Consider the following 65,551-nt stretch of genomic DNA (forward strand, 5'->3'; position numbering starts at 1 on the left):
TCCTAATAACTGAAAAAGCTGCGCATCCACAAGCTGTCAGGAGAATTATTCATTTTTTTTCATCTCCCCCAATGTGATTTGCCTAGAAAATATAACAAAATTTTTCCACATATTACGCCCAGTCTTTGATGGCAGGATTGAATGAGTCAAGCTTCTCAAATAATGGCATGATGTCAGAAATGTTTACCCTACTCAAAGATAACTGTTGTGAGTGCTTTTCTTCAGGAGCGTGCTTTTCTCTCATCGCTCGTGAAATGACACCACAGTGGCTGGTATCCCATCACCAAGTCACCCTTTATTTACATGTGGTAAGTCCTTGAACTGATCTAGCTCCCTCAAAGCCAGGTTTCAGAATGAACAGGCTGTTTTTATCTGTCAGCCAGGGCTCCCTGACGGGACCAGATTAACAGCCCCAATCAGGGAATTCATATTCTATGAAGTCCACCTGGCTGATCTTGTTACAATCACTACATTTTAAAAGCAACAACATTTTTCATTTATATAGTGCCTTTGTAACATGTGCTGACACTCTGCGCCGGACCACAAATAAACAGAACTTGACAACAGGCTCCTGCTAGCAGATAGCCGGACAGGTAACCAAAGATGAAGAAGTAGGTTTTAATGAGGCGCTCCTTTGAGTTGCAAGAGATAGAAAAGTTCAGGAAGGGAATTTCAGAGCTTAGCATTTGAAAGCACAGCTACCAATGGTGGAACGATTGGAAGTGGCAAAGGCAGAGACATTAGAAATGGAGGAGCGCAAAGATTTCAGAGGGTTGCAGGATTGGTGGAGTAGCATGACTTGAAACAAAACCCACCAGTTAGTTTAACATGAAACCGATTTATTGGGAGACCAATTTGGGACCATATTGTAATTAAGAAAAAATAATGAGTAGAAAGGATGATCCCACCAATTTATTATCTGACATGATATCCCTCCATACCCAATGAGGTGTGAAATGCTGACAATTTGCTACTATTATACTGTAATATGTATGGTAACCCCCTCAACATTAGGATGTGACGTGATTCACATATTGTCAAAGAATGCAGCGAATGGTTTTTACAGTATCTGGTATCAGCATATGCACATTACAATAACAAGTGTTGCAAGTCTGGGCTTGAGCTAAGTTAGAGACAGAAAAAAACTACTGGAACCCAAAACAGACATGCAGGAGGCTGGAAGAACACAGCAAGCCAGACAGCATCAGGAGGTGGAGAAGTCGATGTTTCGGGTGGAGCCCTTCTTCAGGGCTGGGGGTGGGTGTAGGGGGAGCTGCAGATAAAGGGGGTGGTGGGGGCAGGGTGGTAAAGTGGGTGCATACGTGTCCGTGTGTATGAGTGTGTGTGTGAAAGAGTATATTCACAGGTAGAGGGTACCACCTGGTTGGTCAATGGGCCTGACTCCCTTCGCAGCCCCTCCCTCTCCCTGCCACCAACCAGATTCATTCCTCCTCTTAACCAACCAGGTCGTACCCTCTCCCTGTCTTCACCTATCCCCATTTCACTACCCTGCCCCCACCACCTCCTTTATCTGTAGCTCCCCCCACACCCAACCCCAGTCCTGAAAAAGGGTTACACCCGAAACATTGACTTCTCCACTTGCTGATGCTGCCTGGCTTGCTGTATGTTTCCAGACTCCTGCCTGTCAACTTGGGCTCGAGCTAAGGTATTTGGATGTACTACAGCTGAGTGTACCTCAATGTGTCTTGCTACAAGAGGACAGAGCTCGTAAGATGGGTTTTACATCATTAGATCTCATGCCTTAATACGGCGTTGACATAATGAGCATGTTCTTTATATTGTACATCTGTTGTGATAAATAACATAATATTATCAGCATATGTATATGTGGCATGTCCTGAAATCTGCTTCGAGGATGTTTACCAGAAGATCAGGTCCTTGACTGCTGAAGTGTTCCCCTACTGGAAGGGAACTTCCAGACAGGGAGAGAGGCTGATAGCCATGTTTGGTACTCATGAGGGCGACCTCAACTGGGATCTTGGGTTCACGTCACACTACAGATGACTCCACCACAAAAAACGCTTTCACACACACACTCATACACACGGACACATATGCACCCACTTTCACACACAAGTACATTCACACAAACTCTCTTTCATACATACATACTTGCACTCACACTCTCTCACAGGCATATACTGTACTCCCTCACACTCACTCTCTCAAGCACACTCTCGCACACACTTACACACATGCTCTCACATACACATACCCCCTCAGATTGACAAACACTCCCTCTCAAGCTCATGCATATGCGTGCGCACACACACACACACACACAAATATATATATATGGGGTGAATTTGTATTTGCAGATACATTTTATTTTGTTCAAAAAGCACATAAACTATAGACAGTTAGTCAATGTGGTATTTTATAAATTCCTACCTTGGAAATAAAACCAGTCTGGCTTCAGGCTGAGATACAGACTGAAACATGGCCTCACACTTAAAATGCATTGTCTGACTGAGGTGGCACTTTATTCTGGTAAAACCAGAAGTTATCTTGGGGCAGTGACTTGAAAGGAATTCTGGGATTTCCATATTAATCAATTGAAACCTGCACCTCCATTAAAACTGATTAAAGACTTTATAGCCATCTAGGATTGTTCAATGCATTTGCATAAGTTGCATGAGCCTTTGATCTTTTACTATAAATTCTGTGTCCGATGTATTCTCTCTCGCTCACTGCCTGAGGAATGAGTGGGGGCTCTGAAAGCTTGTGGTTTCAGATAAACCTGTTGGACTATTAGTAAGTTTTGAGAAGATTTGTAGCTCAGGTTGAGGTTCTGGATCTAAGTTTGCTCACTGAGTTGCACCAGCTCAGCGAGCAAACCTACATCCTATTGGACTATAACCTGGTTGTGATTTTTGACATTAACTTTATAAACACTTTATACACCATCTAACATTCTTGGTCACCTGCAGAAACATTCCACTCACACCAGTTATATGATCTTTTGATCTCTCTGCTCTTGATCCCTCTGCCTATAAACTCTGTTTGTGTGCCCCACTCTCTCGCTGCACCTGACGAAGGGGTTGCGCTCCGAAAACTTGTGTGATTTCAAATAAACCTGTTAAGACAATAACCTGGTGTTGTGTGACTTCTGACTTTGCCCTATGGTTTGGTAGTGACCCTGTCTTTTACAGATTGTTTCACGAAACAAAAAAACAGAAAGTACTTGGGAAACTCAGTAGGTCTGGCAGCATCTATAGAGGCAAAGACAGTGTTAACATTTTGAGTCCAGTCACCCTGTGTCAGAGCTGGGAAAGGGTGATATTTATGTTGATGATGCGGGGATGGGGAATGAATACTGGAGATGGAGCCTAGAGAGAGAGAGAAGAAAAAGGATAAGCAACAAAGACATTTCTGATGATAAGCCAAGATGGAGAGAAGTGCTGGGTAGGGTGTTCATGAGAAGTGTAAACAGTAGAAAGTGGGTTGGCTGTGCTAGCAGCAACACATACAGAGCAGGACCTTGTGGTGTGGGGAGAGGGTAACAAACATAGAAAAGAATGTTCACATTCTGAGTCCTAAGGCTATATAGGTATTCGAATTGAATTGAATTGAATGTCATGTATACCGAGGCACAGTGAAAAGCTTTGCCTTGCGAGCAATGCCAGCAGATCACAGAGTTAAAGAGCATAGATAAGTAAATAATAGGTAAACAGTGGCAAAAAACAAAACACAGATATGCGAATTCAGTATTCTAATAACAGTAGGGTAGAAACTGTTTTGAAACCGGCTGGTGGGTGTGTTCAGGCTTCTGTACATTCTCCCCGATGGTAGAGGTTGTAGAAAATCATTGCCAGGGTGGGATGGATCTTTGAGAATGCTGGCAGCCTTTCCTTGACAGTGGGCCTGGTAGATGGATTCTATAAATGGGAGGTTGGTCTTTGTGATTGTCTGGGCCGAGTTCACCACTCTCTGTAACTGTGTCCAATCTTGAATGGTACAGTTGCCATACCAGGTAGTGAGATGGAAATGTGTTGCTGGAGAAGCGCAGCAGGTCAGGCAGCATCTAGGGAACAGGAGAATCGACGTTTCGGGCATTAGCCCTTCTTCAGGACCAGGTAGTGATACAGGAGATACCATGTTGAGTTTCCATACAAGGTAGTGATTTAGGCGGGAGATAAGGTGTTGCTTTTCCAGCTTGTGTTGAGCCTTGCTGGAGGAGTGCAGTAGACCTGAGACTGAAATGATAGTATGTTTCCCATGCTTATGTTTACCTTCACATAAGCGTATTGAGGTGTTAGAGACAGAGAGTACAATGGTGCTTTTGAGGACTGTGTGAGGTATCTTTTTGGATACTGTGCACAAATTGTTTATCTTTTCAATTTATACAGGATTGTTTTAGGATTAATCAGATTATACTTTTATTATGTGTAAAAGTTTTTGAGTTGGTGTCATAGCAAGATAGTTTGGTTTATTCCATTTTATCTTCATTTTGTTTGTTAATGAACTTTTGTTTTATTGTTGAAGTAAAGCCTACAGCATTGTACATTTATGTTCCAGTGTGAGACCATTTTGTTAAATTCAAAACAAACCAAAATATGGTCTATTAAACCAGGTTTTGGCCTGCCTTGTCCAGGAATATGGAGAAAAGGTAGGAGAATCGGTGCAACCATGATGGGCTGAATGGCCTCCATCTGCATCGTAATAATTCTGTGATTTTGTGAAACACCCTCCTTATACTTTCATAGAGTCATAAACTCATAGAGATGTACAGCACAGAAACAGACCCTTCGGTCCAACCCGTCCATGCCGACCAGATATCCCAACCCAATCTAGTCCCACCTGCTAGCACCCGGCCCATATCCCTCCAAACCCTTCCTATTCATATACCCATCCAGATGCCTTTTAAATGTTGCAATTGTACCAGCCTCCACCACTTCCTCTGGCAACTCATTCCATACATGTACCACCCTCTGCGTGTAAAAGTTGCCCCTTAGGTCTCTTTTATATCTTTCCCCTCTCACCCTATGCCGTCTAGTTCTGGACTCCCCCACCCCAGGAAAAAGACTTTGTCTATTTATCCTATCCATGCCCCTCATGATTTTATGAACCTCCAGAAAGTCACCCCTCAGCCTTCGATGCTCCAGGGAAAATAGCCCCACCCTATTCAACCTCTCCCTATAACTCAAAACCTCCAACCCTGGCAACATCCTTGTAAATCTTTTCTGAACCCTTTCAAGTTTCACAACATCTATCCGATAGGAAGGAGACCAGAATTGCACGTAATATTCCAACAGTAGCCTAACCAATGTCCTGTACAGCCGCAACATGACCTCCCAACTCCTGTACTCAATACTCTGACCAATAAAGGAAAGCATACCAAACACCTTCTTCACTATTCTATCTACCTGTGACTCCACTTTCAAGGAGCTATGAACCTGCACTCCAAGGTCTCTCTGTTCAGCAACACTCCCTAGGACCTTACCATTACGTATATAAGTGCTACTAAGATTTGCTTTCCCTTGTCTTTAGCTCACAGAAACCTCTGACTTTCCTATAGTTTCCTTCCTGAATCTCTCTCAATTATAAAGTACCCTTGTGATGTTATACAAGTGCAATATGCTCTTAGGCTGCTGTTTACTTCTTTGCATATTTTAAGTGGCACGTCACTTTGCATATTTTAAGTGGCACACAAGTCACCTTTAATGCATTGGATTTATTAGATTAGATTACATTACAGCGTGGAAACAGGCCCTACGGCCCAACAAATCCACACCGACCTGCCGCAGCGCAACCCACCCATACCCCTACATTTACCCCTGCACCTAACACTACGGGCAATTTAACATGGCCAATTCACCTGACCTGCACATCTTTGGACTGTGGGAGGAAACCGGAGCACCCGAAGGAAACCCACGCAGACACGGGGAGAACGTGCAAACTCCACACAGTCAGTTGCCTGAGGCGGGAATTGAACCCGGGTCTCAGACACTGTGAGGCAGCAGTGCTAACCACTGTGCCACCGTGCCGCCCACCTTCAGTATCAGATACTTGCTGCAGCTTGCAAATAACAAGTATCTCTCGTTTCATATCTGAATAAAGTCAACACAGCTGTCATGACATTCACCAATGCATGAATAATTAAACACTCATATTTTGTGTGATTAGTGGCTCCAACTGCGAGGCTGTACTAAACTGACCTCATTTACACTAACCTGTTCTTAGACCTATTTGCCAGAAAAACCATTCCACGTTTTCTGTCCACAAATCTCCAGTCTATTTACCAACTCAGAGTTCTCCTTCCATGATAGACTGGATTTACATTCAATCCTATAACTTGCTGTGAGGTTCACGACTGCCAATTGATCACAGAATCTAGGCTGAATCACCAGTGCAGTGCATAGACACTACTGTATATGGAATTGACAGCACACAAACAAGCTGTTCAGCCAAACCAGTCTCTGCTGGTGTTTATGCTCCAGCTGAATGTCTATTTTTGTTAAAGAGACAAGAAGTTTATGCTTTCAGTATTGCACTTGTCAGAATTACAATGCAAGTAACAGACTTTGACAAAGGACATAATTTTAGACAGCATGAATAGAGGGTGCTGATTGGTTGCCTGCTTAACTACCAGCCTGGTCTGAGAATTACAACTGACAAGTAACTGTTCCAGCTACATCTCTGTACCAATGATGGCGCAAACAATCAGCAACCTTATCTCGTGAACAAAACATAATCCCTTTGTTCAAGTCTGCATCTCGCATCATAGTTCGGACGACTGCAAGTTTAAAACCTTTCACATCTTGTCTTTTTAAAAGCAGTCTCCGCACATCCAGCTGTCTTACATCAGCACATCTTTCTATCCCATTGTCTGTCATAAAGTCATCCACCTTCCTGTGAAAATCTCAGTCTTAAACAAGATCTAATGAAGTGCATCCCAGGACTTTATGGGAGGCTAGGGAGGAAATTGCAGGGTCCTGAGCAAAGATACATTCCTGATGAAGGGCTTATGCCCAAAATGTTGATTCTTCTGCTCCTCAGATGCTGCCTGACCTGTTGTGCTTTTCCAGCAACACACTCTCGATTCTGTATCATCAACAGCCAAGGCGAAGTGCCCCATGATTGGAAAATGGCTAATGTAGTGCCATTATTTTTCAAAGGCTGCAGGGAAATGCCTGGGAGCTACAGACCAGTGAGCCTTATGTCCATGGTGAATAAGTTGTCAGAGGGGATTCTGAGACAGGATCTACAGGCATATGGAGAGGCAAGGACTCATTTGGGGATAGTCAGCATGGCTTTGTGTGTGGGAAATCATGTCTCACGAATTTGAGAGTTTCTTGAAGGGGTGACAAAGAACGTAGACAAGATCAGTATGGTAGATGTTGTCTACATGGACTTTAGCAAGACCTTCGATAAGGTACTATGTAGTAAAGTTAGATTACATGGGATGCAGGGAAAGCTTGCCATTTGGATACAAAATTGGCTTGTCGATAGGAGACAGAGGTTGGTGATGGAGGGTCGCTTATCAGACTGAAAGCCTGTTTGACCAGTGGGTGTTCCGCAGGGATTAGTGCTGGATCCACTAATTTTTGTCATTTTCAGAAACGATTTGGTTGAGAATTTAGGAGGCATGGTTAGTAAGCTTGCGGATGTCAACATAATTGGTGATATAGTCAACAAGATTACAAAGGGATCTTGATCAATTGGGCTAACGGGCTGAAGAGTGCTGATAGAATTTAATTTGGATAAATGCAAGGCATTACATTTTGGTAAAACAAACAGCAGGATTTATACAATTAATGGTTGGACATTGGGTTGTGTTGTCAAATGTAGACCTAGGGGTTCAGGTACATAGTTCTATGAAAGTCGCGTTGCAGATAAACATGGTGGTTGAGAAGGCGTTAGCATGTTTGCCTTCATTGCTCAGACCATTCAGTATAGGAGTTGGGATGTCATGTAGAGGTTTTACAGGATGTCGGAGTATTGTGTACTGTTCTGATCACACTGCTATCTCTCCAGCACTGGCAAAATTGGAGAGGGCTCAGAAAAGAGTTACCAGGATGTTGCCAGGACTGGAGGAACTTTGAGTTACAAGAAAGGGCTGGATAGGCTGGGACTTACTTCAGTGGAGCGTAGGAGGTTGTGGGGTGACCTTACAGAGAGTTTATGAAATCATGAGGAGCAAAAATAAGGTGAATAGAAATGGTCTTGTAAAAACTTTTCTCTGTACTCATGTATTTCTGTACTGGACTACAAGTGACAATAAAAGACATTCATTCTTTTCCCTAGGGTGGGGGAGTTCACGATTAAAGGGCATATTTTTAAGGTGAGAGCAGAAAAATTTAAAAGCGACCTGAGGGGCAATTTTTTCACACAGAGAGTGGTTCATATGTGGAATGGAATGCCAGAGGAAGTGACAGATGCAGGTGCACTTACAACATTTAAAAGACATTTGGATAGGCACACGAATAAGAAAGGTTTGGTGGAATATGGGCCAAATGCAGGCATGTGTGGGGCTAGTTTAGTTTGGGAAACCTGGTCGGCGTGGATGAGTTGGACCAAAGAGCCTGTTTCTGCACTGGTTTCTCTCCAGATGCTGCCAGACCTGTTGAGTTTCTTCAGTAATTTCTGTTTCTCTGCTGAAGAAACATTTGACAGCAGTTGTCCCACTCAGACAGAAATTCCCAGTATCCAATCAGTTGAGGATTGGCAGAACGCCTGGGGATAAAACGGGAGCAGAAGAGGTCAAGAACAGTGCTAAATCTAAGAAGACGCAGTTTTCGAATAAAGGAGTGACTAGACCTTTGCTCCCAATATCCTAAAAATGGAGAATGACACATCATTTCCACTGTTTTTCTCTCTCTCTTGCACATATTTCAGCTGGAGATTTAGCATCTCTCCAGCACTGGCACATTCCTGGTTCACCTCTCTTCTTGTTTCCTGGAATCTGTAATAATGAAGCGTTTTGGTCACACGCTATAATACAAAAGTAAATGCTTACAATCAGTGAAAGCAGTCTGGATGGACTATATGAAGAGCTTTCAACAGAGCACTCCAACAAAAGCTTCCTGACAGAAAACTATTGAGTGAGAGATCAGGTCCACCAGATAAACTCTAAATCAAAATATATCAGTATTACAGATCGAAGTTTAATAAACAACTTTATTCAAAAAGATAGAAAATATCACATTGATGCAGAAGGCCATTCAGCCAGTTGTATTCTATCCATCCAGAGAAAATGTACCTCCATTTATGAGGCACTTAATTGTTCCTTAAAATATCCAAGGTCTTTGCATCCACTATCCGGTTTGGAAATTCACTTTAGATGTTCATCACTTTTTGTCTGAAACCTTTTCATATTAGTCTAATTTTTTGTCCGTACTTGTTTAGATCAGTCTGTATTGTATCCTGAAGCATTGCCCTGCATTTGGCTTTTTCTGTGTTGACTGCTGTTCTACGTGCCTGTCATAAGACTCCTATATCAGGGCTGAAATGTCGCATTTTCTCCAGTTTTGTTGTTCAAAGTTCCAACAGCCTCCTAATGCTAGGGACCAACACTTACCCCTCAGGTGAAACCACCACAACAGATTAACACTTATGCCGCGGCTGTTTCAGGAACCTTCAGGGAATGTTGCATTGCCAGAGAGCCAACTTCTAGATGAATTGAGTTCCCACTTGCCATTTCAGGGGAAGAAGAGCAAAGGAGGTCTCTTGGTTAATATTCATCCCTCAATCAATGCAACTGAAACAGATTAACATCACTGATTTTGGAATCTTGCTATGTCCAAATTGGCAGCTACATTGCATTAGCGCCTTTAAAAGAATGCCATACAAATCAAGCTCCATCTTTTCTTCTTGTGGCTCCAGACAACGGCACCCAGAGCAAGCGCACAGTGGGGCCTCTTACTTATGAGCATGGGCTGCACACTTGCCATTTGTGCCTATGTTCAGTTCAAACGTGGGGGGCACCCTGCTAACGCTTTTAAGGCACTGCTCCCTATATCACAACATCAGATCAAAATCCATGTCTTCAGTGTCGATCATTTCAGGATCCTGGAACTCATCTCCAAGCTTCTTCCACCAGGGTCCCCGTGTGTACTGCAGCATGGTATTGTGGGACTGCCTTGCCCTGGCTGCAACAGGTACAGACCTGCTGCTAAACACCTCCACGTCCTTCTCTGTGGCCTCCTTCAAACCTGGAGCGTCTGAATCGAAGATGACAGAAAAAAAAAAGCCACTTTAGAAAACGAAATAAGAAACAAGAATAGCGGGCGACTCCATAAGTTAATGATTTGAATTGGTAAGATATGGGAATATTAGGAGAACATTGAACAGAGGATGCAGTTCATACACTGCAGACATATCAGTGCCAAACCGAAAAAAGGTCTCGAATTTTGGTTGAACCTTGTCTCGGTTGAATACAGGAAATCCTTTAAATACTATCTATGATATTAATGTAATATGATGGTTAGCTTATGCACTCTAAATAAAATTCTTCAATTACTGGTAGCTCCAGATGGTAGGATATTTGAGCCCCAGTCACAGGGCCAGAGGCTCAAAATTTTTGACTTCACTGTCACTCTAGCTTACTCACTTGGATGTGTGCCTTTTGATAGGTCTCCTCCAGCTGGATAAAGATGTACTGATTGAATCATACAGCTTTTGTCTGTCAAGCTCAGCGAGCCATTCAAGCATCTCGCACTGCAAATATAATTTCCTCCTCTAAATGTTGTTTGGTACTCTGATTCAAGAGGACACTCAAGGGAACTGACCTGGAACCTCTTGAGAATCCATTTATTGATCAGATAGCAGCGGCATGGAGGCACTGGCATTGTGGATCTGTCACTGGACTACTAATCCAGAATATCAGGCCAATGTTCTATGGACATGGGTTCTAATCCCACAATCGCAGACAGTGAAATTTGATTTCAATTAAAATTATTAATAAAAAAACTGGCCTTATCAATCGCCATTGATTGTTGTAAAAACCATTCTGCTTCACTATGCCCATTTTTTCCATTCATTAGGCCAACAATTTCTTTACCATTCCTCATTACCCAGACGGCAGTCAAGAGTCAATCACACTGCTATGGGCCTGGAGTCACCTGTAGACTATATCAGGTAAGGCTGACAGATTTCCTTACGTCAAGGACATTAATAATCCAGATACGTTTCTCCGGCAATTGGTAACAGTTTCATGGTCATCATTAGATCCCAATTCCAGATTTTTCTTTTAATTTGATTCATTTTTCAAAATCGGCTTCACCAAAACATTACTTCAGTCTCTGGATTAATAGTCTAACAATTATACCACTGGGCCACTACAACTATAATACCATGATCACTTCCCCCTTTAGGGAAGGAAATCTGCTGTCCTTACTTTGTCTGTCCTACGTGTGACTCCATTCCACAGCAGTGTGGTGATGCTTAACTGCCATCAGGGAAATTAGAGATGGGCAATCATTGCTAGCCTGGCACTGTTGTCTACATCTCATGAAACACTTTGAAAAAACTTTATTCATGTCTCACTGGCGTAAAGTGCTGGAAGTCAAGCTCCATTATTCCCAGAGTGTTCACAAAAGTTAAGCTTTGAAATGAAATATGCAAGATTCCAAAGCGCCTAATTTTCAGGTCCAGGTTGATGGACCAGGGTTTTGTAGAAGCGTAGAATATCGGAGATCTTTTGAGCCTGCTCCACTATTCAATATGATCATAGTTGATTATCCAACTCAATACCCTGTTCCCCTTTTCTCCCCAATCCCTTTGATCCCTTTAGTTCTAAGAACTATATCTACACCCTTCTTGAAAGTCTTCAGTGAGAATTCCACAGGCTCACCACTCTTGGTGAAGAAAGTTTTCATCGCTGTCCTAAAAGGCCTACCCTTTAACCTCAGTCTGTGGCCCCCTGATTCTGGGCTCCTCAGCCATTGGGAACACCCTTCCTGCATCTACTCTGTTTAGTCCTGTTAGAATGTATTTCTAATAAATTTATTGCAGGTCATCAGAATCTGGCTACAGGTAAACTATTAAATAAAATAAAACGTACAAATTAAAACTCTAAACACTTTGTAAATTCTCCCTACACACAGACTTAGGAGACTCATGGGCATTGGGAAATCTGAGACAACAGTTTTGTAGATTTTTTTCCATTAGATCTGTTGGAATGGTTCACGTAAAGGTATCTCCTCTGCACTATTATTTTTGAATGCAAAGGCACAGGGTGGCTGTTTCACTTATGAAAGATATCTGATTTAACCAATTCAGCGTTGTAACATGCAACATCGGTTCAAATAAAGGTAAACTGGTTTTCTTCAGGTTTAAAGGGCTTACAGCAGAGAACTGAAAGGGAGGGAGGGAGGTGGAGGGGGGGGGAAGCGAGAGCGAGCACGTAAGAGACAGACAGAGAGAGAGAGAGAGAGAGAGAGAGAGAGAGAGAGAGAAAAAAAGAGAGAAAAAAGAGAGAGAGAGAAAAGAGAGAGACAGAGACAGAGAGAGAGAGAGACACACAGAGTATTTCAGCTCCTGCAGAACTGCCAGTTTCTCTTCTGATCTGACTAGTTTCCCGTGCCTTGCTCACAACCCAGCCTGTTCAGCTAACTCTCAGCCAATTGCTTTGTAGAGGGATTGTCATTGATAACTGGTTCCTCGGCCACAATCCAATCAACTTCACTTGTAGACAAACCTAATGCAAGTTACAACAACTCAGGGATACCTACAGCCTTCTGGCACCTTCATCCCTCCACTTGTCCCTCTGACTCCATCCCTAATTTACCACAAATTCTGACCTTCTGGTCTCTGATGCTAAGTAATCTGTAGTCAGCAAATGACTAGTTATTCTTTTCACTTCCAACTCAGTAAATTTCTAGCATGACAGAACTTTGAATTGTTCCTCTCTCTCTGTCACCTCTGAGTCCATTTCTTTTAACAGAAGTCCTCTCCCCACCCTACAGATCCCTTCACCTGCCCCCAACACTCTCCCTCCAGCCTAGACCTCTTCCTCTAGTCTCTCACCTGCACTCGACCTAATCACTGCAAACTCACATGACATAATTTATTTTCTCCCTTCACCCATTCTAATCTATTACCCTTTAAAATGACTGCATTCCATGCTCTCAGATCAAACCTGCCAACAAAGGTGGTGCTGTTGTTGCCTTGTATACTGACCTCTACCTTGCAGAGGCTGAGTTCCAGCTCTCAGATATTGCCTCCTTTCTCCCATTGGACACTGAACACCAGGCTATGTGTTTCCATGACTGTCACCAACCCCATGTCACCTGGCTATCTCTCCCAAAAACATCTCACCTACCGTCCCAAACCCAGTATATCCCGCTTCTACCATCTTCCCAAGATCCACAAACAGGACTGCTAGGCAAATCCACTGTTTCAGTCTTTTCCTCTCTTATGAATCTTATTTTGTCCTACCATGGCTCAATTTGTTTTCTTTCCTTGTCCAGTCTGTTCCACTAACATCTGCAATTCTTTGACAATTTACATTACCTTCACATTTTCTGGACTGCAGGCACCAACCACCATGAACATTCAATCCCTCTAGGTGTCCATTCCCCATCAGGATGGTCTGAGGGCTCTCCACTTCTTCCTATATAAGGCTTCCAGCAACACCCTCCTCCACCTGGTTGAGCTCTGCCTCACTTTGAACAACTTCTCCTTTAATTTCTCTTGCCTCCTTCAAGTCAAAAGTGTGGCTATGGGTACCCACAGAGGCCCCAGTTATGCCTGTATCTTTGTGGAAGATGTGGAACATTCCTTGTTTATAGCCCTACACTGGTCCCTCCCCACAACTCTTTCTCACGTATATTGTTGCAATCGTTGGTGCTGTTCCCTCTTTTACTTGGAATAAGATTTTTCACTCATCTTCACTAGTCCACCTCTGACTCCTCTTTTCAATTCCTTGACATCGCTGTTTCCATTTTTGGGGATAAGTGGACCAGTGATTTCCCCTAAAAACCCACCGACTCCCACAGTTACCTTTACTATACATCCTTACACCCTGATTCCTGTAAAGGCTCTATTCCATTTTCCCAATTTCTCAGTCTCCGTCATATCTGTTCACGGGGGGGGGCCTCAGACATATTCGCCTTTTTCCTCAACCCTGCTACTCTGGTTGACAGGGCTTTCAGCGATGTCCTATCCATTCCCCATACTTCTGCCCTCAACCCCTTCCCTCCAACAAAAAGAAACGATAGAGTTCTCCTTGTCCTCACTTTCTATCCCATCAGCCTCCACATTCAAAGGATCGTAAGCTGCCATTTCCACCACCTTAAATGTGACAGCACTACCAGCCACAAATGCCCCTCCCTTGTCAGCATTTCATAGGAATTGTTTCCTCTGGGACATCCTGGGTCATTTCTCTCCCACTCCTGACACCTCCTCACACTCCCGACACCTCCTCACACTCCCATGACACTTTCCCATGAAAAATCGCTGAAGATGTAACAATTGCCCATTTACGTCCTGCCTCCTCATTACCCAAGGCCTTCCAGGTGGAGCTATGATTTACTTATGCTTTATTCAGTCTACTTTACTTTATTTCCTATTCCTAATGTGGTCACCTGCACACTGAGAAGGGAAGCAGACTGGGCGACTGCTTTGCTCATTCATGAAAATGACTCGGTTACCTGCTACTTCAACACACCATCATGTTACCTGGCAGGGGAGATACCAGGGTCAAGAGTCTGTTCTTATCAGAACGGTGTCGAGTTGCGAGTCATCAGAGCTAGTGGGGATCATCGCTGGATAGTGATTGGATGTTGGAGGATCGTTTGGTTGTGCTGACCTGTTCTTGGTGGATCTTCATGCTGGCTTTGGCCTAACGCCTATTCAGGGACCAGCCAACCTCGGAGCTTTGACCTCAGGAGCCGCCCACAACTCAGGCCAGGGGATTCACAACACTGAGTGAGTGAAAAAGGTGGAGGATCGTACACCTGTCGATCGGATGGCGTACATCAACAAGGTTCTGCTGGAGTGCTGCGGGTTCGACAGGGGGCCCACTCAGTTAAATATATTGATGGTAAACATATGTCCTGTATGTATGAATGATTAATTCCGATCTCTATGTAAAGAAATGGAATGTATAAATATATATGGCACCACCAATTGTACAGATCAAAATACTTTATGAATAAAGTATACTTTTGAAATAATAAAAAAAGTGTACTGCCTGCAGGATTTCCCTGGGGCAGGCTATTTCGATGTGAGCTTCAGGAGTGGGAAGCTGTGTGAACAGCTCCTGAAGGTCTTCAAGGAGAAGGAAGGGGAACTTCTGTACTCCATCTTGTCGGCGGTCCGTTGTGTGTGCTTCCTGCGCAAAGGAGTTGGGTTGTTACGATTCATATGTACAACCCCCCACATCCCAGCAGCTGACGTCCTGACCTTCCTGAGAAGATACGTCCAGGTCGAGGGAAAAAGCACTGATGTGGTCGACCCTTTCGGGATCTGGACCAGCAAGCGGCAGGTCAGGATAACTCTCAGGGTCGATGCCAGTAGGAACATCCTCCACCCCATCCTCCAGCTTTGCTATTGGAGGGAGCAGAGGATACCCGACGTATGCAGGGCAGCCGAAGGTGCACCGAACCTGCAGGAGGTCAGGCCACATGGCGGTGGACTGTAAGGTGACTAGCTGTCGGAACTGCAAGAAGGAATGCAAAGAGGCCAAGAGCTGTAATCTGTGTGGAGAAGTGGGCCACATGTACAAGGCCTGCCCAAGACGGGGGGGCCACCACCTACGCACAGATGGCCGGAGATGGACCACAAAAGGCCAGCATGGTACCACAAACCAGCAAAGGAACGGTGTCTAGTGGCACCCAGAAGGAAGGACAGGCTGGAGTGGAGCAGGCGGCAGCCAGTGGGGAGGAGCAGCAGCCAATCCAAGCTCCTACAGGACAGACGGAGGCAATGGAAGAGGAGGGAACCAAGGAGGCAGACGATTGGATTCTTGTAAAAAAAAGCAGGAGGAGGAAAACCTGCGGGGTCCCCAAAGCCACCCAGCAAAGGGAGAAACGGCAGCTGCATGAGGAGGATATGGGGCAGCTCTGCAGACGGTGAAGACGGGCACAAGGAGGGTAGTCACCAGAAGACGAGACAGAGCGCCACGGGGCGAAAAGAGGGCAGCACCCCCCAAACAGCAAACGACGAACCCTCTGAGGGGACTGGTAAAGATCACCCCTCATCCAGTGAGAACCTCAAGGTACACACTGCCCCACTGCTCCAAGTAACTGGGAGCAGCGATCATCTGACAGCCTCGCTGTCAGACACACAACTGGACTCTGCGATCCCTCGCCCTGGCCTGATGACACCAGAATGGGGAAATGGCCCCAGAGTGGAGCCGGTCAGCTAGCTCAGCCCTGAGAGTGTCCGGCAGTTTGATTACACCACAGGAATGCAGATAGCGACCCCAGAGAGACAGGACCAGCAGCAAATGGACACTGGTAACCTCATAAACTGTTAAAATGGAGATAAAAATTGCCAGTATTAATGTGCGTAGCATTAAATCTGCTATGCGATGTGTTAGTAATTTTAATTACTGGCCAACTTTAAAGCCGATGTCCTGTTTCTGTGGGAGTGTGGGATACCGAACCTCAGCAGCTACAGGAGATGGTCGAGCTCGTGGGCCCATGGGCCGTCAGTTTGGTCGGGGGGCAACGATAGCCGCGCCTCCAGCCTGGGGATATTGTTGCGAGCAGGCAACTTCATCTCCGAGGTTAAGGAGGTGGTGGGCAGGCACCTCCTCGTCATTGATGTCATGTACAGAAACGCTCCCCTGAGACTAACTAATGTGTACGCCCCAGCAGGCAAGAGTGAACGGTTGGCCGTCCTGCAGCAGCTACCACTGTTGCTGGCTACGACCATGCCAGTCATTCTGGCCGGAGACTTCAACTGGATCATTGATGCAGATGGACGTTCTGGTGGGGGGTGGAGATAGTAAACTGGACGCCATGTCCAGAGCCCTGATGGAAACGGTCAAAGATGCCAAGCTGCACAGCGTCTTCAGCATCCCTGCAGACGGAGCGCAGCGTAGATACACCTGGTCACGGGCAGACGGGTCTATCAGCTCAAGGATAGATTACCTATTTGTGTCCCGAACGTTCTCAGTCAGATCCACCGATGTCAAGCCAGTGTTCTTCTCTGACGACTGCCTCCTGCTGGCCGACTATCACCTACAGGACGAGCAGTGGGCTGGTAAGGGAACGTGGAAATTGAACACAAAGCTGTTGACCCCAGGAAATATTGAGGAGCTCAAGAGGGACTACGCAGGTTGGAGAACCGTGAATCCCCTCTGAGTCTCCAGCAGACTGGTGGGAAACAGTAAATGAAAACATCAAGAGGTGTTCAGGAGGCGAGAGAGAGCTGGGGAAAACTGTCCCAATTCCAGGAAAGTATGCAGAGCCTGCTCCTGCTGCAGATGATGGGGGTTGATGTCACGGAGGACCTCCAGGAGGTATAGGGCCAGCAAGCCTCGCTCTTTGCCTCGGAGGCCTCCAAGATAATCTTCCGGTCCAGGGTCCGCTCCGTGGAGCAGGACGAGACGTGCTCACGTTTCTTCTTCCAGAAGGTGTACAAAGAGAGAGCTCCGTGCTCAACAGCCTGAAGGGAGAAAATGGCTTGATAACGTCATCTCAGGCTGATGTCATGAGGATCAGCAAATCCTTCTATGCCAGTCTGTATGACTCGAAGCCAACAGACAGCGCAGCCTCCCAGGGTCGTTCTGTCCTCTATCACGGAGGTCTTAGACGACAGAACACGGGAGAGGCTGGACCAGCTGCTATCTCTGGACGAGCTGACCAAGGCCCACAAATCCTTCGAAAAGAATAAAACTCCCGGAAGTGACGACTTACCGGTTGAGCTCTATTCTGCTCTGTGGGACTTGATTGGTCACGACCTGCTAGAGGTGTATTATCAGTATGCTTCTGGCAGGTACCATGAGTAAATCCATGAGGAAAGGCATCATCACCCTCATCTACAAGCGGGAGGGGGAGAGGGAGGAAATCAGAAATTGGAGACCAATCTCACTGTTGAATGCGGATTACAAAATCTTGCGAAAGATCATCGCCAATCGGGTCAGGTCTGCTCTGGGATCGGTGATTCATCCTGACCAAACCTGTGCTGTACCGGGCAAGAAGATCGCTGAGAGTCTCACACTCCTCAGGGATACGCTCGCCTATGTGCAGGACAGGGGGTTGGACACCTGCCTCATCAGCCTGGACCAGGAGAAAGCCTTTGACGGGATATCGCATATGTATATGAGAGATGTTCTCTCCAAAATGGGCTTTGGGGAGGGAATCTGCAATTGGATCAGACTGCTCTACACCAACATTGTCAGTGCAGTCTCAATCAATGGGTGGGAATTAGATAGCTTCCCAGTCAGATCTGGAGTCATGCAGGGATGCCCTCTCTCTCCTGCCCTGTTTGTGTGCTGCATAGAGTCATTTGCCGAGTCCGAGTCCATCAAGAAGGATGCGAGCCTGAGAGGGGTGACTATTCCTGGCAGCGGGGGCCTACAGGTTAAGGCCTCCCTGTACGTGGAGATCTGCCTGTGAGATCCTTTATGCAGGCCTGGACTCTCTGCCGCACTGCATGCTGCCCCCAAAGCAGTTGTGGAGAGGATGATACTGTCACACACCTCCTTCTGGAATGTGTCTATGCAAAGGAAGTCTGGAGAGGAATGCAGTGGTGTTTGTCGAGGTTCGTCCCGAGCAGCTCCATGATGCGGGACTCCGTGCTCTACGGCCTGTTCCCCAGGATACACACCGAGACGAACATCAACTGTGCCTGGAGGATCATTAACTCGGTCAAAGACACTCTTTGGTCTGTCCGAAACCTGTTGATCTTCCAGCTGAAGGAGTTGACCTCGACTGAGTGTTGCAGACTGGCACATTCAACGGTCCAGGACTACGTGCTGAGGGATGCGCTGAAGCTTGGGGCAGCTGCCACCAAGGCGCGGTGGAGAAAGACCACCATGTAACATCTGCCTGCCTGAAGAAGAACAGGGGGCCCACTCAGTAATTGGGCCCCGCTGATGCCTCAGCAAAATATCTGAATGGTCAATGTACAGACTTGTAGATATGAATGATTAATTTCCGATCTCTGTATGTAAAGAAGTGGAATGTATACATATGTATGGCATGACCAATTATATAGACATCAAAATAATTTTATGAATAAAGTATATTTTTGAAATGTAAAAAAAAAATCATGTTCCCTGGCCAACATTTCTGTCTCAGGCTTGTTCCAGTGAAGCTCAACACAAGCCGGAGGAACAACAGCTCCCATCCTGCTGAGGTATTTTACAGTCCTCAGGATTCAACGTTGAGTTTAACAATTTCAGCATATGAACACCACCCTTCATATTTGTTACCCACCCCCACACTGACAGGTCCTGTTGTGTATGGGTTTTCAACTTTCAATTAGTCACATTCCCCAGTAGCACCTGTTCAGCATTTGCCTCTCCCCTGGCTTATCATCAATGGTCCTTTTGTTTGCTTCTCCTTTTCTCTCTCTCTCTCTCTCCATCTATTCGACTCAGTCCTTTCCGCTACTGCCCCTGTTACTGGTATAAATACCACCATTACCTAACTGCTTTCAGTTCTGGCAAAAGGCCACTGGATTTAAAATGTTAACTCCGTTTTTCTCTCTCCACAGATGCTGCCAGACCTGCAGAGTTTCTCCAGCACTTTGTTTTTTTTTGTTTCAAAACCCCATCTCTAGTTTGTCTACACACTGCTGAAACAAACAGGGTTCACACTAGGTATCAAATTCCTTGCTTTCAAAACTTTTAACATCTTTATAAATGCCTGGATTTCAAAATTGTTCTTTCTTGCTTGAGTACACTGTTATAAAATGCATAAAAATAAAGAGATACAGCCTTTATAGTGTCCAATGAAAGTACAGCATGAAAGGACAGCAACGACATCCTTAGCTTCAATGACTTTCTGCTTTGAGGTTTAATAAGCAGTTAACAGGATGACTTACTCATCAGTAGCTCAACATCAGTGTTGATTTGGGCAAGCAGAGCCTCCTGCCGCTGCTCGGACTTCCGTTCCAAGTTTCTCCTCATCAGGTACTGACCCAACATCTCCTGAGCCTGGGAATGTCGCTCTTTTGTTCTCTCCTCAGACGCTTGAGGAACCTAAGGGGAATCATGGGTTAAAATGCTGCATCCACTTCTGGCTGCCATACGTTAGAATCCTGAGCGTCCTTTTGTTATGATCTTTGGATCGCATTAGCCTGGGGATGGGGACCCCAGATCTGGGATGCAATGCCAGGTGCGATCAATGATACTGAATCCCAGAGAATACATGTGAATGGTTTCATTGAAGATAGGTTGGAAGTGTAATTATTACATATTACAATAAAATTGCACAAGAAAATGAATGGATCTTTTACAAATAAATGCCTGGTACTGTAATATAATCTACACTGAACAGCATGAAACTTCCAGATCTCTCCGAACTTGAACTCTGCATTTCCAATTCACACATAAGATCTCAGTCACCAAAATTACGCTGGCTTTGAAATCATCTAATCCCATTTGGGATTCACTAATTTCTAACCGAGTCCCTGCACCTTCAGTAAGTTTCCAAGGCTTTTGCATACCACTTTTTTTTCCAAACACATCACAAAGCTTGATATATTGAGTTTTACAAAGGCACTGGCAGTCTGCATTGTGTGTTAGTTATTCAATTACCCCAACCTCTTACAAGGCTATCTCCACTGTAGAGTGTTTGTGCTCCATGAAGAGTGCTGATGGCGTTGCCAGTCTATTTACATGCACTGGATTTTGGACACGTGAAGTAAAGCAAATAATTACAGAGAGCAGGAAGCAGTCATCAGACAAGTAATGGAAAAGGTTGGAAATCTGTCTAAAGTCAGAAAAGCCTTGTCTCTGTCTAAATAAATTTATGACTTTTCAATGACTTTGGGATTGATTTAGATGTTACATGATCTTTAAAGGAATATAAAATTAATTTACAAATTCCATAACTTTTCCAGGTTTTCCATGATCCATGGAAGGATTGAGGTATGAATATCCACTGTTTATTTATTCAGCATATCATGTTTGCACCGGCTCTCCAAATGAGCACCATGACTTACTGCCTTTCTCTAAATCCCTGAATGTTATTCCTGTTTAAATAAGCATCTCGTACCCTCTTGAATGCCTGAATTGAATATCCCTCCACAATCCAGGCATTTCATTCCAGACCCAAACCACTCATTGTATGATAAAGCACTTTTTCACATCACATTTGTTTCTCTTGCAAATCACTTTAAATCATTGCCCTGTCACTCTTGAACCTTTTAGGAGAGGCAACAGCTCCCTTAAGCATTTTGAAAACTTCTATTAAATCTCTTTTCAGCTTTCTGCTCTCTGAGGAGGGCAGTCCTAACTGATGCAATCTATCCTCATAACTGAAGTTCATCATCCCTGGAACAATTCTTGTAAATCTCTCCTGCACTCTCTTCAATGGTTCACTTCTTTCTGATTGAATGGCACCCTGAACTGTACACAATGCTTCAACGGAAGAATATCAAGTATCTTATGGAAATTCAGCAACACTTCCTTGCAGCTTCTTTGGCAATTCCTCAGGAACAAGGATAACTAGCTTTGCCAAGTTGGTGGGGTTGGTTTAGTTCTGTGGTGGATGAGTAGTCCAATCTGACCCATAAATGATGCAGGGTGTAGGACCTGGGGGGAGGGGGGGGGGGGGGGGGGGAGTTGGGATTTCCTGGCGGTTGTGGTGCCTTCCCAGGTGTTCTTTCTCTAGTTTGCGCTATCTAGGTCAAGTGACTTTCAGGTATCAGTGGGAATGTTGCATTTGTTTAGGGAGGCTTTCAGGGTTACCCTCGTCGCAGTCTCTCTGCCCTTGTGATTCACCTGTAATTGTGGACCTCAGAACACAGTACTTGTTCAGAGACACTTGTGTTGGCGTGCAGACAATGGGGCCTGCCCTCACAGTTGGTCGTGTGCGACCAGTGCCTTGATGTGAGGGCTACTGGCCTGGGAGAGGATGAATGCCGATCCTGTCAGTGGAGTGTCAAGATTTTGCAAAGATTCCGGTTAATAAAGCCCATGACACTTAGTGTAGTCTTAGCCATGTTCTCTAACTGGCTTACCTGGCCTGGGCCTACATATGTATCCAGATCCTTAGACATGTTGTTGACTCTTAACTGCCTTCTGAAATGGTCAAGCAAGTCATTCAGTTCAGCAAGCAATTAAAGATAGGTGATAATTCTTAAAATTCATTTTGTGGAACATGGGTGTCCCTGGCTGGGCCAATATTTCTTGCCCATACTTGGTAATGACAAGGTGGTGATGGGCTGCCTTCTTGAATCACTGCAGCCCACGTACTGTAGTTAGGCCCACAATGCCGTTAGAGAAAGAATTCCAGGATTTGGACCCAGTGACAATGAAGGAACAGTGATATATTTCCAAGTCAGGATGAGGAGTGGTTTACAGGAGAACTTGCAGGTGGTAGTGTTCCCATGTATCTGCTGCCCTTATCCTTCTAGATGGACATGGTCTTGGGTTTGGAAGGTGCTGTCAGAGGGTGTTGGGTGAATTTCAGCTGTGGATCCTGCAGATAGTACATGCTGCTGCTGCTGAGAGTCTCTGATGGACAGACAGGATGTTTGTGGATGTGGTACCAATCAAGTGACTTCTTTTTCCCGGATGGTGTCAAGCTTCTTGAGTGTTGTTGGAGCTGCACCCATCCAGGAAAGTGGGGAGTATTCCAACACACTACTGAGTTGTGCCTTATAGATGATGGACAGGCTATGGGGATTCAGTGAGTCACCCACTGCAGGATTCCTAGCCTCTGATCTGCTCTTATAGCCAGAGTGTTTATATGGTGAGTCTAGTTTCTGGGCATTGCTAAAGATGAAGTCAAATATGTTTTTCCATCTTGTTGGTTCCCTCACCACCTGTTGCAGACCCAGCCTAGCAGCTATGTCCTTTAAGAGCCGCCAAGCTTGATCAGTAGTTCTGCTTCTGAGCCACTCTTGGTGGTGGACATTGAAACATCATATCCAGAGTACATTTTGCGTCTTTGCTATCCTCCAAGTGTTGTTCAACATGGAGGAGTACTGATTCATCAGCCAACGGATGACAATACATGGTAATCAATAGGTTTCTTTGCCCATACTTAACCTGAAGCCATGAGATTTCATGGATCCGGAGTCAATGTTTAGGACTCCAAGGTCAACTCCCTCCCAACTGTATACCTTGTGCCACCACGTCTACTGGGTCTGTGTTGATTAGTCTGTGAGATGGCTCTTCGAATTTTGGCACGAGCCACGAGATGTTAGGAAGTTTGCAGTGTTGACAGGGCTGTTTCTGCCATTTTCTTTTCTGGTGCTGAGGTCAACGCCAGGTGATCCATCCCGTTTCATTTCTTTGTGACATTATAGCAAATGATAGATGAATGCCTCTCAAATAACCTCACAAGCCAATCACATTGTTGTGATCTGGAGTCACATATAGACCAGACAGGTGAGCATGGCAGATTTCCTTCCCTGAAGGATGTTAATGAATCCGACGGTTTTTTCCAACAATTGACAAGGGTTTCTTGGTCATCAGTAGATTCTTAATTCCTTTTTCTTCAATTACTGAATACAAATTCAACCATCTGCTTTGATGGGATTTGAACCCCGGGGGCCGCAGAACATTTGCTGAGTTTCTGGATTAATAGTCTAGCAATAATTCCACTAGGTCATTGTGTCCCCTTCTGATTTTGCTCATGACTCCCACATCCCATGAAAGAACAATTTTTTGTTTAAAAGCTCTGAATCAGTATACTCACTGGATGAAGTTTGACATAAGCATCAACTTTAGCACGCAGTTTAAGCCTCCGTGTGTCGGTGAGACCTGATGGTCCCTGCCAGGGCATGATGCACGGACTCCGGTTTCCACGCTTTTTTAAGAACTTCAAGACCTGCAGAAAAAAACCTGTCATGAAGCTCTTCTGAAATTCTACTACACACTAATAAAACTAATGCCCCTTTCTCTCACAATGAAAGTTCAAGATAATCCTTAAATTCCCAGACAAGGAAATTTGATATTTCAATTAGGAATTCTGTACAATTCAAGCATGGAATTTCTTCAATCATAAACTAGGCTTCTCCAAATATGTATCACTTATGGATGACACCTCCCCAGTTGTTAGTAAAATGACAAATATATAATAAATGGTAGATTTTTTTCAACACATGCACACAAATCCACTAGACTAAATAGTCATTTTGGGTACAATCTTATAAAGCCCTGAATCATGTAGACTAAGGCAAGAAATCTGGGAGAACTAAAGTGAGAAGTCCAGCAAGGCCTTGCTTAATTTCAGGAATAACAAATCTAATTTTCCAACAGAGTCCTGGGTGCCAAGATGAGATTCACACTAGGAAATGTGAGAAATACTAACAATGGGGATTATTGCTTATTCACAGAGAATCTCACCTCATTAATATGCAGTTTCCATTTCTACCATGTGCCAGATGAGAACACCTAACATGAAAGTCAGAGTGGGTATCTGGGAATGCCAGCTCGCTGCTTGGTCTACTGGACTCTACATGAGATACCAGGCACCAACATCTCAGGGCATGTTCCATGAGCATTGGTCACATGCACTCTTCATCCTAGACATTGTAATTTGAATTTTCAGGCTCTCTGCTCTACCATGGCACCTTTCAGATCCACCTACAGCCTTTCTCCTGCATTGTAATGCTATATCTTGGAGGACACCAGCACCTCTTGCTGCAGGACACTGAGTGTAGGCGCAGGTTCCCAGGCTGCAGACTGGACCAGGCTGTAACTCAGGATGGCTTGTTCACTCACCTTACGCCTACTTGGATGCTCACAGCATCTCTGCCTCAGCCTGCCTTGCCCTGCCCTGCCTTTTAGCAGACATAAAGCCAGATAGCTTGTCATGGTCATGGTCATGGCCAGTCAGCGGTCAAGGAGGTGGATATGTAGCTGCATGTCATCATGCTGCAGAAGCTGATGCAGAGACACACTGTATGCATTTCTATGAAATGGCGGTGTCTTGAATTCGGAGAAGATTAGTGCTCAGTCACGTCAAGAGAGACGGTCTTCAGCCCCGAGGTGCCAGCACAGTAAGTAAGGGCATTGTCTCAGGCACAGTTTAGTTACTCCCTGTTTTTCTGGGGTTAGGTGGGGAGGAGGATTCAAACTTTGGGCTCACTCCATACATCTTTCTGCCCAGCAATTGTTGTTTTCTCCTGCATTGACAGAAAGAAAGGGAGATTGGGTGGAATGAAGTGGGTGGCACAGTTGTGTCATGTGGATGTGGAGGAGATTAAATTCCACCAGCTCACTAATACTGAGTGATAATTATGAAATATCAGTCATTCTCTTTAGGAAATGAATTTGCCAATTCCAGACTGACAGCAATGCTACTGACTCTTCACTGCCTTCTGAAATGGCCTGGGAGAAAAAGTGAGGACTGCAGATGCTGGAGAGTCAGAGTTGAAAAGTGTGATGCAGGAAAAGCACAGTGGGTCAGTCAGCAACAGAGGAGCAGGAGAGGTGACATTTCAGGCATAAGCCCTTCATCAGGAATGTGGAGGGGGAAGGTGGCTGAAAGAGAAAATAGGGTGTGGCTTGGGAGAAGGTAGGTGGGATGGCGATAGGTGGATGCAGGTGGGAGGTGGTTGTGATAGTTTGGTTGGGAGTTTGGAATAGATAGGTGGGAAGAAAGATGTACAGGTGTGTCAGGTCAGGAGGGTAGTGCGAGTTGGAGGTTTGGTCCTGGAATGAAGTGAGGGTTGGAGAAATATTTAAACTGGTGAAGTCAATGTTGATGCTGTGTGGTGTAGGATCCAGAGGCAAAAGATGAGGCGTTCCTCCTCCAGTTGGCAAATGGCTTGGATTTGGTAGTGCAGGGGGTCCAGGATTTGCATGTCCTTGGGGAAGTGGGAGGGGGAGTTGAAGTGGTTGGCCACAGGGTGGTTGGGTTGTTTGGCGTGTGTGGACCAGAGGTGTTCTCTGAAATGCTCCCATTGTAGAAGAGACCACATGGAGAGCAAGGTATGCAGTATTTGATGTGGGTGGATGTGCGGGAAAATCTCTGCTGGATCTGAAATGATCCTATCGGGCCTTGGATGGAGGTGAAGGGGGAAGTGTGTGCCCAGGTTTTGCACTTTGTGCGGAAGCAAAGGTGCCAGGTATAGAAGGTGGGTTGGTGGGGAGTGTGGACCTAACAAAGAAGTCACAGAGGGAATGGTCTCTGCAGAACACAGATAGCAGTGGGGGCCTGCCCACTTATTTATTTCTGAAATGGCCTGGGCAAACCACCTCGTTCAAGAGCAGAAAAATGTTGCGTGCCAGTGCCACCCACATCTCATTAAAAAATTTAGAAAATTTTCTTTAAAATGGCACCGTCTCCCTCAATTACGCAACATTTTAAACTTTGCAGATTAAGGTTACTCTGATTTCATGGTACCTCCAGTGCACATACAGGAGACAAAATAGTGCACAGCCACTCACTCTAAAAAGTGTTACTACAAAATGAATCTCAACGTTTTCCTGGCTTCAGGTTTGCCATTTCAACATAATCACAAAAGCACTCACAGCTCTCTGGATCACAACAGCTGCTCTGAATTCCTTAAGGGCCTGCTTCTGTTTGTTGAAGTCCCTTCTGTGCCTGTATCCATGCCAAACCTTTTGAATCAGCAGTGCTGACCGTTCTCGCTCTTCCTGTAGGTACTTGTCCATCTCGCCTGCACAGGATGCCAAATATTACACTGGGCATCGGGGATTAAGCAGAATTGGGGCAAAAGAAAAGACAATGGTGCAAGGCATCCTGAATAGTTTTATTATGGATGTCCAAAATGTACATTAAAAAATCAAATCACTGGTCAGGATGAGATGTTACGGGACAATAAATTATAGGAACACATAACATATATTGCCCTAAAATATGACCGGGAATAAATCTGATGCCATGACAGCTTTGCATAAAACCATACATTAATTCAAACACACTAAATACGTTAAACAAATAGTGTACAGTGCCACACACCGCACTGTGGTGGGGAGTGCAGTTTACTCAGAATCCAGGTTCATGAATAATCCTGAAGGCAAAGCTCATCTCAACTGCCTGCCTGTCTAACCTGTCCCATTAATATAGCACTCTCTGACCAAAACTTTACTTGTAGAAGTATCTGTCAGGCTTGTTCTCCCAGCTAAAGAGAGTTCTAAAGAGTCATTCACTCAAGTGAACCTCCTGAAAGATAACAATAATGCCTTTACATAATGCTGCACATAAGTTCATAAGACAAGTTCATAAGATATAGGAGCAGAATTAGGCCATTCGGCCCATCGAATCTGCTCCATCATTCGATCATGGCTGATATGCTCCTCACCCCCATTTTCCTGCCTTCTCCCCATATCCTTTCAACCCATCACCAATTAAAAATTTGTCAGAAACCTCCTTAAACTTACTCACTGTCTCAGCATCCACCGCACTTTGGGATAGTGAATTCACAAATTCACAACCCTTTGGGAGAAGTAGTTTCTCCTCAACTCTGTTTTAAATTTGTTATCCCTTATCCTTAGGGTATGGCCTCTCATCCTAGAATGCCCCACAAGAGGAAGCATCCGCTCTACGTCTACTTTATCCACATCTTTTATCATCTGGAATACCTCAATTTGATCTCCCCTCGTTCTTCCAAATTCCAGAGAGTGTAGGCCTAAATTGTTCAATCTCTCTTCACATGACAAACCCCTCATCTCTGAGATCAATCTAGCAAACCTCTTCTGTACTGCCTCCAATGCCACTACTTCTTTCCTCAAATAAAGGGATCAAAACTGTGCACAATACTCTGGGTGCGGTCTCACCAATACCGTCTATAGTTGCAACAATACTTCCTTACTTTCATATTCTATTCCATTAACTATGAAAGCCAATATTCCCATTCACTTTCTTTATTATCTGTTGTAACTACATGCCAGTTTTCTGTGATTCATGAAAGAGGACACTCAGATCCCTCTGCACTATAGTCTCTCCCCCATGCAGAGCAATAAACATAGAAAACTTTACAACAACAGTAACTTGCAGTTATTTATATAGAGTCTTTTATACAGTAAAATATCTCAAATAACTTCACACAAGATTTATCAAAGTCTGACAGCAAGCCCCAAAGGGAGACACAAGGATGTGTGACCAAAAGTTTGATCAAAGAAGTAAGATTTTCAAAACACCTTTAAGCAGCAGTGAGAGATAGAGAAACAAAGAGGTTCATGGAAGGTTGTACAGCTTGGGGCATAGGTAGCTGAAGACACAGCTACTGATGGTAGAGTGCTAGAAATTGGTAATGTACAAGAGATGGGGGTTGCAGGCATTCAGAAATGCGAGAATATGGTGAGGTACAGGAGGTTCCAGAGATAGGGTGGGGTAAGGCCATGGAGGGATTTGAAAATGAGGATGAAAATTTTAATATTAAGACATGGCTAGAGCAAGGGAAGATATAAGTCTGTGAATGCAACAAAAGGAAGGTAGTGAGCACGTGACTACTTTCAAGGAAAAAATAATTTACAAACCTCAGTGGGTTTGGCCTTTGTGCAGGTTTCACAAGATGTCTAGAAAGTTGTCAATCATTGAAAAGGAGTGGCACGGTGGCTCAGTGGTTAGCCACAGCACCAGGATCCCAGGTTCGATTCCAGCCTCAGGCGACTGTCTGTGTGGAGTTTGCACATTCTCCCAGTGTCTTTGTGGGTTTCCTCCAGGTGCTCCAGTTTCCTCCCACAGTCCAAAGACATGCAGGTCAGGTGAATTGGCCAAGCTAAGTTGCCCATAGTGTTAGGTGCATTAATCAGAGGGGAATGAGTCTGGGCGGGTTACTCTTCGGAGGGTCAGTGTGGACTTGTTGGGCCGAAGGGGCTGTTTCCACACTGTAGGGAATCTAATCTGAAAATGTAAAGATAGGGATGTTTGGCTACATTCATATACAGTGTTGATGAGGCCACATCTGGAGTATTGTGACCAGTTTTGATCATCTTCTGGACAAAAGGATATAAATGCATTTGAAGCAATTCAGAGAAGGCTCACTTTACTGATATTTGGGATTGGAGATGGGGGATGTGACCTTAGGAGGAAAGGCTGGGCCTATATTCATCGGAGTTTAGAAAAACAGTAGGATTTCTTACTGAATCATTTAAGATTCTGAGGGGACTTGATGCAGTGGTTGCTGAAAGGATGTTTCCCCTTCAGGGAGAGACTAAATGAGGGGCAGTTTAAAAATAAGGGTCTCCCATTTAAGACAGAGACGAGAAGTTTTTTATTTCTCTCAGAGGCTCTTCAGTCTTTGAAAATCTCCTTCCGAGAGAGCAATGGAGGCACGGTCATTGAACACTGTTAAAGCAGATGCTCTTGACTGATAGTCAAATGTTATTGGGGTGGGGTGAAAATGTGAAGTTGAGGCCACAGTCAGGTCAACCACGATCTTTTAAAAGAGCAGGCTAGAGGGATTGAATGGTCATCTCCAGCTCCCAATTCTCAAGTTCATATTGTTATTTATAAGGTTCACAGTAGAATGTGGAAACAGATACCATGTTGGAGCAGTCACTTACTTGCAGGAACTAATTCCAGTAAGCTCAGTTGCCGCTGTCGAAACTCTCGGAGAGCTCGATGTCGTCTTAGCTGAAGCTGACGTTTAAGCTCCTCCTCCTCTCTCTTCTTCTCCAGCTGTTGCATTTCCTGCTCACGTTTGGCCCTTAGTACCATTACATGTAATTAAATCAATTCTCATCAAACACAGCCAGAGCTCTACAGTCACTAATTATGCCACAAAATACAGCAGCAAGAGGCAGAGGTACAGGAATGGGTTGATCAGTTCCTGAAGCTGTTCCATTACCTCAGTTTGATTTGCCCACCATTCTTCCATTTTCCATGATACCCTTACTTAGCAAAGAAAAAACTAATCTCAGGATCTCCACTGTGCAAAATCTGGAACAAAATGCTGGCTTTGCCAGCAAAACCCACAAACCATGAAAACATAAAGAAAATATAAACTTAACATCCCGAGGAACAGCCACAAGAGGATTATAAGATAAAACCTTGCACAAAAGAACGTTTTTGATTAGATTAGATTACTTAGTGTGGAAACAGGCCCTTTGGCCCAACAAGTCCACACCGACCCTCCGAACAGCAATCCACCCAGACCCATTCCCCTACATTTACCCCTTCACCTGACACTACGGGCAATTTAGCATGGCCAATTCACCTAACATGCACATCTTTGGACTGTGGGAGGAAACCGGAGCACCCGGAGGAAACCCACGCAGACATGGGGAGAATGTGCAAACTCCACACAAAGTTGCCCGAGGCAGGGATTGAAATCATGTCTCTGGTGCTGTGAGGCTGGTGCTGCTAACCACTGTGCCACCGTGCCACCCATTTTGGTCGTAGAAGTTGGGTTTAAAGCATCATAAAGGAGGAGCGAGGGGCAGAGAGATTGAGGGAGGAAATGCCAAGACTAGGGAATGAACAGCTTGAAGGAATAACTGTCAAAGATGGGACAAAGTAATTCTCTTCCAAGCCATGCATTCAAGTGATTGATTTGACTTAAATGTAGAATATCAATTTATAAATAAGGCACAGAAGGATACCTGAAACTCCTTTGTAAAGTTGTCACCGCTTTCGGAAGACACTTCAACCGCTTTCTTGTCTGATATGCTCTCCATGCTGCTTGGATCAGGCATGCACATCTGTGGAACTTCTAAAAAAAAGGTCAATGTTTGGTTTTCAAGTTGAAGTGCTTAAACTTAAAATATCTAGACTCCAAGCACATCAGTTCAGATAAATTCTTGTTTTTGTTACTTTGCTCAGTAAATTGTTTCATAATGTTACTACCCTTTCTCCTTAGAATAATGAGTGTGTGGAATCCCACATTAAGCTAATATAGCTCTTTGAAAGAGCGATCCAATGAGTCCCACCTTTCAGCTCTTTCTCATACAGCCTTGCAAATAGTTAAATTTTAAAGACATTAAAACATATGGAATAGGATGAGTATACTATGGCTTGTTTTGCCTCCTCTATCATGGCCCATTTCTACATCAACTCCATCTTCCTCTTACATCTTATCCTTGATTTCTTATTAATCCAAAATTATCTGTGACCTCTTCTTGAACATCAATGACTAAGCATCTAAAAGTCTCGAAACACATTTCTCAGTGATGAAATTCTCTCTCATCTTGGCCATAACTCATGACTCTGGGACTATGCTCTCTGTTCCAAAAACACCAGGAGGGGAAAACATCCTTTCAGCATTTACCTTGTCAACATCTTTACAATTTTCTCTGTTTCAGTTAGCACTGTCATGTAAATGACCAAGAATGTACAAGTTATAACATGCTTTTCATCAACACAAATTCACTGTAGTGTGATTGACAAATTGGGGACGCTGTTTCTGCAGTGCGGACATTTAAAACATGTATTGGCTGCAACGTGATTACATTGCCAATACTTTAAGTGCTGCTTCTAAGGCGCAATTTTTCTATACTGCAGGGTTGTACGAGAATGCAACCGCCACAGTGTAGAAGAATTGACTGAATGCTAAGTCTACTTAATCTCTTCTTGTCGGTCAATCCATTCAACCTAAGAATCAATTGAGTAAATATATGTTGCATTCTCTCTGGTTCAAGTACCTTCTTTCTTGAGTGAGGGGACCAAAACTAAACACAATACTCTGGGTTTGGAGGAATATGAGCCGGGTGCTGGCAAGTGGGACTAGACTGGGTTGGGATATCTGGTCGGCATGGACGGGTTGGACCGAAGGATCTGTTTCCATGCTGTATATCTCTATGACTCGAGAAGGAAACTGGTAAAGTCGATGTTGATGCCGTGTGGTTGGATGGTCCCAAGGCAGAAGAGGCAGCGTTCTTCCTCCAGTCTTCGAGTGGCTTGGATTTGGCAGTGGATGCGGCTCAGGACTTGCATGTTCTTGGTGCAGTGGGAAGGGGAGTTGAAGTGGTCTGCCACAGGGCGGTGGAGTTGTTTCGTGTGTGTCCCCCAGAGATGTTCCCTGAGACATTCTGCGAGTTGGCATCCTGTCTCCCCAGTGTAATGGGCCCAAGAGCTGATGTTATGACACAGCTAATTTAAACCAGCAACACAGAAAAGATTCACCACATGCTGTAATCTGTTAAAATTTGAGAGGCAAAGAACTATCCCAGAAGCAAATGTCTAAAGTAAAAAAATTAACAACTTTATTCTTTAAGCCTAACGGAGAATATTAAAACTAACAACTATTTATAACTCCTTTCTCTTAAATCTATCTTTTACCTCCCATTCTACAATACTAATCCGATAAAAAATCCGATTAAGATTTTAAAAAGTCACATTTCAAAACCAGTCTGCTTTGCCGAGTTTCCTCTGTAGATTCTATCTAGATTCAATGTTTTGCTGTACAAACACCTTTCCCAGACAGGTACCTCTCAGAGAGCTCTTAAATTCGTAGCCTCCACCTGTTGGCCTTTTGACAGTTCTCTCTCAACTGTTCAAAAATGTCCAGTTTTATACTCCAAAACATCAGACTGTTTCATTGGTTTTAGTATTTAATAATATTAAATTCAAACCTGATTGAGTTTGGTAACTTGGGGCATAATTTATACGGATGGTCGAATTTGAATTTGTTTTTGTCTCATGGCAGCCCAGCTTCTGCTAGCTGTTTCAACTTAGCATTATATTGTTACCTTGTTCCGGACTCTCTGTGCTTCTCTAAGTCCTTGCTCGCTTTTCAACTCTCTTAAAGGTACAATACCTCTACACTTTCATAACACTGAACTGCCCACTCCTGCTCCTAATTCCTATACTCCTCAAGCCAATCTATTTTTAACCATTGACATCTATCATTAACACCTATTTTGCATCTAGATCGTTCCTTTATTACCATGTCAGCACTCTCTTTGTCCTGGCCATCCTTGCCATCTATTTCACTTGCTCCCCCTCTCCCCTTGTCAAGAGTATGAAAATCATTATTTTCTAGCCCCTGTCAGTTCAAAGATGTTACTGGACAAGAACATTAATTTTGCTCCAATGTATAACTATTGTAAGTAATAATACTTGCCTGTTGACTTACTCCTTGTGTGGACCCAGCATAAAGGAGTTCCAAAAGCTGATTTAACTCCTTGTCAAAACCTCTTCCTGTCCACTGTTTTCTCAAGAGAGGACGTAAGCCTGGGAAAGATACCACTGAAAGATTATTTTTCTGACTTTGCTAGACAGCTACTTCCATAAGAATTATTGATAGATGCACAAAATATGTTCTGAGTTACAAATTATTTTTTGTATTAACTATATTCATTCAAGTTCTTTCCAATCTTTGGATGCATTGAAGTCGTAATTGTTCCAAAGGAGTCAAAGGGTTTCAGCATTCGACAAGAAAGTACAATTGAGGCTAAAATCAGATCAACAACAATCTGACTGAATAGCAAGGAAAGCTCAGGCATGGCCTATTCCTGCTCCTAATTTGTATATTTGCATGATCTGGCAGCAAGACAGTCAGATAGAAGGTCGGAACAACATCAAGGGCCACAGGGCCTGTACTGTTCTATATTCTAAAACCAACTCCTCCTGCCCTTATCGAGATCAATGCTCTCAAATTGACTCAAATTCTTCCTTTATTCACCCTGGACTTCTGCTGGTGTGTTGTCATCAATTGCCACAGTTCCTATTACTGAGGGAAACTGCAGGAAAGGCTCAACAGGTAACCTTATATGCTCGAGGAACACTTGATTCTGTCATGTCTCTCTGAAGGAACTGGCCAAGAGTTACTCACCAGCTCTTCCACTGATGGCAAGATGGCCAACAGATCAGCGTTCCAACACACAGTTCCATTCAACAGGAAACTAGTTTACAATGTTAAATGGACAGAATTGTCAGTCTACCAATTTCAACTTCAACTCCTGGGTCTCTGCCAGCAGAAATCAAGAATCAATCTTGCAGGAAGGAAAATCTGGAAATAACTATTGCCTTACGCAACTAAGCAAGACATCATGGAGCATAGAGCACATAAGGGATCCATTCTGTCCATGAATGAATTAAGCTCAAAGCCATATTAATGTTATACTGTACAGATATGCTCCTTCCTTATCCATTTCTCAACATGCGAGCCAAAACATTCGGATGTGAATCATGGCGAACTGAGTCATTTTGCAGAGTGACTGCCACTTTCTCTGTCAATATAAAGAATGGATTGTGTCCTTGACCCAGCCACTTGGCTATTCGTTGACGATAGGTGGGTAGTCTTGACATTACCACTCTGGGAAAGTGGCCCTGGGCCAGGATGAAAGCCATGAAGCTAACAGAACAGACAGTGACACAAAGTTCAGTGCTCAGATGCTACCGTATTGAAGCAGTCCATCGGGGAAATTAGAAATCCCAAATTAAAGGGAGAGGTAAGAGTACAGAACTCAGGAGAGGTTATTAAAATCTCCAGCACAGACACAAATAGGACAGAGTAGATGGAAAAGGGTTATAGCATTCAAACTTCAAGCACACTGGACAAACAAATGACAATGAGGAGAGGGATGGTTAATACAGGACTGATGGTGTAATATCTGAATGCATGCAATATAAGGAATAATGTAAATGAACTTGTGGCGCAGATCGAAATAGGCAGGTATGACATGGTGGGCATCACAGAGATGTGGCTATAAGGGGATCAGGACTGGGAGTTGAATATTCAAGGATACACATCCTCTCGAAAAGAGGGTTTCCTTATTAGTAAGAAATGAAATGAAATCAATAGAAAGAAACAAAGTAGGGTTAGATGGTGTAAAATCTGTGTGGGTAGAATTGAGGAGTTATGTAAAGGCCTCCAAACAGTAGTCAGGAGCTGGGGTGCAAGATACACCAGGAGATAGGAAAGATGTGAAGGAAAGACAAAGTTACAGTGACCATGGGGGATTTCAATATGGGAAAATCTGGTTCGCAGTGGATTGCATGAAAAGGAATTTGTGGAAAGACTACAAGATGGTGTTTTGGAACAGCTGGTGGTGGAGCCAAGTAGGGAACAGGATATTTAGTGTTGTGCAATGAGTCAGATTTGGTAAGGGAGCTTAACGTGAAGGAACCCATTGGAGGCAGTAATCATAACATGATTGAATTTACTCTGCAATTTGAGAGAGAGTAGATAGAATTAGAGGTAACGGTATTACAGCTGAATAAAGGCACCTAAAAAGGCAAGAGGGAGCAGCTGGGTAGAATTGACTGGAAAAATTGAACCTAGCAGGAAAGACAATGGAACAGCAATTCCATTGCTGTTTCTGGGAGTAATTCAGGAGACATAGCAAAGATACATCCCAAGGAAAAAGAAACATGGTACAAGGAGGATGAGGCAACCGTAGTTGACGAGGGAAGTCAGGGATAGCATAAAAGCAAAACAGAAAACATATAGTGTGGCAAATGGCAGTGGTAACCCAGACAATTGGGAAGCTTACAAAGACCAACAGAGGGCAACAAAAAAAGAAATAAGGAGGGAGAAGATTAAAAATGACGGTAAGCTAGCTAGTAATATCAAGGAATACTGTAAGGGTTTCTTTGGATATATAGAGGGCAAAAGAGAGGTAAAGATGGACATTGGGCTGCTGGAAAATGACACTGGAGTGATAGTAGTGGGGAACAAGGAAATGGCTGAGGAACTGAATAATTACTTTGTGTCAGTCTTCATGGTGGAAGACATGAGTAATATCCCAAAAATTTAAGAGACTGAGGGGCAGAGCTGAGTATGGTGGCCATCACCCAGGAGAAGATGCAAGAAAAACTAGATGGCCTGAAGATGGATAAATCACGTGGACCAGATGGGCAACACCTTAGAGTTCATAAGGAGATAGCTGAAGAGATAATAGAGGCGTTAGTGGTGATCTTTCAGGAATCGCTAGAATCAGGGAGGGTTCCAGAGGACTGGAATATCACTAACGTGACACCCCTGTTTAAAAAGGGAAGAAGGTAAAAGATGGAACATTACAGACAAACTAATCTAACTTTGGATGTGGGTAAGACCCTGGAATCCATTGTAAAGGACGAGATTTCTGAATACTTGGAAGTGAATGGTAAAATAGGCATGGTTTCATCAAGGGGAGGTCATGCCTGACAAATCTGCTTAAATTCTTTGAGGAAGTAACGAGCATGTTAGACCAAGGACAGCCAATGGATATTATCTACCTGAACTTCAAGAAGGCCTTTGACAATGGAAGCTACTGAGTAAGAGCCCATGGTATCAGAGGCAAGGTGCTAGCATGGATAGAAGCTTGGCTAAATGGCAGAAAGCAGAAAATGAGAATAAAGGGTCCTCCTCAGGATGGCAGCCGGTGACAAGTGGTGTTCCGCAGGGCTTAGTGTTAGGACCACAACTTTTCACTTTATACGTTAATGATCTAGATGAAGGAATTGAGGGCATTCTGGCTAAGTTTGCAGATGATACAAAGTTAGACAGAGGGAGAGGTAGCATTGAGGAGGTGTGAAGCCTGCAGAAGGATTTTGACAGGTTAGGAGAGTGGGCAAAGAAGTGGCAGATGGAGTACAACATGGGAAAGTGTGAGGTCATGCACCTTGGTTGGAAGAATAGAGACATGGACTATTTTCTAGATGGGGAGAAAATTCTGAAGTCTGAAGTGCAAAGAAACTTGAGAGTTCTAGTCCAGGATTCTCTCAAGTAAATTTGCAGGTTCGGTCAGTAGTTAGGAAGGCAAATGCAATGATGGCATTTATATTAAGAGGACTTGAATAATAATGGATGTACTTCTGACACTCTATAAGGCTCTGGTCAGACCACATTTAGAGTATTCTGTGCAGTTTTGGATGTACTGATCCTGAAGCATGTTCAGAGGAGGTTCACAAGGATGGTCTCAGGAATGAAAAGCTAAACACGTGAGGAATATTTGATGACTCTGGGTCTATACACTATGGAATTTAGAAAATTGAGGGGGTATCTAATTAAAACATACAGAATACTGGATGGCCAGAATAGAGTAGATGTTGGGAAGATGTTTCCTTGGTAGGAGAGACTAGGACCCGAGGGCACAGTCTTAGAGTAAAGGGAAGACCTTTTAGAACAGAGATAAGGAGAAAGTTGTTCAGCCAGAGAGTGAGGAATCTATGGAATTCATTGCCACAGAAGGCTGTGGAGGCTAGGTCATTGAGTATATTTAAGACCAAGATAGATAGGTTCTTGAGTATCAAGGGGATCAAGGGTAACAAGGAGAAAGTGGAAGAATGGGGTTGAGAAATTTATCAGCCATGATTGAATGGCGGAGCAGACTCAATGGGCTCAATGGCCTAATTTCTGCTCCAATGTCTTATGGTCTTAAAAGCTGTTTTTCTGCAGTAAGTCTGTACTGATTTAAGCGACCAGGGTTTTCAATGGCACTTTAGTGCAATGTTTCAATAAATGCGAATTAAGCTTTAAGAAGTTAGCAAAAAGATTTACAAAACCAATTGTCTTCTCATGCATTAGGATATCAACATAAACAATATAACTAGTGAAAGCGCTTGCTTTTACCAAATAATGCACCACAGGTTATCAAGTATAACAAGTACTTCTTTTAAATGCAGTCACTGAATGTAGGAAAACAATTTTCTATGATTTTAATGGGAGACAGTTTTGATTAGAACGTTACAAGGTTAATTGTTCTCCAAGGTTAAAAACAGCAATATAACTAAAGAAAATACTGCAGATGCTGAAAATCTGAATACAGAATGTGCTGGAAATACTCAGAGCAGGCAGTATTTGTGCTAAGTCACTGAGTCATATAGCACCGAAACAGATCCTTCAATCCAGTCATCCATGCTGACCAGATATCCCAGTCTAACCTAGTACCATTTGCCAGCATTTGGCCCATATCCTTCTAAACCCTTCCCATTCATATACCCATCCAGACACCTTTTAAACATTGTAATTGTACTTTCCTCTGGCAGATCATTCCACACATGCACCACCCTCTGCATGAAAAGGTTACCCCTCCAGTCCATTTTAAATCTTTCCCTCTCACTTTAAACCTATTCCCTCCAGTTTTGGACTCCCCCACCTTGGAAAAAAGACCTTGTTTATTTAGCCTATCCACGCCCCTCATGATTTTATAAACCTCTATATGTCACCCCTCAACCTCTGGCACTGCAGGGAAGAAAAGTCAGGCTTATTGAGCCTCTCCCTATAACTAAAAAGCCTCCAGTCCCAGCAACATCCTTATAAGTCTTTTCTGCACCATCTCAAGTTTAATAGCCTTCCTATAGAAGGGTGACCTGAACTGTACGCAGAATTCTAAAACTGGCTGAACCAATGGCCTTTACAGCTGCAAAATGAGTACAGGAATTGGGAGGTCAATGTGCCAAATGCCTTCTTCACCACCCTGTCTCTCTCTCTCCGACTTCAGGAAAACAGAATTAACATTTTGGGTTGAACATCACTTCTTCAAAACTGTCGAAAGAAAATTCTGAACATATTCTGAGGAGGAGTCATATTTAACTCAAAACATTAACACACTTTCTTTCTCTACAGTTACTGCCAGGTCTGTTGAGTATTTCCAGTGGTGTTTTTAAAGAATAGAAGGGCAGGCTTAAGGCTGATCAAAATTTGTGTTACAAAAACGCAAGAGCTGAAAATCTGAAATATACAAAATGAATTTGGGTAACATACATTTAGACTTATTCTCTGCAATGAAATGTTGAACTCTTTTGTTTCTCTTTCCAAATGCCAACAGAATGGCTTTTTCATCAGATTTGGGCTGGATTTTAATTACAGCTACTTTTCTGGTGAGAATTAATATTTCTTCTGAGAGACAGCCAGGTATCATTTAAATGTTCCTGCTCCACATCCTGGACTGAACAGTTGGGAAGATGAGTGGTGTTGGAAAAGCACAACCAGTCAGGCAGCATCCGAGGAGCAGGAAAATCGACGTTTCGGGCAAAAGCCCTTCATCAGGACTGAAGGCAGGGAGCCTCCAGGGTACAGAGAACAACAGGAGGGGGGTGGGGCTGGAAAGAAGGTATCAAAGAGTACAATGGGTGGATGGGGGTGGGGATGAAGGTGATAGGTCAGAGAGGAGGGTGGAGTGGATAGATCAAAGGAAGATTGGCAGGTAGGACCAGTCACGAGGATGGTGCAGAGCTGGAAGGTTGGAACTGGGGTAAGGTGGAGGGACAGAAATGAGGAAACTGGTGAAGTCCACATTGATGCCCTGGAGTTGAAGTGTTCCGAGGCGGAAGATGAGGCCGACTTCCTGCAAAAATGCCATCCCGTATTCCCAATTCCTCCACCTCTGCCGTATCTGCTCCAGGAAGACCAGTTCCACCACAGAACACACCAGATGGCCTCCTTCTTTAAAGACCGCAATTTCCCTTCCCACGTGGTTGACGATGATCTCCAATGCATTTCATCCACATCCCGCAACTCTGCCCCCAAACCCCACTCCTCCAACCGTAACAAACCGCATCATCCACTGACATTTCCGTCCAAACAGACCCCATCACCAGAGAGATATTTCCCTCCCCACCCCTTTCTGCAAAGACCGTTCCCTCTGTGACTACCTGGTCACGTCCATGCCCCCCAACAACCAACGCTCCCGTCCTGGCACCTTCCCCTGCCACCGCAGGAATTGCAAAACCTGTGTCCAAACCTCTCCCCTCACCTCCATCCAAGGCCTCAAAGGAGCCTTCCACATCCATCAAAGTTTTACTTGCACCTCCACCACTGTCACTTATTGTATCTGTTGCTTCCAATGCGGTCTCCTCATCATTGGGGAGACTGGACACCTCCTCGCAGAGTGTTTTAGGGAACATCTCTGGGACACCTGCACCAATCAATCCCACTGCCCCGTGGCCCAACATTTCAACTCCCCCTCCCATTCTGCCGGGAACATGCAGGTCCTGGATCTCCTCCACTGCCATTCCTTCACCACCCGACGTCTGGAGGAATAATGCCTCATCTTCCGCCTCGGAACACTTCAACCCCAGGGCATCAATGTGGACTTTAACAGTTTCCTCATTTCCCCTCCCCCCACCTTACTCCAGTTCCAACTTTCCATCCTCATGACTGGTCCTACCTGCCAATCTTCCTTTCATCTATCAGCTCCACCCTCCTCTTTGACCTATCACCTTCATCCCCATCCCCACCCCCCTATTGTACTCTTGGCTGCCTTCTCCCCAACCCACCCCCTCCCATTTATCTCTTCACCCTGGAGTCTCCCTGCCTTCAGTCCTGATGAAGGGCTTTTGCCTGAAACGTCGATTTTCCTGCTCCTCGGATGCTGCCTGACTGGCTGTGCTTTTCCAGCACCACTCATCCCGACTCTGATCTCCAGCATCTGAGGTCCTCACTTTTGCCTAGTTGGGAAGATGAGAAAAACTTGCATTTATGTAGCTCTCACACAGTTCTTGGACTCCTCAAAGAGCTTTGCAACTAAATAAACCACAGGGTGGACCATGAGTGGTTAAGCTTAGCAATCAGAAAAATTAATTCAGCTCTGTTGAGCATCACTGATCTGAAACATCCACATCCACAAACACGGTTAGCAATTCCAGTATATTCTGTTTTTCTATCAGAAAAATTAATCTTGAATGCATAGAGAAGGTAGTGGGGGAGCTAGTGATTACAGAATAACAAGAAAATCTCAAGAGGTTCGCAGCCATATGAGGGTTGTGCAGGACACGGATCAGTGATCAATACTAATCACAGACCAGAAACTGAATCTGACTTGGTCTATTTGACTCTGTACTACAGTTAACAATTTAGCAATTTGGCAGTTCATCTTAAATAATTTTCTAAAAGTAAATTAATCTGGTTTAGTTTTGCAGAGTGCCAGGTACGAGGGACAGCCTTACAAAAATGTAATTACTCTGAGCCTAATTAGAGCATTTCTGTATATATTTAGTACTTTACATACCTTTGTAATTGTTGCAAAGTATCTTCAAGGTGGGAGGATGGGTCTCTGCTATCAACAGCATGACTTTGATAGATGTGCTTCCTATAACTGGATTGCTGGTTGCAAAAAGCTTGTAAATTAATTCATCCAGGATTAGGAGGATATTTTTCTCATCCACAGAGAACAACACTGTCCTGAAAGGCAGGATGGCACACAAGGTTATACTAAATATTGTGTCAAACAGGGGGGTGCTCATTGGCTTTGCTTACACTTTGTTTTGTATGTAATAATCTAACAGTATTCAAAAGGCGGAATGCACGTGTCTCCAGCACTGGCTCAAGTGCTTGGACAGGGCTGCAGTTACTGGAAAGTAAAAACTGAAAGAACTGTGGATGCTGAAAATCAGAAACAAAAACAGAAATTGCTGGAAAAATTCAAGCAGGTCTGACAGCATCCATGCAGAAAAATCAGAGTTAATGTTTTGGGTTTAATGACCCTTCCTCAGAATTAAGTGCTGTTACTGCACCTATTTATTATGGAGTAATCTTCAGACCCTGCTCAAGAGAATTGATTTGTGTAGATACTTTAGTTGACAGATGACAGTGAAGGAATTAAAACTATAAAATGGCAACTATAAAACAAAGTTACAACAGCATTGTACTAAACAAATAGGTGTGATAGTTCAATGCTTGGTAGCTGATTCTGAATCATGGCAATACAAATGAATATTGACAAGTGTATCAGTTGGTTATAGTGCTTTTGAATCTTACCATCTCACCTGTTCACCTGCAGGATACCAAGCAGGACAGACACCATAATAGCTCCAGTTTCCACATCGTCAGTGAGCAACAACTGAAGGAGGCGATCAGACTGAAGCACTGCATTGAAAAGGGATAGGCAGTTACTAAAGCAAGCCACAGAGACCTTGCAATTATTGCACTACTGTCCAAATCTTTTCAACTGGCAACTTTTCTAATATCTTACAGCCTTTCAAAGAATCTTTAAAACCCCCAACTGCTTGTTCAAGTAGCTGTAAGACAGGTTAAAGCACTTTTTCAAGAAGCTGAGAACCTTCCTCGTGCCCAGGCCAACGTGTGCTCTGAGTAGGAATTTTTCTCTCAGACAATTGTGAATCCATGGAAATCTTTACTAGAGGGCTGTCAATCTTGCATCATTTAGTATATTTAAGATTTAAATAGACAAACCTTTAATCAGTGAGGGAATTGAGGATTTTGGGAAAAAGCAGGAAAGTGTAGTCAGTTAGAAAGGCATGGACTAGTCAGGAACAGTCAGCATGTTAAGGGAAGGTCATGCCTTACAAATTTGATTGAATTGAATTATTTAAGGAACTGACAAGGAGGATCAATGAGGGTAGTGCAGATGATGTTACCTACATGGATTTTAGAAGGGCACTTAACAAGATCCCAGATTGGTCAAAAAAGTAAAAGCCCATAGTATGCAGGGTAATGTGCCAAATTGGATCCTAAGATGACTTAGTAACACGAAACAAAGGGCAATGGTTGCTCTTGCACATGGAAAGCTGTTTCAACTGGTGGTTCCACAGGGCTCATTGTTGGGACCCCTGCTGGTTGTTTTATACATTAACGACTTGGACTTGAATGTGGGGGGCACAGTTGGGAAATTTGCAGACTACACAAGAATTGTCCGTGTAGTGGATAATGTAGAGGATAACTGTAAGTTCCAAAATGAAAGGTTGGTGGAGCGGGCAGGAAAATGGCAGTCGGAATTCAACTCTGATAAATGTGAGGTAATGCATTTAAAAGGGAATATGAAGTCAGAGATCTTGGTGTGCAAGTAGACAGGTTCCTAAGGTAGCAGTACAAGTAGATAAGGGCTAGATGACCTACTCCTGGTCCTAGTTCTTATGTTCTAAGGCTTATGGAATGCTCTCAGAGTCATAGAGATGTACAGCATCAGTCCAACCCGTCCATGCTGACTAGATATCCCAACCCAATCTAGTCCCACCTGCCAGCACCCGGCCCATATCCCTCCAAACCCTCCCTATTCATATACCCATCCAAATGGCTCTTAAATGTTGCAATTGGACCAGCCTCTACCACTTCCTCTGGCAGCTCATTCCATACCCGTACCACCTTCTGTGTGAAAAAGTTGCCCCTTAGGTCTCTTTTATATCTTTCCCCTCTCACCCTAAACCTATGCCCTCTAGTTCTGGACTCCCCGACTTCACGGAAAAGACTTTGCCTATTTACCCTATCCATGCCCCTCAATTTTGTAAACCTCTATAAAGGTCACCCCTCAGCCTCCGACGCTCCAGGGAAAATAGCCCCAGCCTGTTCAGCCTCTCCCTATAGCTCAAATCCTCCAACCCTGGCAACATCCTTGTAAATCTTTTCTGAACCCTTTCAAGTTTCACAACATCTTTCAGATAGGAAGGAGACCAGAATTGCACGTAATATTCCAACAGCGGCCTAACCAATGTCCTGTACAGCCGCAACATGACCTCCCAACTCCTGTACTCAATACTCTGACCAATAAAAGAAAGCATACCAAACGCCTTCTTCACTATCCTATTTACTTGCGACTCCACTTTCAAGGAGCTATGAACCTGCACTCCAAGGTCTCTTTGTTCAGCAACACTCCCTAGGTCCTTAGCATTAAGTGTATAAGTCCTGCTAAGATTTGCTTTCCCAAAATGGAGCACCTTGCATTTATCTGAATTAAACTCCATCTGCCACTTCTCAGCCCATTGGCCCATCTGATCCAGATCCTGTTGTAATCTGAGTTAACCCTCTTTGCTGTCCACTACACCTCCAATTTTGGTGTCATCTGCAAACTTACTAACTGTACCTTTTATGCTCGCATCCAAATCATTTACGTAAATGACAAAAAGTAGAGGACCCAGCACCGATCCCTGTGGCACTCCACTGGTCACAGGCCTCCAGTCTGAAAAACAACCCTCCACCACCACTTTCTGTCTTCTACCTTTGAGCCAGTTCTGTATCCAAATGGCTAGTTCTGCCTGAATCTTGACTGAGGTATATAATACAAAAGCAGGATATAATGATGAAACTGTATAAGACACTGGTAGGCCACAATTGGATTATTACATGCAGTTCTGGTTACCACATTACAGGAAAGGCATGATTGCTCTGGAGAGAGTGCATAGACAATTTACGAGAATGTCGCCAGGGCTTGGGAATTGTAGCGATGAGGAGAGACTGGAGAGATTGCAGTTATTTTCCCTGGAACAGGAGAAGGCTGAGGGGTGATATGATTGAGGTATGATTGAAGTTGTGAGGGGTAGAGATAGAGTAGACAAGTGGAACCTGTTTTCTCTAACAGAGTTCAAAAGTTAAGTGGCAGAAGGATTAGTGGGAATGTGAAGAAAAAATGTTTTTATGCAGAGGGTAGTGAGTTTATGAGATTCACTGCCTGAATTGGTGGTGGAGACAGAGACCTTAAGCTCTGTTTAAAAGTACCTGGATCTGCACTTTAAGTGCTGTAAGATGCAGGGTTATAGCTGTGTGCAAGAAGATGGGATTAGAATGGGTACCTGGGTGTCTTTGGCTCAGTATGAACCAACTGGACCAAATGGCCACCTTCTTTGCTGCATCATTTCTATGAATCATTACCTCACTGAATGGTGGAGTGGACCCAATGGGCTGAATGGCCTACTTCTACTCCATTCAACAGATTATCTGGTCCTTTACCTCACTGATACTTGCGGGCCTTTGCTGTGTGCAAATTGACTTTAATTATTCTGCACAACAACACCAACAATACTTCAAAATAAAAATCAATGCTTATGAAACACTTAGAGACATCCTGAGTATGAGAAAAATCCTGAGTATGTGAAGTTATCTTAACTGAAAAAACTGATTTACTTGAAATTTTCACCCCCTCAATCATCGTAGATGAGAATAGCCTTTTAGTGCAACAGGATTATTTGGGAAAACCCTTGCTGCCGTCTTTTTGCATACCACATTTCAACCGAACAATTTTCTGAAATGTCCGGTCATGCAAATCACAAAAATAGCTTGAGCACAGATGTTCATAAGCAAAGTTTGTTGGTCTCAGAAACAACTGAATCGTTACGTTCCTCATCTGAACAAATCTACTGAAAACAAGAATTCTACATTTCAAATGTGGTAATCAACTAATCTGGCATAAACACAAGCAAAAAATACTGTTAAATACTTCACAGGTCATAGAGTCAGAGATGTACAGCATGGAAACAGACCCTTCGGTCCAACTTGTCCATGCCGACCAGATATCCTAACCTAATCTAATCCCATTTGCCAGCACTTGGCTCATATCCCTCTAAACGCTTTCTATTTATACACCCATTCAGATGCCTTTTAAATGTTAGTATTATACCCGCCTCCACCACTTCCTCTGGCAGCTCATTCCATGCACGCACCACCTTGCGTGAAAAAGTTGCCCCTTAGGTCCCCTTGATATCTTTCCCTTCTCACCCTAAATTTATGGCCTCTAGTTCTGGACACCACCACTCAAGGGAAAAGACCTTATCTATTTACCCTATTCATGCCCCTCATGATTTATAAACCTTTATAAAGGTCACCACTCAGCCTCTGACACTACAGGGAAAACAGCCCCAGTCTATTCAGCCTCTCCCTATAGCCCTACAGCTCCCTCCAACCCTGGAAACATCCTTGTAAATCTTTTCTGAACCTTTTCAAGTTTCACAATATCCTTTCAATAGGAAGGAGACCAGATTTGCAAACAATATTCCAAAAGTCGCCTAACCAATGTCCTGTACAGCCAGGCACCATTTGCGGAGAGAGCAACTGAGCTAACATTATGGGTCCACTTGCTGCTCCCACCAAAGCTGCCACTTGATCTACTGAGTATTTTCAGTAATTTCTGTCTTTAATTTCAGATTTCCAGCATTTGCAGTGTTTTGCTTTTGCATTAGTTTCCAGTTTGGAAATCTAATTGAAGTACAGTATCAGAATTACTGATTTGAGAAAATAGCGAAGTTCCACACTTGCGTGCAAGTTGATACCATATTGAGAACCATCTGGAAAAAAATAAACTGTATCAAGTTGTTTTTCTGAACATCTTTTCATTTAGAAAAATAGAAGGATTCATGAGACAAAAGATGGCCAAAAGACAAAAGATTGTACACCTGCTGACTATAAAAACTGAGATTATTCATTCCGATTTCATCTTCCAGCTCTTGGCGTATAACCTTACAGGTTGCAGCAACTCAAGTGTACACTGAAATAGTTCTTCTTTTAACATCCTTTCAGGATGGTGGAGGAGCCTGGTGAGTGGCTGTAGTGTATCTAGTGGATGGCACACACTGCTGCCATTGTGATGATGGAGGGAAGCAGTGAATGTTGAAACTGTTAAACAGGATGCCAATCAAGCAGCTGATTTGTCCTGATGGCGTTGAATTTTTCACTCATCTATGCACGTGGAGAGAATTCTGTTACATTCCTGATTTGTGCCTTGTAGATGGTTGACTTGCTTTAGGGGGTCAGGAGGTGAGTTATTCGCCACAGGATTGAGTCTGAGCTGTCCTTACAGCCACATTATTTAGAAGACAATGGGGACTGCAGAAGCTGGAGAAATCAGAGTTGAAAAAACGTGGCGCTGGAAAAGGCACAGCAGGTCAGGCAGCATCCAAGCAGCAAGAGAGTTAACGTTTCAGGCAGGGCCCTTCTTCAGGGCATTATTTATATGGCTAACCCAGTTGTTTCAGGTCAATGGTCAACTTCAGGATGTTGACAGTGGGGTTTCAATGATGTAATACCATTGAATGCCAAAGGGAGATTCTCTTATTAGAGATAATCATTGCTAGGCACTTCTGTGGTATCTTTGAGGAGAAAGTGAGGTCTGCAGATGCTGGAGATCAGAGATGGAAATGTGTTGCTGGAAAAGCGCAGCAGGTCAGGCAGCATCTAGGGAACAGGAGAATCGACGTTTCGGGCATTCCTGAAGAAGGGCTAATGCCCGAAACGTCGATTCTCCTGTTCCCTAAATGCTGCCTGACCTGCTGCGCTTTTCCAGCAACACATTTCCACTTCTGTGGTATACATGTTATTTACCACTCATTGGCCCAAGCTTGAATGTTGTTGACATCTTGCTGCACTTACAGACAGTGTGCTTCAGTATCTGCAGAGTTGTGAATGGTGAACAATGTTCGATCATCAGCAATCTTCCCCACTTCTGGCTTTTTAATGGAAGAAAGGTCATTGTGAAGCAGCTGATGATTGGGTCTGGGACTCTATCCTGAGAAACTCTTGCAGTGATATCCTGAAACTAAGATGACTGACATCCAAAAACCACATCCTTTTTGCTAGGTGTGTCTCCAACCAGCAGAAAGCATTCCCTCCCCCCAACCAACTTCCATTGACTCTAGTTTTGTTCAAGCCCCTCGATGACACACTATGTCAAATGCAGCCTAGATGTCAAAAGGTCAGTCACTCTCATTTAAGCTCTGGGATTCTGCTCTTTTGCTTGTGTTTGAACAACGGCTGTAATAAGGTCACGAGTTGAGAGGCTTCGGCAGAATCAGCGCTGCTTCATAGCACCGTTGATGACCATTTCCTTCACTTTACTGATAATCAAGAGTAGACTGACAGGCAGTAATTGGCTGGATTGGATTTGCACTTTTTTGTCTGAACTTTACACATTGCCACAGAACATACAGCACAGTACAGGCCCTTCATCCCTCGATGTTGCACTGACCTGTGAAAATAATCTGATACCCATCTAACCTACACCGTTCCATTATTATCCATGTGTATTTCAATGCCAATTTAAAAGCCCTTAACGTTGGCGAGCTTACGACTGTTGCAGGCAGGCCGTTCCACGCCCCCTACTACTCTGAGCGAAGAAACTACCCCTTATATCTGTCTTAAATCTATCACTCCTCAATTTAAAGCTATGTCCCCTCATGTTAGCCTTCACCATCTGAGGAAAAAGGCTCTCACTGTCCAACCTATCTAACCCTCTGATTATCTTATATGTCTTGATTAAGTCATCTCTCAGCCGCCTTCTCTCCAACAAAAACAGCCTCAGTTCCCTCAGCCCACAGACTTTCCATCGATGTCAGTGTTATAGTTTGACTGGAACAGTTGGCAAAGACTTCAGTACTATTGCCGGAATATTGTCAAGGCCCATAGTCTTTGCAGTATCATGTATACCAGACCTTTAAGGACATTTGAGAACCAGATGGTCTTTTTATGACACAATTGACAATGACTTCATAAATCACCATTAGACGAGTTTAAATTCCAGATTTAGGGTGTAGGTTTGCTCGCTGAGCTGTAGGTTTGATATCCAGACATTTCATTACCTGGCTAGGTAACATCATCAGTGGCAACCTCCAAGTGAACTGAAGCTGTTTTCTCCTGCATTCTATTATATCTTTCTCCTGGATGGAGTTCCTGGGATTTGTGGTGATGTCATTTCCTGTTCGTTTTCTGAGGGGTTGATAGATGGCATCTAGATCTATGCGTTTGTTTATGGCATTGTGGTTGGAGTGCCAGGCCTCTAGGAATTCTCTGGCATGTCTTTGCTTAGCCTGTCCCAGGATAGATGTGTTGTCCCAGTCGAAATGGTGGTTTTTTTCATCCGTGTGTAGGGCTACGAGGGAGAGAGGGTCGTGTCTTTTTGTGGCTAGCTGGTGTTCGTGTAACCTGGTGGCTAGCTTTCTTCCCGTTTGTCCTACGTAGTGTTTGTGGCAGTCCTTGCATGGAATTTTGTAGATGATGTTGGTTTTGTCCATGGGTTGTACTGGGTCTTTTAAGTTTAGTAGTTTTTGTTTGAGAGTGTTGGTGGGTTTGTGTGTTACTAGGATTCCGAGGGGTCTTAGTAGTCTGGCTGTCATCTCTGAAACTTCTTTGTTGTATGGTAAGGTGGTTAGGGTTTCTGGCTGTGTTTGGTCTGCTTGTTTTGTCTTGAGGAATCTGCGCACTGTATTATTTGAGTATCTGTTCTTCTTGAATACTTTGTATAGATGGTTCTCCTCTGTTTTCCGAAGTTCGTCTGTGCTGTGCTGTCCCATTTCGACTGGGACAACACATCTATCCTGGGACAGGCTAAGCAAAGATATGCCAGAGAATTCCTAGAGGCCTGACACTCCATCCACAACGCCATAAACAAACACATAGATCTAGATGCCATCTATCAACCCCTCAGAAAATGAACATGAAATGACATCACCACAAACCCCAGGAACTCCATCCAGGAGAAAGATATAAATAGAATACAGGAGAAACCAGCTTCGCTTCACTTAGAGGTCGCCACTGATGATGTTACCTAGCCAGGTAATGAAACATCTGGATATCAAACCTACAGCTCAGCGAGCAAACCTACACCCTAAACCTCAACCTGAGCTACAAACCTTCACAAACCTTGCAAAAATTCCAGATTTATTAACTGATTTCAAATTTCACTCCAGTGGTGGGATTCATCAACCTTCTTCCGGAGCATTAACCTAGGTTTCTGCATTATTAGCCCAGTGACCATACCATTGTGCCAGTGCTTCCTCTATTAAGCAAACAATCAATTTTCGTAAACTTCAAAATCATATTCTTACAGCTAAGTCTAAATTGTTAACATAAACTATAAACATGAAGAGATGCAGTAACAAACATTTCTGATAGTGCTGTGGAAGCAAATTCAATCGTGGCTTTCAGAAAGAGGAGAAATCTCCAGGCCTACAGGGTGAAGGAAGCGGAGTAAATTAGCATGAATTACTCTTTCAGAGTGTCAGCACAAACCAAAATGGGCTACTTCTGTTCTATGTGTTGCTGGAAAAGTGCAGCATGTCAGGCAGCATCCAAGGAGCAGGAAAATCGACGGTTCGGGCATAAGCCCTTCAGGAATCCTGAAGAAGGGCTTACGCCCGAAACGTCGATACTCCTGCTCCTTGGATGCTGCCTGACCTGCTGCGCTTTTCCAGCAACACATTTTTCAGCTCTGATCTCCAGCATCTGCAGTCCTCACTTTCTCCTAGTTCTGTTCTATGAAAACACAACTCTAAATCTGAGTTTATTGGCCACCAATCCCAATATCAGTTTCATTGTCCCTTTGTCTATTTACATCCAATTTTACCTCTGTGATATCCATAGAACCATTGAAGAAACCCTAGAAAAGGTACAGTACAGAAAGAGGTCAGTTAGTCCATGTATCAGTGTGTTTGAATAAACCACTTTCCAGCACCTGTCCCTGCAGGTTTCAGCATTTCAGGTGCAGATCCAGGTTCCTTTTAAAGGAATTGAGGGTTTCCGCCTCAGCCAGAAAACCCTACCCGAAAGCTTTTCCTCATGTCCTCTCTAATCCTTCTACTAATCACCTTAAATGGTAGTCCTTGGCAATTGACATTTGCGCTAGGTAAAAGAAGTCTGCCCTTTGCCATTTATATAAATGACTTAGATGAAAATATATAAAGTATGGTTAGTAAGTTTGTGGATGACACCAAAACTGATGGCATAGTTGGCAGTGAAGAAAGTTAGAGAGATTTTGATCAATTGGGTTAATAGGCTGAGGAATGGCAGATGGAGTTTAATTTGGATAAATGTGAAGTATTGCATTTTGGTAAAACAAACAACGGCAGGACTTATACAATTAAAAGGAGAGCATTGGATTGTGCTGTAGGACACAGAGACCCAGAGGTTCAGGTACTTAGCAACCTCGATTATCCAAATGTCGATTATCCGAATTTCGGATTGCCCAAATAAGATCTCAAGTCTCGATGTTTGGTAAACTGTATTGTTCGAGCATTCAATTATCCGAACATTCAATTATCCAGACAAAATACTTCCCGCCCGTGTCATTCGGATAATTTGAGGTTGCCCTGTACGTAATTCTTTGGAACTTGCATCACATGTAGACAGGATAGTTTAGAAGGCATTTAGCACGCTTGTCTTCATTACTCAGGCCTTTGAGTATGAGTTGGAAAGTCATGTTGAGGTAATACAGGATGTTGATGAGGCCTCTTCTGGAGTAGTGTATCTAGTTCTGCTGGCCTTATTATAGGAGGGATATTATCAAGCTGAAGAGGATTCAGAAGGGATTTATCAGGATGCTGCCAGAAATGGAAGGTTTGATTTATAGGGAGAGGCTGAATAAGCTGGGACTTTTATTTTGCTGGAGAATAGGTGGTTGAGGGGTAATCTTATAAAGGTTAATAAAATCAGAAGGGGGATAGATAAAGTGAATGGCAGGTGTCTTTTCCTTATAGTGGAGGATTTCAAAACGAGGGGGAATTTTTAAGGTGAGAGGAGAAAGATTTAAAAGGACATGAGGGGCAATGATTTTACACAGGATGATTCATGTGTGGAATTAAATTCAAGAGGAAGTAGTGGATGCAGATATAGTTACAACATTTAAAATTAATTTGGATAAGTACAGGAATAAGAAAGGTTTGGAGGGATATGGGCAAACAGCAGGCAGGTGGGACCACTTTAATATGGGATTATGGTTGGCATCAACTGGTTGGACCAAAGAGTCGGTTTCCAAGCTGTATGACTCTGTAAACCCCTCATTACTTTGTACACCTCAGTTAAGGAACTATTCAGCTTCTTCTGATCTAAGGAAAACACCCTAGTTTAAGTTGTCCTCATAGTTGCAGTTTTCAAGCTCTGACAACATTCTTGTAAGTCTCCTCCATACTCTGTCTCGAGTAATTATGTCCATACAGCAATGTGGTGACTAGATTTATACACAAAATGCCTGCTGCGGCCTAATCAGTGCCTTAAATAATTTAAGTACATTCCTATATTCATAATTTTGTACTCAATATCTCATTCAGTGAGGGAAAGCATCCCATATGCCTTCTTTACCAATTGTGCTGCTACCTACAGGGATCTGAGGACATGCATTCAAAGGTGTTTCAATTCCTCTACCTCTCTCGTCAACCTTAGCCTATTATATATTCCATTGCTTTGTTTGCCCTCTCCAAAAACATAACTTCCAATCTCTGGGTTAAATTTTATTTGCTACTTTTCCATCCACTCACCCAAACCAGTGATATCATCCTTTTCACTATCACCTGCTTGGCCAAATGTTTTGCTTCATCTTCAATCTTTCCAATCATGTCTCTCACATTTAAGTTTAAATCATTAATATTTACCACAACCAGCAAAGGACCCAACACTGAATCCATTCACAAAACATCTCTCGACTACTACCCTTTGCTTCCTTACACTAAATCGATTTTGGATCCACCTTGTTACATTTCCCTGTTATCTTATCAGCTTTAGTTTAGTGTGTCATGTGGGACTTTGTCAAATGCCTTGCTGAAATCCATTGCAGTACCCTTACCAATCCTCTTTGTTATTTCCTCAGAATATTGATATATTAGTAATCTTTCAAATATCATTTTCATTGACTCTTTATCTATTTCTGTCCAATTCTGACACTGTGATAGCCATTGGGACATTTTTCTACACGAACAGTACTGAAACAAATGCAAATTTTAATTACTAGTAACAATACCCACAGCCAAATAAAACTAAAGCACTGGCTCAGACTTACCATGTTGAATCAGCTGAATGTGGTCACTAAGAAGCCAGCAAAGGGAGTTAGTCACATTGAGGAAACAGCGCAGAAAATCTTGTTTGATGTCATCCTTGAATTAAGAACAATTTGTTAAAACATTTTCAAGCAGGCAAAGATGTATTCAAATGCACTTTCTTTCTATGTTATATCAATATTGTAGTTTCTGATCTTAGGTTTTAGTTACGCATCACCAACAATAAGATGTTTACAAAGAGCAAACATCATTGAAACAGGTCATTCATGGCATTTTGCTCCATTTGAACCCTTGCCCAACCTTCCATACCTAATTCAATTAACATTATCCTCAATTGACTTCTGCTTCACACACTTAACTAATTTACCTTAAAAAGTAATTACATTATTTGAATTAACTGTTCTATGGTAGTGAGCTTCGCATTCTCAATGCCCTGCAGGTAAAGAAGTTGCTTCTGAATTCCATATTTGACTTCTTACTGATTGTCTATTGATTGCTTCTAATTTGGCTCATGCCCACATGTGAAAATATTCTTAACATGTTGACTCAATCAAAATCTTTCATAATTTAAAATATTTTTATTGGTTCACTCCTTGGTGTTCTCTTTTCCAAAGTCAAGAACCCATTCATTGTTTTCCAAATATACAAATTCAGTCTTGATATCATTCTTTACTTGCAACCTTATCAGTGCCTCAAGATCACTTTTACATGATGGTGCCTAGAGTTGTATGGATACCACATTAACTATTCACCAGCCCTTGGCAGTATACCGATCACTTACAAATTACTAAATATGTGTAATAGCACCTCATCTGTGTCTGTTCACACAGGAGCAGAGAACTGTTGACTTTGCTTGATTGACATCTCCATGAGGTTAATGTAAGTTATTCTGTGATTTTTTTTGCCACTGTCTCAATGTAATTTGCACAAGGTGAAGAGGTGTTAAATTTTAAGGCTTCTGTTACTGATACATTAATGGTTGGTCTGACACTTTGCTAGCATTATACGAACTACTTTATTTAAAAAAGCTATGAATTGACATTTCTTTTATAAGCAGTTTCACATTTTGGATGGCGTCGTAAAGGCATCTGAGCGAAGTGAACTACGGTGAGATTTGTGGCAGAATAAGTTGAAAGGTCCAGCAAGGTCTATCTCAGTGCAACTTACTGCATCTTTTATGCATTTGCCAAGCAGTGAGGTGCGGAGGTGATGTGCTGCCAATTACAGGGATTATGGCAACTGAGGGCACTAGCTGGGTCAATGGGCACTGGCATCCCACATTTGCCAACCCTCATGATCATCATGGTATGCTTCCAATTCACTTGTAGTCCATTTAGGAAGTACAGGATCTGCATGCTTATTGCATTAATGCATTGTCTTGTCTCTCTGTGCCAATTAGCACAGTCAAGCAACAGTAAGTTTTCAATTGAGGTGGGGTGTGTACATGTTGCTGCAAGACTGTGAGTCATGTCAACCTCACACCTGCAGTATTTTCCAGCTGCTTACATGGCAAACACAGCAAGCAAGCAGCCGTGTCACAAAGGGGAATAGCCCTCAGCAAAATCCATGGAGGCAGCCATCAGTCAAGAGGTCTCAACATAGTACCTATTTATATGGTTTTCTTAATAACATGATGTGTAATTAGGCAGACATGAATAGGGAGTACAAGGTGAAGGAACCTATTGGGGACAGTGACCATAACATGATAGAATTCACCCTTCAGTTTGAAAGGGAGAAGCTGGAATCACAATACTTATGGTATAACAATTGAGGTAACTACAAAGACATGAGCAAGGAGCTGGTCAGAGTTGTTTGGAAGGGGAACCAGCAGGAAAGGCAGTGGAGCAGCAATTCTTCGCAAGGAAGAAGAAGCATACTAAGGGGAGAATGAGGGAAACGTGGTTGACAAGGGAAGGCAGAAGCAGCATAAAAGCAAACAAAAAAGCATACGATGTATATAAGAATATAACAACTAGGGGCAGGAGGAGGCCATCTGATCCTTCAAGTCTAATTCGCTATTCAATAAGATCATGGCTGATCGCGAGTTTCGAGAAGTTTGTAGCTCAGGTCGAGGTTCTGGATGTAAGTTTGCTCGCTGAGCTGAAAGGTTCATTTTCAGACATTTCGTCACCATACCTCCGGTGATGCACTGGTGGTATGGCCCGTTTTTTATTTATGTGTTTAGGTTTCCTTGGAAAGAGAGAGAGAGAGAGAGAGAGAGCGCGAGAGCGAGAGACAGAGAGAGAAAGAGACAGAGAGAGAAAAAACACGCAGAGAGAGACACACAGAAAGAGAGAGAGAGAGACAGCGACAGAGACAGCGACAGAGAGAGAGAGAGACAGAGAGAGAGACAGAGAGAGAGAGACAGAGAGAGAGAGAGAGAGAGACAGAGAGAGAGAGACAGAGAGAGAGAGACAGAGAGAGAGAGACAGAGAGAGAGAGAGACAGAGAGAGAGAGAGACAGAGAGAGAGAGAGACAGAGAGAGAGAGACAGAGAGAGGGAAGATTATTTATGAGAATAAGCCTATTAGTAATATAAAAGGACGACGGCACAAGATTTTTTTTAGATACCTAAAAAATTAAGAGAGAGGCAAGAGTGAACATTGAACTACTGGAAAATGAGGCGGGAAAAGAAGTTATGGAGAACAAAAAATGGCAGAGGAAGTGAACGGATACTTTACATCAGTCTTCACGGTGCAAGATATCAATAGCATATGAGAACTCCATAAGAGTTAGGGGGCAGAGGTGAGTGCAGTGGCCATCGTTAAGGAGAAGGTGTTGGGAAGCTCAAAGTCTGAAAGTGAAAAAAAAAAATCACTTGGACCAGTTGGACTACATTCAGGATGCATTGGTCGTGACTTTTCAGGAATCACTGGAGTCAGGGAAGGTCCTGGAGGACTGGAAAATGGCTAATTTAACACCCCTATTTAAGAAAGGAGCGAGACAGAAGATGGGTAAATATAGGGTCAATCTACATGCTCCACGTCTTATAAACTGGTAACAGAAGTGAAATCTTCAGCTTGTAGCCTACTGCTAAGTCTTATAAATAGAATTCATGCAAATATGGTTCGCAGCTAGACAGACCGAAACTACAAGTATAAATCACCTCAACAGCTTGGAGGAATCGAGTTTGCAGGCGTCGTGCCAACATCATCAGATTATCTGAAGCTGATGGCAAAACCTTTTCATAAAACTCTTCAACATCTTCCTTTGGATTCAGACCAACACAGACAGTACTGAAAGGAATCAATTCAATTCACCATTAATTTTATAAACTCAAAATATTTCAATAATTTTTTTTTAAACCAGCAACACATTCACCCAGCAAAGCCAGGATATCCAACAGGATATTTATGTCAAATATAAATCTTTAGCTTTGGCAACCAAACAAGTTGAAAATGTGTTGCTGGAAAAGCACAGCAGGTCAGGCAGCATCCAAGGAACAGGAAGGGCTTATGCCCGAAACGTCGATTCTCCTGTTCCTTGGATGCTGCCTGACCTGCTGTGCTTTTCCAGCAACACATTTTCAGCTCTGATCTCCAACATCTGCAGTCCTCACTTTCTCCCCAACCAAACAAGTTGTCCAGTTTGACAGTTAACGATGATGGAAAAATCTATAGTCAAAAGGACTCAGGTTTTTTTGCATGGGCAATAATTTATAAGGGTTCACATGGTCCACAATTGTTTTCTGTGAACATTAAGAGTGAGACTCAAATCTAGAGATTTACTGGTGAACTTATTAGAGAGTTTCAAGTAACATAAACTATGAGAATACAAGTTAGAGTTCTTCACAACCATTGGATGAAGTAACATTAAATGAAGACTACAAGCATTCCATTTGATTGGGAGGAACTAAATAGTGATTCCTTTGTTGACTACCATTGCATAATCTGCAAGTGTGATCCTTAGCTTTGAATCACTTGCCTTTTAATTACCTGCCCTGCTCCAGCTATTTATATTGGTCCTATGAAGCTCAATGAAAGCTTGAGAGGCAGCACCTATCAATTAAATACTTTCAAATTCAATATCAATTGCACTCATTTCAGATTACAATCCTGGTTCCATTTTTTCTGGTGTAAGTAATGATTCTGCTGATGTCATTCACACCTCCTCTAGACCCATTTTATCTTTCTTTAGTTTTTGTTTATTCATTCACAGTATGAGGGCGCCTATGTCTGGGCCAGCATTTATTGCCATCCCTAATTGCTCAGAGAGCAGTTAAGAGTCAACCACAGTGCTGTGGGTCTGGAGTCACATGTAGGCCAGACCAGGTAAGGATGGCAGTTTCCTTCCCTTAAGGTCATTAGTGAACCAGATGGGTTTTTCCAACAATCGACAATGAATTCATGGTCATCATTAGACTCCTAATTCCAGATTTTTGTTGAATTCAAATTCTACCAACTGCTGTGGCAGGATTTGAACCCAGTCCCCAGAACATTACCTTGGTCTGTGAATTAACAGTCCAGCGATAGTACCACTAGGCCATCACCTCTCCCGCGCCTCCAACACCTCCTCTGGACCCACCTTATCTTTCTTTACTTGCTCCATTGCCACCCTCTTTTGCCTTATACTATCGTCTCTTGTGTCAGTCACAGACTCCTGCTTTCGGCCTCAAAATTTCTCTCCTCACGTCCAGGTTTGCTTGAAAAAAAATAGTAAACCCTTTCAGCTTCTATTTCTGAGAAAAGGTCATTGGCCTGAAACAACTAACTATATTCTGTTCCCCATTTGTTCTCAAATCGGCACAGTGTTCTGGTTAATTGAGTGATTTAAGTCAATTCATCTTTTTGTGTCTCTAACATGTTAGAAGACCATAAAAGAACATATTTCACATTATTATATCCTGGTCAGGGGTACTGGGGATTGATTGTGTGCCTGGATTGTGTCCCTTTTTTCCATGATCAGAACTCACTATATTAGCTGTGCTGTTCCAGGAGCACGTGACTGAAAAAATGAACCCTGTTAATTTGCATTGTGAATTTCTTTTTGGCTGAAATATACTCTGGATGGTGTATTGAAGGAATGATGGAAATTCATGTCATAAACCAAAGCTTTATAACATGAGACAAAAAAAATGAACCTACACCACATTTGATAGCTAGCTTGTTTGATTTGAGGAAAATAGTTTTTATTGACACTAAAATCTGATTACTTTGGACAAAAGTATGCCAAACAGATTTCAGCTTGAAACCTAAATTGCCAGATTGTCTTTCAATTCATGTTCACCACCAGAACAGAAAAGTCCATAATGGAACGCTACCACCTGCAAGTTCCACAGAAGCTGCACACCATCTAACTATATTACTGTACATTCAGTGTCGCTGGGTCAAAATCAGGGACATCCCTTCCCAGCAGCACTTTTGATACAACAGTACCCCAAGGACTGCAGCATGTTCAAGATGCCAGCTTACCACCACCTTCTCAACCCCAGTTAGAGTTTGGCAATAAATGCTGGCCCAGCCAGTGACATCCACATCCCACAATAGAATATGACACACACTGCCAAGCATTCAAGAATCCCCAATATCATGGATAGGAGGTAATTACTTATTAATGAATACCACGTCACAGTCTTCTGCTTTTGGCAAGGATTAATGCTTAACTCCTTTGTATTTGCACAAACAATGTTTCATTGCATTTAAAACAAAAACACATTGGTTTGAGCACTTAAATGGAATTCATACCCAAATCCTTCCTGTGGATGCCTTTAGGAATAGAATTAACTTTTTCTAAAGCATAACTACATAAACAATGTGGAATGGAACATTAATTAAGGATTCCTGATCTACTTTACCTGACTATCTCAGCCAGATCTACAGCTGTGGACCAGCTTCCTGGAATATTGTAGTAGTCTTGTTTAAGCACCAGTATACAATACTGAATTAGGTCATAATAATAAATATCCTCTTTTAGTTTCTGTAATTCTTTGCTTTCTACAGGTGGTTTCTTCAGGATTTCTGTAAAAAAGTATGTGGAAGACTTTGAAAGAGAATGGGTTAATGCTACACAAGAAACAAAATTTCAAGACAGCTTAGAGAATATGGAAACATCACAGTGTAATCCCGAGTACCATTTACAACTGAGGAGATTTAGAAACAAAATCCTAACTACTATGTGATTGAGAGATTCAGAACAGTATGAAAAGAAAAATGCCTGTTTCCCCAAGCACCAATGTGGCTTTCATTGTAATACCTTGAAATCTCTACAAACATTTTTACTTAGCTCGCCTTTTGATGTTGATAAACATCAGCAGCGGCCATCCAATTTTTAAAAAGTCGGCAACCCACCAGTGAATGCCATGTATAGATCATGATGGGCTGACTAGACAAGCTTTTCTCATCACCTTACAGATATTTATGATGCCGCGAATCCAAGACCAAAACTACTGCAACCTTCCTGATATAAATCATACACTATTTAAGAGCCAAAAACAAAATCAGGATGCACGTTCCCACCAACATTGAAATCCAAAGGTACAATGAATGAATAAAATATTCTAAAATGCCCCAGAATGTACACTGGAAGTTGCAACTGTGTTATAACATAAATAAATGTAAAGTTAGGCACACAATGGCTTCACAGAATATGCATGTAAATGTGTAAATGCATTTCACATAAACATCAATAACTTGCATTCACACAGCAGTTTTAATATAGTAAGATGCCAGCGATGTTGAATTTAAAAAAAGCCTGGCTCTGAGAAGGTGACAAGCTTTTGAGTAAAGAGGTAAAATTAGGGGAGTGCCTTAATGGAGGAGAGGGGTAAAAAGGGAGTATCGGTGTTTGGTGCCTCAGCAGTTTACTGCACAACCACCTATGGTAAAGGAATAAAAATTTACAATTACAAGAGTTCAGAATTGAAAGAGTGCATAGATCTGGGAGGAGCACAGGGATGAAAGAGGCAAGGGAGATGAAGGTCAAAGGGATGGAGTGATGTAAAAACAAGGATGAGAACTTTAAAAACTGAGGGCAGGAACCAACAGATATCAGCAAGCATTGCAGTTTGTTAACATGACTTGGTGCACAGGAGGGCATGCTCAGCAGATTGATTAAGTGTAAGTTTCCCAAGGGTGCAAGGCTTTAAATCAGCCTGTGTCACTCAGGGTCAGAGTCAGAGTCAGTCATACAGCAAGAAAACAGACCCTTCAATCCAACCAGTCCATGCCAAACATAATCCCAGACTAAAGTAGTCCCACATGCCAGATCCTGGCCCATTTCCCTCCTGTTCATGCACTAATCCAAATGTCTTTTAAATATTGTAACTGTACCACACATCTAACACTTCCTCAGGAAGTTCATTCCACATTCAAACCACCCTCTGTATAAAAAAAATGCCATTCATGTCTTTTTGAAACCTTTTTCCTGTCACCTTAAAAATGTGCTCCTTAGTCTTGAAATTCCCCAATTCTAGGGAAAAGATACCTCCAATTAACTTTGCCTTTAAGCCTCATTAGTTTATAAACTTCTATAAGGTCATAGCGAAGATTTGTAGCTCAGGTTGAGGGTCTGGATGTAGGTTTGCTCACTGAGCCGGAAGGTTCATTTCCAGACATTTCGTCACCCTACTAGGTAACATCTTGAGTGGGCCTCCGGGCGAAGTAATGCTGATGATTCCTGCTTTCTATTTATATGTTTGTGTTTCTTTGGGTTGGTAATGTCATTTCCTGTTCGTTTTCTCAGGGGGTGGTAGATGGGGTCTAACCCTATGTGTTTGTTGATAGCGTTCCAGTTGGAATGTCATGCTTCTAGGAATTCTCGTGTGTGTCTCAGTTATGTGTCTGTAAACATATAAATAGAAAGCAGGAATCATCAGCAGTGCTTCGCCCGGAGGCCCACTGAAGATGTTACCTAGTAGGATGACAAAATGTCTCGAAATGAACCTTCCAGTTTAGCTACCTTTCTTGAATGATTTACTGCATGAAAAGATTAAAAGGTAAATTACATAAGAAAGCTGAGGTTGTCTGATTTTGTCACAATTAATACAATTCCTTACCTTTCAGTTTTAGCAGGAGGGTAGGAATCTTATCATTTGAACTTTCTGCAACTTCAGCTGCCAAGTTAAAAATTTGGCAATTCACCTCTTCCCCCAAATTATTCATGGCTGCAGCCCTGATCATTTGGCACAAAATAGGAGAGGTACCTTGATCAGTGGAAAATGCATTACAAGTGTTCACAGCACAACAACATTCTCACAATTTAAAAGAGCAGCTTTGACTGCAAAAAAACTATCAAAAAGTTCATTAGTCATCAGATGAACTACCGGGATTGATGGTTCCACGGCAGAATTCTCACCATAGTCATGTGTGATGAAGGAGCAGCGCTGCGAAAGCTAGTACTTCCAAATAAACCTGTTGGACTATAACCTGACATTGTGTCAGGTTATAGACATGGAGTCATAGAGATATACGGCACAGAAACACACCTGAAACTTTAAATTTGAATTCTCTTCAGAGATGCTGCCAAATCTGCTGAGCTTTTCCATCAGCTTCTGTTTTTGTTTCAGAAACTGAAGGTTTTGGGCTCAAGCTTTATTTACATGATATGGAGATGCCGGTGTTGGACTGGGGTGTACAAAGTTAAAAATCACACAACACCAGGTTATAGTCCAACTGGTTTAATTGGAAACATAAGCTTTCGGAGCCCCGCCGTAGGGGGAGACAGGGGGGGGGGGGAGACAGAGGGGGGGGAGACGGGGGGGGGGGGGGGGGGGGAGACAGGTGGGGGGGAGACGGGGGGGGGGGGGAGACAGGTGGGGGGGAGAGACAGGGGGGGGGAGACAGAGGGGGGGGGAGACAGAGGGGGGGGGAGAGACGGGGGGGGGGGGAGACGGGGGGGGAGAGACAGGGGGGGAGAGACAGAGGGGGGAGAGACAGAGGGGGGGAGAGACAGAGGGGGGGGAGACAGAGGGGGGGGAGACAGAGGGGGGGGAGACAGAGGGGGGGGAGACAGAGGGGGAGGAGACAGAGGGGGGGGAGACAGAGGGGGGGGAGACAGAGGGGGGGGGAGACAGAGGGGGGGGGAGACAGAGGGGGGGGAGACAGAGGGGGGGGAGACAGAGGGGGGGGGGAGAGAGGGGGAGGGGAAGGGGGAGGGGGGAGGGAGGGGGAGGGGAGGGGGGAGGGGAGGGGGAGGGGAGGGGGGAGAGAGGGGGAAGGGAGGGGGGAGGAAAGGGGGGGAGAGAGGGGGAGGGGAGGGGGGAGAGAGGGGGAGGGGGGAGAGAGGGGGAGGGGAGGGGGGGAGAGAGGGGGAGGGGAGGAGGGAGAGAGGGGGAGGGGAGGGGGAGGGGAGGGGGAGAGAGGGGGAGGGGAGGGGGGAGAGAGGGGGAGGGGAGGGGGGAGAGAGGGGGAGGGGAGGGGGAGAGGGGGGGAGAGAGGGGGAGGGGAGGGGGAGAGGGGGAGGGGAGGGGGGAGAGAGGGGGAGGGGAGGGGGGAGAGAGGGGGAGTGAGGGGGAGCGGAGGGAGGGGAGGGGGGAGGAGGGGAGGAGGGGGGGAGGGGGGGAGGGGGGGAGTGGAGGGGGGAGGGGGGGAGGGAGGGGGAGGGGAGAGGCGGAGGGAGGGGGAGGGGAGGGGGGAGGGGAGGGGGAGGGGAGGGGGGAGAGAGGGGGAAGGGAGGGGGGAGGAGAGGGGGGAGAGAGGGAGAGGGGGGGAGAGAGGGGGAGGGGAGGGGGGGAGAGAGGGGGAGGGGAGGAGGGAGAGAGGGGGAGGGGAGGGGGAGAGAGGGGGAGGGGAGGGGAGAGAGGGGGAGGGGAGGGGGGAGAGAGGGGGAGGGGAGGGGGAGGAGAGGGGGGAGAGAGGGGGAGGGGAGGGGGGAGAGAGGGGGAGGGGAGGGTGGAGAGAGGGGGAGGGGAGGGGGGAGAGAGGGGGAGGGGAGAGAGAGGGGGAGGGGAGAGAGGGGGAGGGGAGGGGGGGAGAGAGGGGGAGGGGGGGGATAGAGGGGGAGGGGAGGGGGGAGAGATGGGAGGGGAGGGAGGGGGAGAGAGTGGGAGGGGAGGGGGGAGACAGGGGGAGGGGAGGGGGGGAGAGAGGGGGAGGGGAGGGGGGGAGAGAGGGGGAGGGGAGGGGGGGAGAGAGGGGGAGGGGAGGGGGGGAGGGGGAGGGAGGGGGAGCGGAGGGAGGGGAGGGGGAGTGGAGGGGGGGAGTGGAGGGGGAGGGAGGGGGAGGGGAGGGGGGAGTGGAGGGGGGGAGTGGAGGGGGAGGGGGGGAGGGAGGGGAGGGGAGGGAGGGGAGGGGGGGGAGGGTGGGGAGGGAGGGGGAGGGGAGGGGGAGGGGAGGGGGAGAGGGGGAGGGGGGAGAGGGGGAGGGAGGGGGGAGAGGGAGGGGGAGGGAGGGGGGGAGAGGGGGGGAGGAGGGGGAGGAGGGGGGAGAGGGGGAGGGGGGGGGGGTGAGGGGGAGGGTGGGGGTGGGTGGGGAGGGGGGGTGAGGGGAGGGAGGGGGGGTGAGGAGGGGGGGGAGAGAGGGGGAGGGGAGGGGGTGAGGGGGAGGGAGGGGGAGAGAGGGGGTGGGGGAGGGGGGAGGGAGGGGGGGAGGGGAGGGGGTGGGGAGGGGGTGGGGAGGGGGGGGAGGGGAGGGGGGGAGTGAGGGGGGTGGGGAGGGGGTGGGGTGGGGGGTGGAGGGGGGTGGGGAGGGGGTGGGGTGGGGGGGGGAGTGTGGGGGGGTGGGGTGGGGGGGTGGGGGGGGTGGGGTGGTGGGAGGGGTGGGGGGAGTGGGGGAGGGGAGGGGGGTGAGGGGGAGGGTGGGGGTGAGGGGGAGGGGTGGGGGGAGAGAGGGGGGAGGGGGTGGGAGGGGGGAGGGAGGGGGAGGGGGTGGTGGGGTGAGGGGGGAGGGAGGGGGAGGGGAGGGGGGAGGGGGGAGGGGGGGGGGAGGGTGGGGGTGGGGTGGGGGAGGTGGGGGTGGGTGGGGAGGGTGGGGTGTGGTGGGGGGGGTGGGGGGTGGGGGGGGGGTGAGGGGGGGGGGGGTGGGGTGGGGTGGGGGGTGGGGTGGGGGGGGTGGGGGGGTGGTGGGTGGGTGGGGGGTGGGGTGGGGGGTGTGTGGGGGTGGGTGGGGGTGGGGGGTGGGGGAGGGGGTGGGGGGAGGGGTGGGGTGGGGGGTGGGGGTGGGGTGGGGGAGTGGGGTGGGGTGGTGGGGGGAGGGGGGGGTGGGTGGGGGGTGGGTGGGAGGGGGGGTGGGGGGGTGTGGGGGAGTGGGGTGGGGTGGGTGGGGGTGGGTGGGGGTGGGGGGGTGGTGGGGGGGGGTGTGAGGGGGGTGGGGGGTGAGGGGTGGGGTGGGGGGTGGGTGGGGGTGGGGGTGGGGGTGGGTGGGGGGTGGGTGGGGGTGGGGGAGGGGTGGGGGGTGTGTGGGGGGTGGGAGGGGGTGGGGTGGGGGTGGGTGGGGGGTGGGGTGGGGGGGGGGGGGAGGTGGGGTGGTGGGGGGGAGGGGGAGGGGGAGGGGAGTGGGGGAGGGGGGGTGAGGGGGGGAGGTGGGGGGGGGGGTGGGGGGAGGGTGGGGGGGTGGGGGGGGAGGGGGGGTGAGGGGGGAGGGGAGGGGGGGTGGGTGGGGGTGGGAGGGGTGGGGGGAGGGGGGGGTGGGGGTGGGGAGGGTGGGGTGGGGGAGGGGGTGGGAGGGGGGGAGTGGGGGGGTGGGGGGGAGGGGGGGGGGGGGAGGGTGGGGGGGGGAGGGGGGGGAGGGGGTGGGAGGGGTGGGGGGTGGGGGGTGAGGGGGTGGGTGGGGGGAGTGGGGGGAGGGGAGGGGGGGGTGGGGGTGGGGTGGGGGGGTGTGGGGGGGTGGGGTGTGGGGGGGTGGGGGGGGGTGAGGGGGGGGAGTGGGGGGGTGGGAGGGGGTGGGGAGGGGGTGGGTGGGGGGGAGGGTGGGGGGGTGGGGGGGTGGTGGGGTGGGGGTGTGGGTGGGGGGTGGGGGTGGGGGGGGTGTGGGGGTGGTGGGGTGTGGGGGGGTGGGGGGGTGGTGGGGGTGGGTGGGGGGGTGGGGGGTGGGGGTGGGTGGGAGTGGGGGTGGGGTGGGGGGGTGTGGGTGGTGGTGGGGGTGGGTGGGGGGAGGGGGGTGTGGGGTGGGGGGGAGGGGTGGGGGGGTGGGGAGGGGTGGGGGGTGGGGGTGTGGGGTGGGGGTGGGGGTGGGGTGGGGGTGGTGAGGGGGTGGGAGTGGGGGTGGGTGAGGGGGAGGGGTGGGGGTGGTGGGGGTGGGGTGGTGGGGGTTGGGGTGGGGTGGGGGTTGGGGGGGTGGTGGGGGGTGTGTGGGGTGGGGTGGGGGGTGTGGGGGTGGGGGTGAGTGGGGGGGAGGGGTGGGGGGGAGGTGGGGGGGTGGGTGGGGGGTGAGTGGGGGGTGGTTGGGGGGGGTGGGGGGTGTGTGGAGGGGGGGGGGGGTGTGGGGGGGTGGGGGGGGTGTGGGGGGTGGGGTGGGGGGGTGTGGGGTGGGGTGGGGGGGTGGTGGGGGGGTGGGGGGGGGGGGTGTGGGGGGGAGGGGTGGGGGTGGGTGGGAGGGGGAGGGGGGGAGTGTGGGGGAGGGGTGGGGGGGGGAGTGGGGTGGTGGGGGTGTGGGGTGGGTGGGGGTGTGTGGGGGGTGGGGGGGGGGTGTGGGGGTGGGGTGGGGGGTGGGGGGGGGGTGGGGGGGAGAGGTGGGGGAGGGGTGGGGGGGAGAGGGGGGTGGGGTGGGGGGGTGGGTGGGGTGGGGTGGGGGGGGTGTGTGGGGGTGTGGGGTGGGGGGGTTGTGGGGGTGGGGTGGGGGGGTGAGTGGGGGTGGGGTGGGGGGGGTGGTGGGGTGTGGGGGTGGGGGGTGGGGGGGTGGGTGGGGGGGTGGGGGGGTGAGTGGGGGTGGGGTGGGGGGGGAGAGGGGGTGGGGGAGGGGGGGAGTGGGGGGGTGGGGTGGGGGGGGGTGTGGGGGTGGGGGGTGTGTGGGGGGGGTGGGGGGAGGGGGTGGGTGGGGGGGTGAGGGGGAGGGGTGGGGGGTGTGAGGGGGTGGGGTGGGGGGGTGAGTGGGGTGGGGTGGGGGGGTGTGGGGGTGGGGTGGGGGGGAGGGGTGGGGGGTGAGGGGGGTGGGGAGGGGTGGGAGGGGGGTGGGGAGGGGGGGAGTGGGGGGTGGGGAGGGGGGGAGAGAGGGGGAGGGGTGGGGGGGGAGTGGGGGGTGGGGAGGGGGGGAGTGGGGGTGGGGGAGTGGGGGTGGGGTGGGGGAGTGGGGGGAGGGGAGGGGGGGAGAGGGGGGGGGGGG

General features: G+C 45.6%; 1 protein-coding gene across 1 annotated transcript; it reads right to left on the minus strand.

Moving 5' to 3' along the window:
- Window positions 1-9,123: 9,123 nt before the first annotated feature.
- iqcb1 (IQ motif containing B1) lies at window positions 9,124-60,462 on the minus strand. The gene is made up of 13 exons (XM_087989344.1): window positions 60,352-60,462; window positions 58,153-58,315; window positions 55,465-55,594; window positions 52,361-52,454; window positions 41,643-41,742; window positions 40,886-41,058; window positions 33,073-33,182; window positions 30,614-30,723; window positions 29,576-29,718; window positions 26,576-26,724; window positions 23,793-23,924; window positions 19,966-20,122; window positions 9,124-10,184 (listed from the first exon to the last, which is right to left on the minus strand). Exons 1-13 carry the CDS (start codon window positions 60,455-60,457, stop codon window positions 9,982-9,984), a joined length of 1,770 nt encoding a protein of 589 aa, XP_087845470.1. The 5' UTR covers window positions 60,458-60,462; the 3' UTR covers window positions 9,124-9,981.
- Between the last annotated feature and the right edge of the window lie 5,089 nt (window positions 60,463-65,551).

The sequence above is a fragment of the Chiloscyllium plagiosum genome, unplaced genomic scaffold, assembly GCF_037043375.1.
Source record: "Chiloscyllium plagiosum isolate Xiang-an unplaced genomic scaffold, Cpla_swu_hap1 HiC_scaffold_7, whole genome shotgun sequence".
NCBI lineage: Eukaryota > Metazoa > Chordata > Chondrichthyes > Orectolobiformes > Hemiscylliidae > Chiloscyllium > Chiloscyllium plagiosum.

Excerpts from the sequence above, each read along its gene's own strand:
- iqcb1 (XM_087989344.1), bottom strand. The coding sequence starts at position 60,457 with ATGAATAATTTGGGGGAAGAGGTGAATTGCCAAATTTTTAACTTGGCA. Across the intron at positions 41,743-52,360 it reads CATTCAGCTGATTCAACATG|TGCTTCAGTCTGATCGCCTC; the intron begins GTAAGTCTGAGC and ends TTTTCAATGCAG. Across the intron at positions 29,719-30,613 it reads ACTTTACAAAGGAGTTTCAG|GGCCAAACGTGAGCAGGAAA; the intron begins GTATCCTTCTGT and ends AATGGTACTAAG.